Source organism: Lissotriton helveticus, chromosome 1_1 (genome assembly GCF_964261635.1).
Source record: "Lissotriton helveticus chromosome 1_1, aLisHel1.1, whole genome shotgun sequence".
Taxonomy (NCBI): domain Eukaryota; kingdom Metazoa; phylum Chordata; class Amphibia; order Caudata; family Salamandridae; genus Lissotriton; species Lissotriton helveticus.
Genome location: NC_136057.1, coordinates 2125241110 through 2125313198, shown reverse-complemented (window position 1 = coordinate 2125313198; position 72089 = coordinate 2125241110).

The following is a 72089-nucleotide window of genomic DNA, read 5'->3' as shown; positions in this document are numbered from 1 at the left end:
GGTGATGAAGTGTTTACTTTTTGATACGGGCACTTCATGCGGGATAAAAATGAAGGGCTGTTTATTTGCCTACTTGGTAATAAAAGGGGCATAAATATGGCTATTAATAGAGAGGTCGGTATGTGGGTACGAATACTCGCTTAATATTCATAGTTGGTGCAGGCCGACATCGGATATGAGATAGGAAAGCCGTATTAGTGCACAGTGTTCTGAGAGGCTGGGTGCACTGATACAGAGACAGCAGGCATAGCTACTAGCAGCCACAGAACTATGCACATGTGTGAGAGTGGTCAGCTATGGTGTATGACTTGCTCTGAAAATGTAGTAATATATGTAGGATTACTAATAATAGCACTTTGATTCCTTTTGAAAATCATGGAATTTAAGATGATGCCTTACCATGGACATGCAGCAGCATGTTTTTTAATTTCATGTTTAATGCACAGATCTGTACTTCTATGTCGATGTGCATTGTGTCACTCCTACACTTAATGAAAACAAGGGTACAGTAAAGAGTAGGGTACCATGAACATGTATTTGTCCTCTCCCTACCTCTTTTTTCAGAGTGGTGCCTCCTTTTTCCCTGAGCCGTGGCCAGGTGAGGTGAGGTCTTATCCTTCTGTAATACCGGTAAGCATGCACTTCATGTATTGAAATATGACAGAATTAGATACAATGATCTAATCTGGGTATTTATTTATATATTTATAATTGTTTTGGAAATCCTTGAGTCAAAGTGGACCTACAGTTCATATTATAGTTTATGGTATTCTACTGTTTTGCAGAAACTATTGACAGTCGGTTATGCACAGAGGAATTGTGAAACAGCCCTGATTACAGGTGATAAGGCTGTAATTGTTCCAACCTCAGATTTATTTGTTCACTTTTTGATTTTTTCACTGTATGCAGTAGCAGTATTGTGGTCCTGAAGAAGGCATAGGATTATCGGTCCGCTAATGCTGAAAGATGTTGACCCTTCACACACAAACAGTTATTTGTTGAAATCTGTCATCTTGCTCTGTTTTTAGGTTTGATCATTGAGAGATATTAATAAAAGTTTTTTTTCTCAGGGGTTTATTTTAATTCACTATTTTCACTAGAGTTTTTGCACTGCTGTCAATATTCCCACATGAATCAAACATTCACATCTGTAGGTCTAGATACTATAATTGAAATAGCTTCAAATAAAACATCAGTGAGCTCCTCTTTTCGTATTAGTTGGGTTGTAGCCCTTAGTACCACTAGTGTGACACTGGAGGAGACCCAGATGATGAAGCATGTCACCACTGGTGAGTGATGGGAATCCATCCTGCTATAGGATTCTTCCTCTGTAATCTGCTAGAGGGATACAGGTTTGGTCATTACTCTTAGGTCTCTTGCGATTTAGATAGCTAGTTAGACCCGTGGATATCTTTTTGTGTATTAGTCAAGTGACTAGCCACGCTTCTGGACCCGATATAGTTTCCCAAGTACGTTATGGGTGACCTTATCCATGCCAAGTAAACTGATACTCTTATGAAATACAAACAATTCGAACTCTCATAGATAAATAATAACTGGGATTAGGTCTAATATAGTATCATATCACAGCAGTCTATTGGATGAACTAGTAGGAACCATAGCCTCACCATGCAACATAAGGAGGATGTTCTTTAAGTTAAGGCAGTAGCACTTGATAATGCACAAAATAAGTCCAAAACTCCTTTTAAAATCAATAAAACCTCTAAGGTTTAGCTACAAATGACTTGCTTGGAAACTAAACCGTCTCATAAGTACTTCCTCACATCCTAGAACAGGGTCAACAAGAGCCAGGGCTAAGATGGAACCCTGCAAAAACAAAAGACATGAAGCGTTTTTTATTTAAAGTGCTGTACTTCAAAAATGTTTGCTGTTTTGACAAAGTCAAAGTAAAGGGAGAGGGCCCTAGGAAAATCCAATTTGGGGTTTAAAATTTTCCTAACCTGATGTTAGTGAGTCCGCTGAATACTATTCTTAATAAAACCAGTCCCAAAGTTAAATATGCTCCGTGATGCACGACGACTTTGCAGCAAGGATTAAATGCGCCAGGGCTATGATATGCCCCTAGAACAAAACAAGAAAAGAGGAAAAAAACACGGTCTAGGTTGAGAGTCTGGCAAAATGATTTTTAAGTAAAGAAAACGATTGTATTGGCAATAAATTATTAACATGCCCACAGTGTACAGACCTAATCTTCTGCATTTCTGCTGAGCGTTCCTGCCTCCTGTCTGGTCCAGAAAAGGTGCAAAGTATCGACGGATCGTGCAACATCCAAATGGTTTATATATCCTCCGCCCATTAGGTGAAGACGCACGTGGGGCCGTTGGCATTTTAGAAAGTGCCTGTGCCCTACACATCATGAATAGAAGAGGGTTGGTTGGATGTGCCCTTTAATGCTACACAAAGGCCTCCGCCATATTGGAACGTTGAAGAGTATATTTAACACTATTAAGACTAAATAAGGGGAACCACAGTAGGTAACTCTTTCATCATGAAATGGCTGTATTTTTAGGGACCGGGAAAACGTCTATGAAAGACTTGAATAGTTTATCCTTATTCTCGCATCTAATTAAATATTGAAGAAAACGTTAACTTCAAAATGATCTGACCTTTGAAGTACGTATTTAGTAAAATGTTGAAAGGGTTATAAGACCCATCATTATGTAGTGGAAAAAAGTAAAATATGATCGTCAGCAAATGTAATTGCTACATGAGCAAAGTTATTATACATGAGAATGAACGAATCTGGCTAAATTCTCCCAGAGCACGATTAGATAGTACAACACCTAAATAATTGATGCTTCACATAAAAGTTTCAAGTTTGGATTTGGTACACTTTCTTAAGCATGATCATCTCTTAACAGTAACTGAACATTCACTTATTCGAGTTTATGCAATGAGTACACAAAATAATTATTTCTCCCTCATTTTCAAAGGTTGTTAAATCCAATATATGACATATAATAAAATAATCAGCAAGTCATTTTTTTTCAATAACAAAAGGAGAATTGATCATCCCTCCATTAGTTCACAATTTGTCATTAGTGTTGGCTTCCTTTTATAAACAAGCGAGGGCAATCAGTTCTATAACTTCAATAAGAGACAAGAGTGGAAAACAGCACTTTTTAGTCATTTAATCACTGAGAAACACATGTAATTCTTTGTCAATGTTTATTCCCTTTTCCACAGACCAAAGGCATAAAATCCATTGAGATTCAGCTCTTCGACGTGACATAGTTCTATCAATCCCCCTCGGGTCACATCGTGCTTGTGCGATTCCATGAACCTGATATTGGTCATAGTCATTCTTGGGTGGTTGGTGTTAAAGTATACAGCTAGAGGGTAACTAGTATCGTTGTTGCAGATGGCCCGCATATGTTCCTGTATTCTCTCTTTCCAGGGCCGTACAGTAATTCCCACATAAATGAGCCCACATGTGCATATTATGCAGTATACAATGGATTTGGTGTAAAATCTAGGATCTTATAGGTAATTCTGGTGTTGTACTTGAATTCTTGCATTTTGTTACAAGCATATGGACATAGGTTACAATAGGAGCATTTGTAAAAACCCTTGGGTTTGTCTGGTAGCCATGTTGCAGTGGGAGGTTTAGGAGGTAAATAGTTTCAATATAAAATATCTCTAAGTGTTTTCCCTCTCCTATGTATTATGCTAGGCTTCTTCGTGATGTACTTTTCCAGTGATTTGTCTAAGTTGAGAAGGTGCCAATGTTTGGACATGATCTTGAAGATAGAATGACTGTGTGTTATATTCCGTAACCGAACTTAGTTTGTCTTTATGTTTAGCTCTGTGTTTCTTTCTTTATTATTTATTTACACAATACAGTTAATTCATTTTATTTTTGGGGATATAGTTTTAGCAGATTGTACATCTCTTTTTTAGTGCAGATAACAAAAAGGACGCCAGAGAGAAGCAGATAAAAGGGTCACATAGTAACTGCAGACATTAGAGGGCTACACGACAATTTGTAGTTCATTTTATCACATAATAGTGGTAATAAATCGTTTTCTTTCATCACAATAAAATTTACAAAAGAACAAAAAATGGATATCATCCTGTACAGATCGCTCATCACAGGTACAGAATGGAAGGTCAGAAATAACATAAGTATTAGGGGGGAGCCCAACATAAGAGGAATATAATTTAAACAATACCTCACCAGGATATACCTGTGTTGCAGCTTAGTGACGAAAGATAAATATGTTGTGTTTGAATCCATTTGACTTATACTAGGGGAAGCCAGATATATTTTAACTGTCAAAAAATTAATATTTTTAGTCTCGCTTCTTATCTGCCGATTAGATAATAATCGCGCTTTTAAGTCAATTTTAGAAATGGAACAGCAAGTAGTAGGATCCAAATAAAGGTGAAGTAGCCCAACTGCCTTCAATGTTGATTCAACATAAGTTAGCCAGGTGATGTTACCTACACTCTAAATTCAAAACGTCCTTTATAATGTCTCACGTCAGAGCAAGGGTCTCCTTTCGCCATATTGAGTGACACATTAGAATCAGCGCCATTGCAATTTTATCGGTGATATAAGGGGCCCTCAGTTCCATGTGGCACTTATAGTAGGCACATGACTTTGGTAGTGAGAGGACCCTTTTTAAGAAGTTATCTTCATTAATCTGCAAGTTTGTACAATCTCTTGTTCCCCAAACAGCTGATCCATAAGTAGCAGCAGATACAGTCTTAGCTTGATACACTGATTTTATTAAATCTATTGGTTTTAAAACCATCTGCGTCCCTCTATTAACAATCCTCTTTTGCCAATTAGTTTGGGAGGCAAACATAATCCTTAGATGGTTAAAAGAATCGACAACCCCCAAATTTTCCCCTTTGGTAATAATTTGCGGATGATTTCGTAGTTTTGTGCCTGCTACTGGAATAAAAGACTTTGAATAATTAACTTTCATAACTAGATTGCTCATAAACTGTATGTATTCCAGGACTAGACGATGCAGTGCATTACTAGTATGAGCTAAAAGCACTGCGTTGTCCGCATATCGTAGAATTGGCACCTGTGCTGAATTAATATAAGGGACATCCGGAGTAGAACCCAACAGTGCAGATTCTACACCATTGGTGTAGAGTGCGAATAAGAAGGGGGCAAGAATGCACCACTGCCTCACACTTCTTGCAATTTTTAAAGACCTGGTGCACTCATCATCCCTTCCATAGCGAACATATGCTGAAGCACCCGAATACAGGTCACGGATGATGTTAATAATATTTAGGTCAATCCCCATTGCTTCCATGATCTGCCCAGCCTAAGCTGTGCCACGCAGTCAAAGGCTACAGACAGATCCATGAAGGCTAAATAGAGATGATCTTTTTTGCAGCCGTGTATTTCGCTATAATTAGGTTCAGGTTCAGACACTGATCCACAGTGCATTTTTCCTTTTCAAAAGCCAAACTGACATGGAATGATAATATTTTTTCTAGGGCCCAATCCTCTAGTCTGTTTAAAATCTGTCGACCCATTAACTTTGCAGTAGAATCTATCAAGGAGATAGGCCGATAGTTTTTCAGGGTCGACCGATCCCCCTTTTTGTGGATGGGCAGGATTTCAGTTGTCTTCCACAATGGTGGTGCAAAAACGTTTGTTAAAAGTGGGGCCCAGAGATCTTGATTATCTAGGAACAAGTCAATAGGGACTCCGTCTGGTCCTGGAGTCTTTGCTCATTTGCATTGATTTAAAGCATGCTTTGTTTCAGCAAGTGTAAAACTAACAACAGCCTCATCACTCTCTAAAATTTGAGGAGAAAATTGGGGAGTTGTCATATTGCCTGCACCAAAAAGACCTTCAAATAGAGTCACCCACTCGTCCTGGTCAACATCGGTATCTGTGGTCATAGCCTGTTCATCTTTTAGAAACGAAGCATTAATCAGAGACCAGATTGCTTGCAAGCTTTTTAGTATAGCAGCCTTCTGCAAGTTTTCCCACCATTCTTCCTTTAAGGACTACAGCCTAGTGATCCTTGCATTTTTATAGGCTAGGTGCAAACTTTTGACCAATAGTGGATTGCGAGGTTTGGACTTCAAGGCTATAAGCAGACTCTTTAGTGTTTTATCACAGTTGTCATCAAACCAACTATATATTTTTTTTTGCCGGCCATTCTGTATAACACGAGTTTAACATCAGATAAGATTAACTCAAAATCGAAGAGAACATGGCGGCCGGCTGAACGCCTGGAACGCGAGTCCCGCATTCGCAATGGTAGCACAATGTATAACGCGAACCAGGCTCAATTGAGGCGTAATTGAGTATTTCGAATGTGGTTTTCCACTCACCGGGCAGCAGCGGGTCAAGTTGCCAGCGGTGTAGAGCGACACGGCTGTGGGAGAAACACCGGAGAGCTGCCGCCGAGGACGCCCAGAGGGACTCTTAGCGGGATAGCGCAAGTGTGTGAGACGGTGGTGGCGGCCCCGCCTGGCTTTCACCAGGCACTGTGAGAGGCTGCCTGAGGGGCAAGCAAAGGCTGCTGGGGCTGCAGAAACTGGGTCGAGGTGAAGGCACCGTTACCTGGAGAGTTGATTTTGGGAGGGCATTTCGAGAAGTGCCTTGCTCGACTCTAAGGCAGTTTTCCAGTTACATTGGCAGTGTGGAACAAGTACGGAACAAAACAGGGTTTTTTTGGGCGGAGGCTGCCTATAACTTTCAACAGCTACGTGGGGTCAAAATAAGGCAACATTTAAGGGAAGCCCCTTATAAGCCTTTTCATTTATCTAAACACTTCTTAGGGTTCCCAGGCTCCTGTATATCGTATGTATGGCCCCCTGGTGGTTATGCTGAAAGCAAATTGGACAATTTGAATAGGCTGAGCAAATCGGTCAGTTTGAAGAGGCTGAACAACAATAGTAACAATCAAGAGGGTTTCTACAGCCAGCCTATTAACTTTGACAATGAGATAAGGAGCACTGCCTGTATGAATTCAATCAGGAAGAAAGGTCGAGGTAAGAGGAGGGATCCTTCCTTTTCAAAGTCACCCGCATCATCTACAGTGGGCAAAAACCCTGATTATATCACTACTGTTCTCAACGGTACTTCAAACTGCTTAGAAAAGGACTCCCAAAAGTTGATTCTGACGTTGCCAGGGGGTAAGGATACTCTGCTGTCGGATAAAGCTGCTGATACTCTCCAGGAGCAAAAAGAGGATTTGAGCTCTCCTCAGGTTAATTGTCCAGCTAAACACATCGGCAGGAGACAGAGGGTCCAGAAAACTACATGCGGTACCATTGCAGAGGTTTCCACTAGAGCTGCAAAAACCACAAAAAAAGAGCCACTAAAGAAGAGTTCAAATTTAAAAGTTACCCCCTTATTGTATTCCTTCTTCAAAATTCAGGAGAATCCGACGCTGAGTGGTGGCTCACGTAAAGAGATGTCTTCGTCGCCCCTTACCATAATGGAGTCAAAACATCAAGTTCTTATATCAATCGATTATGGTAGAGATAAAGAGCTTATTACAGACGACGTAATAGAGGAGACCCCACAAGTCGAGGGACACCCAAAACAAAGCAACCCTGCTGAGGACCAAGGCAGTGGTCAAGATATGTCTACTCCTTGGGGGGGGGCGTGATATTGGTGATCTCTTGGCTTCGCTGCTAAAAGAGATGAAAATTGGATTTGCTAAATCTGAGAAGAATCAGGAAAACATTCAGGCTACTTGCTAGTCTTTGGAGACTAAAGTTAATACTCTGGTAGACAGAGTGGCGGTGGTCGAAGCGGCTTTGGGACAAATCAGGGATGAAGTAAGGCTCTGTCAGAGCGATATCGATAAAGCATCATTATCAGAGAGAGAGAGCTCAGAGACAAAATCGAGACCTTAGAAAACAACGCTAGGAAAAATAACTTACGTTTACTAAATATCCCGCAAGGTCAAGAAGGTCCGAATATTAGGTCATTCATCGTAAATCTCCTAAAAAGCTTCACAAGTCTTTACCCTCCTGAGGCGGAAGCCGGGGGATACTTTAGCTGCACTCAATTTTTAAAACGTGTGCTAGTTTAGCCCAAGGATATTCTATCACCCTCCTGAGGCGGAAGCCGGGAGGTGCAACCTTGCACATGCCATATTTGCACATGCCCTAAAAGCTATCTTGTTATTTTAAAAGTCTCACCATTACCTTTTTAATTGTGCCGCATTCTCGCCGCTTTCACCCCCCCCCCACTCAGCCGAGTAGGTGCTGGGTTGCTTGGTTCCACGGAGGCTGACTAGAAGCCTCAGCGGCCATCTTGTGAGGAACGCTGGTTGGCGGGCTAGTCTATATGGCGCGCGCTCAGACATCATAAAGCCACTGTCCTGCAGCACTCGTGCCAGATCTTTCACAAGTCTTTACCCTCCTGAGGCGGAAGCCGGGAGATACTTTAGCTGCACTCAATTTTTAAAACTTGCGCTAGTTTAGCCCTAGGATATTCTATCACCCTCCTGAGAAGGAAGCCGGGAGGTGCGACCTTGCACATGCCATATTTGCAGATGCCCTAAAAGCTATCTTGTTATTTTAAAAGTCTCCCCATTACCTTTTTAATTGCGCCGCATTCTCGCCGCTTTCACCCCCCCCTCTCAGCCGAGTAGGTGCTGGGTTGTTTGGGTCCACAGAGGCTGACTAGAAGCCTCAGCGGCCATCTTGTGAGGAACGCTGGTTGGCAAGCTAGTCTACCAGGCGCGCGTTCAGACAGCATAAAGCCAGACGGTTATGTCTCCGAGCAGCGCACGCGACTCCCACGCGCCGAAGGAGCGCCTAAGGAAAGCCCGTCTGCGCCCGTCCGCACTCTGGCCGGGCGCAGGGCCGGAAATGTTGCTTGTTCGCATGAAATCAAACATAACATTGTCAAATACAGTAAGGATTTATTACTATCGCTAAATACAGCCCCTCTGGCCTGTCAGCACCTTTTAGACCTCTCCCTATGGAGGGGATCTGTTAATTGCCTGTACTGTAGAACAATGTTCCCATACGCACAAATGTTGTCAATAGTAGAAGGCACCAAAGAACTGCGAGGGGGGCTTATCAATGCTAGGTCTATGTCAAAACACGCGCTGCATATCTATGATATGTTAATTGAAAAATGACCTAGATTGTCTCTTTATTACAGAAACGTGGCTAAAATCATGGAGTAACCCGGACATTGTACATGCTCTACCGCCAGGGTACCTTATACAAAGGTTGGATAGGGGGATCACCAACGGGGTGGAGGATTAGCAATTATTCATGAGAACACCCTGAGCTGCTCAATAAATGAGCTTCAAGATATTAAAGGAGCGGAAAGTATTGGTTTCCGCATGAAAATCAAGGATACCTTTACGTTTTCAGGAGCCTTAGTTTACCGTCCACCAGGCCCGAACAAAGATTTTCTTGAGAGAATAGGGGAAGCAATTTAGCACTGATATTTTCAAATTTTACGCTACTCAGGGACATACACCTCCACCTAGATTCCCCTATAGATTGGGCAGTAACCTCGTTTAGAGATACAATGGAGGTATTAGGCCTACCCATACTTACACTCAAAACTACACATAGAGCAGGGCATATATTAGATTGCATCTGCTCCAATCTTAGCACTCTCACTGTCAACCCCCCTATGGCCCAGACATGGTCAGATTTCGCTCTGGTCCCATTTTTCCTTCCTTTGGGAGGAGGTGGAAAGAACAAGAAGCCAGGAAAACACACGCTGGCTAGAAATGAGGGATGGAAAGCCATCATAGACCATCCAGACCTGACGGTGCTGGCTAACGACTGTAAACCACTTATGACAGGAAACTCGGAAATGGATAATAACCGTTTCGAGGAGTGGATGGCTGCCCTCAAGTACAAAGTTGGGCCTGCTAAGGGGAATAGTAGTCAGCGTAATAAGATAATGTCCGCCCCATGGTTTGATCAGTCGTTAAAAGAGAAACAAGGAGAGGTATGCATGGCTGAGCGTAGGTGGCGGAAAGAATATCAGGAGGAGGAACGCGATAACTACAAAGTATTAAGAAATCAATACCATGCACTCATCAAAAAGCCCAAAGCTAATTTCTATACCAAAGCAATAGAAGCGGCTAATAATTAGCAAAAATCCATTTTTAAGATAGTAAAGGATTTCAATAACCCCAAAATATTACAGCAGGAAATTCCCCCATCTGAAAACCTCTGTAATACCATCGCAGACTTCTTTGATCAAAAAGTACAAGGCCTCACCAAGGACTTTGTCACTCCTGATAAAGCCCTAGGAGAAGAAAGAAGCACTGTGAGCTTGCCTTCTGACAGGATGGCGACCTTCAAAACAATTAATCTGGAGGAAACTCGCCAAGCCATTTTGATGACCAAATCAGGGTCCCCGTTGGACCCGTGTCCACCTCTGCTCTTACATAAGATTGTGGATACGGTTAATCCTACTATTAATATTATTGTAAATACGTCACTGTCCACTGCAAATATCCCCCTAGAATGGAAATTTGCGGCGGTTAAACCATTGCAAAAAAACCAATTAGCAGATCCCACCACACTGTCTAATCTTCGACCGATTTCGTTACTTCCTGTACTATGTAAAATAACGGAATCCTTTCTAAACAAACAGATTACCAAATTTCTGGAAGACACCCAAGCCTGGCACCCAAAACCAATCAGGTTTCAGAGCCCATCACTCTACTGAGTCTGCCCTCCTGTTTACCAAAGATACCATCCAAATGACCCTGGACCAGGGCAAGAAGGCTGTTCTGATACTTTTAGATTTGTCGGCAGCCTTCGACACGGTCTCACATACCATCTTGATTGACCGGCTTGTAACATCTGGCATCACAGGAATGGTATTGGACTGGATCAGGAACTTTTTAAGTGACAGGAGGCAAGTAGTCACTTTGGGAGATTTCTGCTCAAAGGAAAAACCACTCATGACTGGAGGCCCGCAGGGATCCAGTCTAAGCCCGACACTTTTCAATATTTATACCACCCCTTTGATTAAGCTAATATCGTCCTATAGTATAGACGTTGTAGCGTATGCAGACGATACGCAGCTTATCTTAGTCCTCGACAAAGATACCAGGGACTGGGAAGAAAATCTCAAATGCTGCCTGACGGCTACATTTGAATGGATGGAAAAAAATCACTTGAAATGTAACACGGGCAAAACTGAAAAAATGTTAATGGGCCCCCAAAATGACGTTGTCCCCAAACTATGGTGGCCGAAAAACGCAGAGGTACCACCGCACACAACCAATACAACACGTAACTTAGGTATCAAATTTGACACCACTCTGTTGTTTAAACAGCAGGCTTTATCAGTAGCAGGGACCTGCTTTAATGTAATCATGGGACTAAGGAAATTCTTTGATCTACTGCCTCTGGCAGCCAGGAAAATGGTAGCGGTCACACTGGTAACGTCGCGACTCGACTACTGCAAAGGTCTGTATGCGGGAACCACTGAGGCGGTCACTCACAAGCTGCAGATGGTGCAACACGCTGCCGCCAGGCTGGTGCTAAAATGGCCTAAGAAATCCTTGGCGTAAGCCGCACTAAACACGCTGCACTGGTTACCAGTGACCAAACGGTTCTTTTTCAAGGTCCTGCTAATTACCTTTAGAGCATTCCACTCTCAAGCACCAAAGTATTTATTAAGGAGGTTCTCTCGATACCATCCCTCGCGGACTTTGAGGTCCTCGAATGCTAACTTGCTGACTGTTCGAGCTTTTAGACTCAGTACGAGGGGTGGTAAGTCTCTGCCTGTCCTAGGGTCTAAGGCATGGAAAAAACGTCCCCATACCTCCGTGCTATGGAACGGGAATCCGAGTTCCGTAAAGCACTAAAGACCTGGATCTTCAATCTTCCTGACACCTGTGCCAGAGCTTTAGTATAATCATCTCAGCTGGACTAGTGAAAGCAGCCTGACCTAACATCCAGATCTTATCTGGTCAGTGTAGGCGCCAAGATGCTCCATTGAGTGAATGTTGCGCGGTACAAATACCAACTTACATGATATTACACCGGACAAGGATGAAAAAGATTTGGATGAGGACATACAAAGGATCTATAGAGACCCATTTAGGTTTAATAAAGATAGGAAAAATCCTTGCAGAGTTCTAGTCAACTTCAAATCTTATTCAATAAAAGAACATATTCTGAATAAGGCGTTAAACTCTGGCACCCTCACAAAAGACGGTTACAACTACAAAATCCGCTCGGACATATCCAAGGCAACAGCCGATAGGCAATGGGCTCTGGGAAAATGTATGCAAGACCTCAGGGCAGAAGGCACCACTGTCCAGATTAAATTTCCTGCCCTTTTACGCATAATGTGGCGTAATAAAACCTATAATATCGGAGACCCAAAAGAAGTGGAGCTATTTTTGGAACATATGAAATCTAATAGGGATAAATAACATTACAAGCCTAAATGTCTGTAATCTAGACTTGCTGCCTCGATTGCGGTTCTCAAACTGGGCAACTAGGATTGCTCAATGATAGTGGGGAGCGTGCTCCAGGGTGGGGGTACACACAAGTTTCTATTCTTCTTTTTCACACAAGTTGGAATATTTTTTGGGTGGCGAGCAGTGGGAAAAAATAAAAAATATTTTTGTCCAATATGTAAATTGTATAGGAAACAGGGTTGGACTCCAGAGCAGCAGGAAAAATTTCAATTGTTATGGGCGATTTAAAAATAGCAAAATGGAATGTGAACGGCCTACGAATGAGGGGGAGGCTATTCAAATTTTTTGAGTACCTTAAGCGGCTGAAAAGTGACATAATCATATTACAAGAGACGCATCTCCTCAGAGATGAGTGGCTAGCCATAAAACAAGAGAGATGGATAGGAGAGTCTGCCTGTACAAATCAATCATGTAACATTAAGGGTGATTCTATTATTATTACAAAATCATCGCATTGTATGTTGGTAGGACAATTTGCAGATTCTAGAGGAAGGTGGGCCATAGCAAACATAAAAGTTGGAGATAGTTATCCTGCCAGTGGTGGGATACTATGGTCCTAATATAGATGATCCCGTACCACTCCAATCTTTGTATGCACAGTTGATGTTACAGACCACACCAATTATACTGGGAAGTGACTACAATATTTTGCTAGATCCTAAAAAAGATAGACACCCCCCAGGTAAAGTTTTAAACCTACCTAGAATGCGAGAAAGTTTGTACAGGCTTAAAGATGACTTGGGATTAATAGATATTTGGAATCTAAGTGGGGATCAAACCAACAGATTTACCTTTAGGAATTATAAATATGGCCACGCCTCAAGAATAGACCTTTTCCTGATTGACAAACTCCTAAGTAACAATGTTACGAGTGTCCAACACCTGCCTGCACATCTCTCTGACCACTTGTTTGTACAATTAAGTATAAAACCTGAGTTAGTTCAGGGTGAGAAAAGGTAGACTTTGGACCGGACTCTCCTACTAGACCAGCAAGTCCTTGACGTTCTGAGACTAACAACGGAAAACTATTTTAAAGAAAATGGTGAGGGCGAAGTCTCCAATACGATAGTGTGGGATGCCTATAAAGCCATCCTTAGAGGAACATTAGCTGGTATAGCGATAGGTAAAAACAAATTAAAGAGGTTTTAAATATCATAAATAGAGGCTAACTTACTAGAAAAACAAGCAGATTTAGATTCCACAATTTCAGAAGTAGAACAAAATATTTTGAAAGACGAAATCATGAAAAAGAAACAGGAGTTGGCTATATTCTTGGAGGAAAAGATAAGGAAGAGATGGCAGCTAGTTCCCTGTCAAACTATGAGTATGGTGAGAATAGCGGTAAACTCTTAACTTGGAAGCTAAAACAGAGTCTAATAGAAACAAGATAACTGCTATCCATAAGGGGAGCAATGGGCTGATAGTAGAAAAAAAAGCAGGTATTGAAGAAGCCTTTGAGCATTTTTATCAGCCATTATATGAGGAAGATCTTTCACCTCTCCCTATAGTAGTGGACTCCTATTTAAATAAGTCACAAATCCCCAAGCTAGATGTACATACCTGTGAAACTTTAAATGCAACAATTACTTTGAATGAGGTACTAGAGGCAATAAAACACTTGAAAAAAAGTAAAGCAGCAGGGCCCGATGCTATACCAAATGAACTTTATGTAGCTCTGAAAGAGAACCTTGCCCCCAAACTGACTGATCTGTTTAACAATATTTTTTCTGAAGGTCATTCAATTCCTAAATCCTGGTACGAGGCTACGATTAGTTTGATCTTAAAGCCTGGTAAAGATCCTTCCTATTGTGAGTCATATAGGCCAATCTCGCTCCTTAACGCAGATTATAAAATCTTTACCCAGGTGCTAGCAAAAAGACTTGGATCCTTTTCTGATAGGCTCATACATGAGGATCAGAATGGATTTATCAGAGGGAGACAGTTGCATGACCTCACACATCAACTGATTAAGAGCCATTGACATTGCTGTCCACGAGAAGGAACCCCTTGCAATATTTAGATTAGATGTGGCTAAAGCTTTTGACCGTGTAAATTGGTCATACTTACATAAAGTTATTCAACATAACAACTTAGGCCAAAATTTCTTTAGGGTAATAGCGAATATTTACTCGGCTCCGGTGGGGAAAATACTTATTAACGGTAGCATATCAAATAGTTTTCAAATTAAGAGAGGCACCAGACAGGGGTGTTCTCGGTCCCCCCACCTTTTTAACTTATATATAAAACCGTTGGCTAATGTGATTAGGACCTCTAAAGAAATCACTACTTTCAGCTTTAACAGTTGGGAGTTAAAAGTGGCACTATATGCCGATGATTTAATGATCTATTCAAGCAAGTTAAATGAAACATTTAACAGCATAAATAGCTTACTAACAGATGTTGGGGAAATCTCAGGATACCAAATAAATAACCAAAAAACCGAGGTAATGCATTGGAATATATCTACCCCATATTTGGAATCCAAAGAAAAAATTAGATATCTCGGAATTCAAGTCTCAAGGAATATCGAGGACATCGGCCAGGTAAATCTGGAGCTTAAAGCTAAAGAGACGAGGAAACTATTGAAGTCATGGAGCTGTCTTTCTCTCACTTTTATGGGGAGGGCTAATGTAATAAAAATGGCTATCTTACCAAAGTTTACTTTTGTTTTCAAGGCAATCCCCCTGGAGTTTATATTACAGCATATCAAAAAAATACAGAGCAAATTGAATACTTTTATTTGGTCATCAAAAATGGCCAGGATATCTTGGAAAAAATTGAACCAGAAAAAACATCGAGGAGGGAAGCTAGTCCGGATCTGCTTCTGTATTATAAAGCTTTCCATTTTAAGAATATAAGGCACCTGTTTCGAGACTTTGAGTCATATCCTGCCTGTTGGAAAGCAGTAACTAATCGTAACCACTGTCTTTATAAGTTTGGCCACCAAAAGTTCTTCAAAAAAGTCAAGCTAAAGGTGCCAAAATCAGCTTTTAAACTATGGTCATATATAAGGAACATATGGCAATACCCATACTATAGCCCCCAAACACCGATATGGAACTCTCCAGGAACTCCTTATTGTTTGGAAGACTCACTAGCGGTGCCTCTGAAAAGAGCTGGAATCTCCAAGTGGGGAGATCTTTTGGAAAACGGCAACTTAAAAGCTTGGGATGAGCTAATGGAAATGACAAAGAATTAAATATCCAGGTTTAAATTTTACCAGCTGCTTGGCTGGTCTAAAGAACAAGCAACTTGGCCGGACTCTGTTGCTAACCTAGAGGGTAAATTCCATAAAGCCGCTGGGAAGAAAGAAGTATCGAACAGGTACTGGTACTTGGTGGAGAAGAAGGATGCGGACTATGATACACCAGACCTCAAATAGAAGAAGATTTTTCCAGCTCAAGACTTGCAGCAAGTTTGGCAAGTATCCTGCACTTATTTATGGCACATTATAATTTCTACAACTCTTAGGAAAAATAATGTGTTTACTTTGCACAGATCTTACTGAACCCCCGAAAGGCTGTCAAAAATGAATTCCCAGGTGACGAAAAAATGTCCAAAATGTGGCGAGAAGGAAGCAAATGATGTTCACATGTTCGACTCTTGTCACCACCCTAATTTATTTTGGAGTGGAATTGGTAAGATTATTGATAAGAGTTTAAACATGAGTATCAAGGTAAGGGCTTTTACTATTATTTTTGGCATCTTGGATACTGAAGATCCCAATATTACTTTAACAAAAAAACAGAAACACATTTTGTTTACATTCATACTTCTTGCTAGACGCGAGATTTGTATAAATTGGATTCTTCCCTCTTCTCCTAAGGTTGATGACTGGGTTTGATCAGTAGAAAAATGTAGGAATTTGGATAGAGCCAGAGGGGATTGTGAGCGCACTAAACACTGGGAATTTTGGGATAATTATAGTGGTAGGATAGGAAGGGACGTCCAATGATTTAAACAAACAAGATCAAAACTTTTATGAGTTATAGCGGCTGGAACAGTGTTATGTAACTCATGGAAAGTGTTTGTTTTAAGACATGGTTCCCACCTCTTTCCCGAGGGCATACAATATGAGGTGACCCTGTTCCTTAAACTATAAAGATCGCATAAATGAGGACAAAATAAAAAGATTAACTCAAAATCCGAAAGCATGCTGTCATGTAGAACTGAATCTAAGCAGTGCATTATCTTCCTATATCAGTTGCACACTAATTTGGCCAAAAATCTCCCAGTGTCCACGTTTTCCCACTATAAAACAATGCCATTTTCTCTTGCAGTTACAGGGTTTATAGGGAGTTTCAAGGCACAATCATTTTCCTTTGTGGTTTGGACAAAAAGTTACTGCAGCTTGATCACTGAATGGGTAAAACACAGTCTTAAAATGAGAAAAAAAGGCCTGTTATTAAATCAGAGGCCAAAACATAATCAAGGGCAGAAGAGGAAAAATGATTTATAAAAATATATTCAAACTGACCAGTTAAATCATTGGAAATGTTTAAAAATACAAGGTTATTTATCGTTAGTAATCTATTCAGAGTGTTACCATATTCCGTATGACAGAAGTGGGGGACACTCTCCCCATCATCATCCTGTACTCCACAAGCTAACGCATTCATCATATCACATGGGTGAATGTTGAAATCCCCAAGCCAAATTATATTGCAGAGTTTGGTGCATTTATTTTGTAAATCATTAATATCTCTTTCCAGAGGGGCCAACACCACTGCTTGTTTACTTCCAAATTTATTGTTGTAAAACTAAATAAGAAGCCAACAATTATCCACACAATATTCAATTAAAATAATATGGTAATAAGGTGACCTATTCAGAAAGGACTTCACTTTAAAAGGAAAGGCATTTGAAAGTAACGTCAGCAAACCACCCGTAGCCAGAACACCAGGTGACGGTACAGCAGAAGTACGAAAGGAACGGTACACGTTGAAATATATTGGATCTATTTCCCAAGTCTCTTGAAGGCACACTATAACACTAGATGTCAGCAAAGACAGCAATTCATGATTAGACCTTTTTTTGTTGTAACCAGCAATGTTCCAAGACATAGCCGCTACAGAACCTAAAAGATTCTCTCGGGGTAGTTGACTCTGGGGCAAGTTTAGACTGACTTGGTGCCTGGCTAATGTCACTGCGGGAATTATAGAGGGAGCAGTGTGCGAGGGAGACCCCTTTTGTAGATCTAAAACACCATCCCCACTAGTTAACATAATCTGAGAATCCAGTCAGTCACAGGCAGACAAACCTTCTAGAGCAGCAAATCTATTTCTTAAAGGAAGAGGTGGGATTAAGGCGGGAAGAGGTTGGTTAAACAGGTGACGGGATGGCCTCCAGATGCCTTATGACCTAGAAGTAAACAGCTGTGATGTTGGAAAGTTTTTATAAAAGAAACCCAAAGGTAGAACAAACATTTAAGAATGAAATGATGACATATTTGGTAAAACAGATAATAATTCACCCACTAAATGTTGGCTATCAAAGTTCACTACGATTCAGTCACCTTTGATGGTTTTGGGAGCTCTTCCTACCCAAGAAACCCTCCTAGCCATAATAATATTATGGAGGGGATTAGAGTTTTCACCTAGACGATTAGATAGCCAATGCTGAGATTTATTTATTAGCTGCTCCGTATTTTCTAATGTATTTGGTTTGAGTTCTGGAACATTAGCTAGGACTGTAACAAACGGACAAGCAGCTGGAGGAAGAGCTAATGTTAACTTGGGGTTCCCAATTTCATCTTGATGCTGAGAAGCTTACCTTCCCAAGCACAATAGTTGTGGCCTTTCCTCCAAACAAGGGGGTCGATTAGGATTGCGGTGAATCCGCATTCTCTGGGCCGGCGGAAGCCACCGCCGGCCCGGAGGATGCGGATTCACCGCTGCGGTAAATGGAAAGATCCCCCGCCACATTAGGATGGCTGGGGGGTCATTGGCGGACGTCCGCCGCTTTTCCGCCACGGTCGCCTTCCGACCGTGGCGGAAAAGCTCTAATATGGTGGCGATGTCTATCAGACACTGTCAGCCATATTAGGATGTGCTTCAGGACATGCCTTTCCGTGGCGTCAATGCCGCCACGGAAAGGCATACGGTCTTTTCTTTGGGGGCCCGTTGCGGGCCCCCAGGGTGAAGGGGGTGGGGGGGGTGCACATAGGGGGTACCTATGGTACACCCCTGCATTTGCATGCACAATGCGGCATGAACCGCGCGGTGCCTGCCGCTTTGTGCATGCAAATGCACAGCATGCATATTTAACTTTGCGGCGGGTGCTGCTTGAAGCAGCGCCCGCTGCAATGTTAAATATACGGGATGTGACCGCCAGGGTGGTGGTCACATCCTAATTCCACCGGAGGGACCGCCGCTGCCCCTGTGGACGGTCCCTCCACCTCGGGGTGGCGGACGGATGCAGGTCCGTCCACCATCCTAATAGGCGCCAAGGTGTGGATGGGGTAGTATGTGGGCGAGTAACAGTAGGGCTAGTGGATATTTGAGGTTCACCATGTAACCTTGAACAACCAATATTCTCAGAGTTATTTTGTGTCTGTGTCTGTGTCCTACCATGATTTGTATGTATGTTAGCCCTCAGCTTTTTGGCACAATCATGTTCAGAGCCAGAGAGAACAGTAGGAGGCTCCATAGTTTGTTGTAGGGTGTGACTCCCCATGCTATCAATAGTTACATTTGGCCAATCAGACATCGTAGAGGGACCATACCTTGCTGGGGATTAGGTCTAACTATGTCGGTTAGCACAGTGGTATTAGAGGGGGGCTGAGTTGAGAGATGAAAGGCCTCAAAGGTAGATCATCTTTCCTCAATTTAGGACAATTTATACAATTTAGGGTTTAATACAGACATCATAGTCTCTAATCTTCTCATTAGGTCAGAATCACATGGATGATCAGTCCCTAAATCTGGACGATTGATGATTTCATTTTGTCTGGTAAATCTAGTAGATCTTAGTTGTAATGAAAGTACTGTGTCCAATTTCTTGCATCCAGTATCTTTCTCCTTACAAATCCTTGTTAATGCTTTTTGTTTTAAGGGGCCACCTCCCTTTCCTTTTTGGGATTTCATATCTGGGTAGTTATTTTCCACTTGGTTGGTCGTTGAATGCTCCTGAGTTGTATTGTCGTCTTCGTCTATAGTTTTGGTAGATGGAAATGGATTCACTGCTGGAGCTCGAAAAGCACTCAGCTAATCTACTACTTGGCCAGGATTCAATCGTGGCTAAACGCCCTTGACCTAAAGAGGAATGTTTTTGCATGATCAGGGTATCCAAAGAGAGCCTTCTCTCAGTTAGTTCGATTTCATGAGCCAGAACAAATTCGTTAAAAAGGCATCCAGGGTCCCAACGTGTCCAGACCCTTGTTTTTCCTTAGGAATTGTTCTTTTCTTAATTTTGCCCTCAATAATACTAGTCACTCCACTCAACCTGCAACTTCCCCAACAGTAGAATGGGTAGTATTAGAATCAGCAGTTTGTAAGGCCAAACAAGGTCCAATGCCTCCCTACTTTTGCCTTCGAGGTAATAGCACACAATTCCCAATGTAACGACGATCTCCTGCAACAAGCCAAGAGGGAAAGCCCAGCCTCTTCCGGCCCCTTACGCACGGGCCGGCCCTTGGCCTGAGCTATGCCCGGGCGCGGACCGGGCACGCCCGGGCGCGTCCGGTGCTGCGAGAGCCCACGCCTGATTTTGAACTGCCTCCTGGCACTCCAATTGGCTGAGTGGCATGACGGCAGCTCTGGCCGCGGAAGAAACCAAGCTGGTGGTGGAGAGCTGCCTGTTAGCGGAACTCCAATGATTCAATATTGCATCTGATGCTCACATGCTCCGATGTCTTGAGGGAATTGAAATCCGTCCCAGGCTAAACCCCCTAGGGTTCATCCCTCACTGCAGTCATTCCTTATCATGTGATCTCAATTCTGTCACATGGAATGGCAAATTTCTATTAACTGTAGGCATTAAAGATTTTTTCAACCTTGCCAAAGTTTCCAACAGGCCAAAAACATAAAAATTATGTGAAGTTAAAATAAAATATTCCCATAATAATCTCAAAATATTTTTACTTTATTTGATGTCAATTTAGGCAGACTTTATTAAGAAGTATACTTCATGATTTTTTGTTCAAATTGTTTTATTGCATGCATTCATTATCCAAACTACACAGTTCAAAACCCTTGAGCTATTCCTAAAATGTTTCTGAGACTACATGATTCAAAAGTAATTAAGTTATTTGAAATAATTTTAAATTGTATTTCAGTAGGTGTGTACTTTCTCTCATGAGTATAATTTTAGAAAAAAATGTAACACCTTTATAATGACCTATCAACCATACATGCAATTTTAATTACACTTGCAGAACGTTTTGTAAAATGGTAATGTTAGATGATAAGAGCTATGTCAAAATCTTAGCATATTTTTGGTCAATGCATTGTAACATTGTTGAAGAAAACAAAAAAGTGATGAAAAGCTAGAATAAATTTCAGCCACTGGTAATTACTCTGGCCTCATCTTAGTCCATCATTTTTTGCCACCTCAGATTAAGCCTAGCCATGTGCAAATCAGCCTTGGTCCTACTTAGTAGGAACTGCCAAGCCCATACTGCCAAGCCAGGTCCTGTTCAAAATTGAACACAAGCACTCAAAGACAGGTTTCGTCCAAGTTGGTCTTTACGTGTGACAGATATGCCCATACCTGTCTGAGATGGAATGGTGGGAAAAAGATATATAGACTGAATTGTTGTCCACAGTATTGGCAGTACTTACTATTTACTTATGCCTACTACCCCTCCTAGGGTATTGGCCATCAACCAAGACTCTCCAGCTATCTCTTTCCTGGGTTTTTCTTTTAATCTGACTCCAGGTGTAAACCATCTCCTTGCAGTCAGTCTTGAGGCCTCAACGCCAGGTGTTTCTTGGCCTTCCTCTTTTTCTTTCCCCTTGAGGGTTCTAGGTCAGGGCTTGCCTGGCAGTGTGTGATGTGGATTTCGGGATATGTGTGACCTATCCAACCAGCCTTAGTATCTTTTCATAATTTCTCTATGAATAGGGAGTCGAAAAGTCTGCTGCCATAGTGCTTTGTTGCCTGTGGTGTTTGGCCAGTGGATTTGAAGGATTTTCCTCAGAAAGGTGTTCGTGAAGGTTTAGACTTTGTTGGTGGTGATCACTGTTGTCCTCCAAGATTCTGCTCCATACAGAAGGAACTATTTTATGTTGGTGTTTAAAAGCCTCATCTTGGTTTGAAGCATTAGGTCTTCTTTAGCTGAATGAAGGAAGCACTTGCTTCGCCGATTCGTGCCTTAACTTTGGCGTCTGTTCTGCCCTGTTTGTCTATGACACTGCCAGGTAGGTGAAGACCTTAACCTGTTACAGTGCATTGCCTGCAAGTGTGACTGCAGTTGTGCTGGCCATGTTAGCCTTCAGGATCTTGGTTTTTCTCCTCTGTAGATGGGTATGGAAGAGTAGGGCCTGATTGTATACAAAGTACAGGTCATTGAGCTGTGTCCACTGGTCCATTTCTTCTGCTTGCTGTGGATGTCTTTATGATCCATTCTTTGGCCAGCCAGAAGAGAAAAGGCAAGAACAAACAACTGTGGCTGACTCCGGTCCTGAAATGGAAGACTTCTGTTAGGTGTTCTCCGTGGACTGTCTTGCAGGTTATTTCCTCATAAGAGTTCCTGGTGATTCTTATGAGTTTATCTGGCACAATGTAGTGACAGAGGAGTTTACAAAGCGTCCCCCTGTCCATTCTGTTGAATGTCTTTTCATAGTCGATGAAGTTGACATAGGGGGTGCGTTCCAATCCATTGACTGTTAATGATGATGTGCAGTGTAGTAATCTGTTCTGTACAGGATTTATCTTTGTGGAAGCCAGCTTGCTGGTCTTGCAACTGAGTGTCAACGTATTCCTTCGTTCTGTTCAGGATGACTCTGTTGAACATTTTGCAGGGGGTTGATAGAATAGTTATCCCTCTGTAGTTTGCGCAGTTGCTCAGGTCACCTTTCTTGGGCATCTTGATGAGATATCCCTGTTTCCAGTCTGATAGCACATTTTATCTCCCCAAATACTTCCAGACATGGAGTAGAGAATGCCTACTGATGTTTCAATGTCTGTCTTGACTGCCTCTATAGAAATGTTGTCGGTCCCTGCTACCGTACCATTTCTCAGATGTTTGATGGCTTGCCGTATTTCTTCCTTGGTTGGTCTTGGAAAGTCTTGTCAGCTGACACTATGTCAGACTGTGGCACAGTCTGGTTCAACAGTTCTTCAAGGTGCTCCACCCATTTTTGTTGATGGCCTTCGTTACCCATGATTGTCTTCCCAGCTGTGTCTTGAACAGGTCTTTCTGGCTTCCTGTAATGCTGTGGAGTTCATTCAAGTTTCCATGGTTTGCTGCTTCCTGGACTTCTATGGCAAGACCATTGATGAATCTTTGCTTGTCTGCTCTTAAGCTTCTCTTTGCTTCTTTGTTGGTTTTGGTCTACTCACCTTTAGTTTTTGCTTTTTTTCCTCTTGTTCGCATGGCGTTGACTGCAGCTTTCTTTTCCTTTCTCTCTTGGATAGTCTCGGTGGAGTCAATTCTTTATGCTATTGGTTCTAGGGACCCAGTACCTCCCGGCAGGTAATGTTATTGCTTCATTAAGCTTCTCCCATTAACTTTCTACTGGGTCTCTGCCATCCTCTAGTTCTTGCAGGACTTGAAACTTATTACTGAGGGTGAATGAGTATTCACTCCATTTCTGTTCATCTTTGAGGAGGGTGGTGTTATATCGCTTGCATTGGTTTGTTGCTTCCTTCAATGCTTTCTTCAGCTTTAGCATGGCCACCACAAGGTGATGGGCTGGTGCCACGTCCGCTCCTCTCATCATTCTCACATCCTGCAGGGACCTCCAGAACTTCTTAGCAATGCTGAAATCCGATTCTCTGTTGAATGGTCTGGTGACACCCACGTTGCCTTGTGTATCTTCCTTTGTGTGGGAATACACTACCACCTATCACCAGACTGGTCAGGGGACAGAGATCTGCAAGCATTTCACCATTCTTGTTCATGTTGCCAAGGCCATGGTTGCCCATGACTTCTTCATACCCTGTGTTGTCACTTCCAATCTTACCATTGAGGTCACCCAACAGTATGGTAATGTCTCATTCAAGGCATTTCTCCAGGATAGACTGGAGTTTGTTGTAAAGCTGTTCGTTTTCTCTTTCCGATTTCATATTGGTCCACTTTTTCTTTGTGCAGGAGGTCGCTGTGATGATTCTGGGACCATGGGTTCACATCCAATCAGTGCTCTGTTGGCTGCTGGTGTTTGCATCAGTGCTACTCCCTGAGTGGGTGGAGAATTCTCTTCCTCGTGTGCAGAATAGAGCAGCATTCCTCTGGGGCTATTCTTTCTTTTCTGTCCAGACTGTGTACACCTGGCCTCGCTGATGCCAAGCAGGGCAAGGTTGTATTTTTAAATCTCCACTGCCACTTGGCTGTTTTGCCTATATCATAAATAGTCTTCATGTTCCATGTCCCGATTGTGATGGTTTTGGTTGAAAACAGGTGGATCATCTTCGTGGCTTCCATTGTTCTCTGGTTTTTACCAGAAGGCACCAAAGCTCTCTGTGAAGGAAATTCATCTCTTCCCAAGGTCAGGATGTCTTTCGGTCTTATGATTGACATTTTTGTACCTCAGATTTGTTTACATGGTGGGGTAGCTAGCCCCATGCATAACCCCCCATGCACCAAAATGCCCACTTTCTAAAAGTGGTGTATTCAAACATATAATTTAAAAACCATATTAACTAAAAGATGTGTTATTAAATTCTGAGTTCAGAGAGCCTAAACTGTATTTCTCTATCTTGTCCCAATGGGAAGTTCTACTTGTAAGATGTTACAAAGTACCTCCCATTCCATCCTATGGTACAGCTAGCTTTCAATATTGAAAAACTAAATTGGCAGTATTTCACTATCAGGATATGTCACACACACCACTACATGTCCTACCTTTCATATACACAGCACCCTACCCAGGGGGGTACCTTGGACCTACTATAGGGGTGCCTTACATGTAAGAAAAGGGGATGTTAGGGCCTGGCAAGTGGGTGCACTTGTCAGGTCGACATGGCAGTTAACAAACTCTGCACAGACACTGCAGTGGCAGGTCTGAGATACCTTTTCTGGACTACTCATGTGGGTGGCACAATTAATGCTGCCCTATTAGCATTTGATTTACAGGTCCTGACACACTCAGTTAATCACACACTTTATTAGGGGCTTACCAGTAAATCAAATATGCCAATCGGAGAGAACCAAATGTAATAACAATTTATACAGGGAGCACTTGCACTTTGACACTGATCAGCAGTGGCAAAGTTCCCAAAGCATCTCAACCAAATGCTAAAGGAATAAATGATTGATGGAATGCTGAACAATGCAAACATTCACCCCAGTGACAAAGATCTGGGTTAATTCTATCGTTCTTTTGCTCACTACGGCACCCCAGTTTGGACCCAGCCATATGCAAATCAGTCTTGACCCTGTTCCTCATGGGAATAGTCCAGCCGGAACTGCCAAGCCAGGTCCTCCCTGGTCCAGAAACAAGCATCCAACAATGGATTTAGGCACAGATCTCTGTACTGCGGTGCATGTTTGACATTGTGCAGCATTCTGTCCATCAATTGTTCTTTTTGCAAAGCATCTAAGCCAGCAAAAACGAAATCCAGCACAGCATCAAGAATACAGGAGGTAGAGGTAAAAACTCAGGGGAAACCACACCAAAGATGTCAAGTCTAACAGGGGGTTTGTGTTTCAATAATCAACTTTTTACTGTTGATTTTGACATATTAATTTGATATTCCACCCTATGTAATGCCTTTTGGGATTTTTATTTTTTCAAGGACTATTTTGTTTCCACTTAAACTACATAATTTTAACAATGTCGTTTTGCACATTATAGTATGCATTGCTTACCTGTACTAATGGCTGTTTTGCTACATTGCTGCACATTTGAAGCAATTTCTAAATGTAAGCCATTAAATGCGCTTTGCAGGTAAACAATTGGGCTATCTTGATGTGATATATGGAGGTCTATGCATGCAATGAGATGGTAGAGATAAGGCTATTATAATACATACCATTTGGTTACCGTTACTGTGCTTCTTTTAAAAAAAAGACATTTAAATACATTTTAAAACACATTACCTAAATGTGCGGCAGGGTTGCTGTTAAGAATTTTATAGGATGCTTTAGTAGGGTGCTCCTCACCAGGTGAATTTCTATTATGAATCTAGGATTCAGGTTATTTCCATTGTTTTGGTGCTTGTATAATCTGAAGTTCGCTATTGCAATAATGTTCTAACATTCTAAAACAATGTTGCTCTCTTGATGGTCGATGACAAATCTTCTTGATAGATAGATAATGACTACTGAGACATTACCCAATACTCCCTTCTACAGTAATATCCAACATGCTCAGGACCATCTTCAGGAAGATAGATCACCCAAATCAAGCAGTGTGTATGTGAGAGGTTGGGTTCTTGGTTAATGGGAGTGACAGCAGCAACAGTCACAATTCCTGTCATGGTGAACCGCAATAGTCACTAAACCAACTTGTGCTTAACTCTCTAATAGCTTGGCACAAAATCAGTCAGTCTTAACTTAGAGGCAATATGTAAAGTATTATGCAGAACAAAAACAGTAATAATGGGAATTCACAACACACGACAAATCCCACACTAATTTAGAAAAACACAGTACATTTTAATACATTATTTGACACCAAAACAGCAAACACCAATCAGTAGAACCGAAGCTATAAATTGGTAAATTTTTAGGTAAAAAAAATGGCACCTAAAAGATCAAAGCGCCAATTGCGGGCATCTAGCTGTGCATCACCAGGTCAAAGCAAAAACATATGGTCAACAGCGATGGAGTGCAAGTCAGATACAAAAAGTGGATTGGGGCACCAAATTGTAACTTACAATCCAACTTTACCATTAAAGAGGATTTTTAATTACAATTTCTCAGACACCATACATAAATGCTCCCCTGTTCTCAATCAAATGTTAGCACTTATTAAATGTACTAAGACAACCCAATGTTATCCTATTGGAAAAATAGCCCACCCAGTACTGAAAACAAATGTAGAATTCTTTCACTACCAGGACATGTAAAATTTAGAAGTACATGTCCAACCTTTTAATTACAATGCACCCTGCCCTATGAACTACCTAGGGCCGACTTTAGGGGTGAGATATATGCAATAAATGGGGAATTGAAGGTTTGGTGAGGGGGTTATATTGCCAAGTCGAAATGACATGTTTTAAGGGGCTACTTAAGTGGGTGGCACAATAGGTGCTGCAGGCACGCTAGTGACATTTACTTTACATGCCCAAGGCATATGGTATACCACTTTAATAGGAATGTATAACTAAATAAAAAATGCGAATCATAAGTAAGCAAATATTACAATATTTATAGGGGGAGGTACACACACTTTAGCAATGGTTGCCAGTGGTAAGGTGTACAGAGTCCTAAAGCCAACAAAAACAAATTCAGCAACATAGTAGGGCCATGGCAAAAGGTTTGGGGGATGACCACACTAGGGCTGACATGTCTAGCACTGTTCAACAGTTTTTGAATCTGGGGAGAACAAGAAGGGCTTCTATTATATTAGACATTTCAGGTGGACAGTGAAGCACTTATGAATGAGTTGATCTATTTAGTTTAGAATTTAGCAATTGTGGCACAGTGCTCATCACCAAATGAAAACTGAACTATCAACCATTGACCTGATTTACTGGATGGTGGATTTTCGCTCAATCAATCAGGTGGAATGTTTACTCCTCCAAGAATGTGCTGGGCAGTTTGCTCTATTTAAAGTGCTCTGGCTGGGAGGCTAAAATGTCTCCAGATAAGTTCCTCTACCACTATGGGTCAGGCCGCTTTAGCGAAAAAGCATTGTACTGAAACGCCACCAGTACATGCAATCACAGATGGAATTGCTTGCACAAAATCTGGGAAGTGCAAATGCACCTGCCATAGAAAACCTACATTGTCTGTACTTGCAAATGTGGAATCCTTCTATATTTGGGATGTTTTCACTGCATGTTAGTGAAAGAAGGCTTTCATTTCCATGGAACTCAAGCAAAATTGGTGGTGAATCAGCCATTCTCGATTGGATGACTAATACAGCATCATTTACGGCAGAGTTAACACTGGTCCTTGAGAAGTCTATAGTGGTGGCATGTGTGTCATTTGAGCTGATCCCAAAAAAGTGATTATACCGCCCAAGATGCAGGTGGGGATTCATCATTTTAGCTCCACTTTGCTCCAACCATGAAGCTTGATTGGATGCTTCTCTTAAAACTTAATGCATCTACCATTTCCTTATGTCAAGGGGCCACAACATATTTATTGGCTAAGACTTTAACACACAACTGCACCCACATACAATGTAATGAATTATTTAGATATAAAGAGAGACAGGGACCGCAGGCGAACCTGGGGGGCGGCCATCTGGTTGGTTTGGGCTGGCTGACTGTACGCAGTGGCTCGGTCTCCCCTTGCCCCCCATGCACTGCCATCCGATGAGCGCCAGTGAACACCATCGCTGCCAGGGCGGGGAAACTATACTGGGCAGAATTGAGGATTGTGTGAGGAGCAGCTGGTGAGCTGGCCATGTCGCTCCTGGAGGCCTCGTGGAGATGGGGGTCCACATTTGGGCCTGAGGACTGGCCACCCGGTTGGGTCGGACTGGCTGCCTGTGAGCTGCGGCCTCCGCTTTCCTTTAACCCCTAGGGCGGGGAGTAGCCTGCTGCGGCACATCACTGCTGTCTGGCACCTAGAGGGGAAGAGATCTGCAAATCCCGCTGCACAAGGGGTGCCACGATCTGCAACAGGGAGCACACTCTGGATTGGCTGGGTCTGTGCTGCGGCCCCGCTGTTCTATACGCCCCTCCGGAGCAGTGAGAGTGTACTGGCGGGACCTGCTTGCGGGGGCTGCTGCGTTCCACAAGGTGGGCCCAAAATAGCACAGTTAATACACTGCAGAGACATCTGCACCTACTGGAGGCCGCGGACACCTGGGGCTTACTGGGAGGATAACCATTTGTGTCACCCAAGCACCCCACAAAGGAAGAGGGCTGCGATCTAAGTGGCTACCATTGGGCACCTACTGGAAGCCACAGGTGGCCTGGGACAAGCCGGGAGGACACTCACTTACTTCTGTGCAACAAAACCTTAACCCAAGCGCCACTCACAAAAGCTGACAACTCGGAGAAGAAAGCAGATAGATTCTTTGACCTTCGTCATTGTGACTCTGGCCTGTGGTACAGTTTAGGTCTCCTTACATGTATGTTAAATACAGTGTCGGGACAGAAAATGGTCCAGGGGGACCCTAAACAGCGACGCCTGCAGTTTGATAAAACACAATGCCCGAGAAGAAGTCTAGCTTAAAGATGGCCAAAAGTGGGGGCATGGAAGGGCATGCAAATACGACACAGACAGGGCCACATGCCCTCATGGTGGAGCCTAGGGCAGGTTTTAAGGCCCTAGATGGACGCTTCGATACACTGGAACAGAGGTTTTACACTCTGGAGGCTCGAATTGGCACTCATCAGGAAAGGCTAGATACAGTGGAAGTTGAGTCTCTGATCTTGAGGACGGGCTGAACAATCAATAAAGAAAATTGACCAAATGGAAAAACTCCGCAAAACCGCAGTGATGAAAAACGAATATTTGGAGACCAGATGCAGGCGCAATAACATCCGCATCATGGGGGTCCCGGAAACCATGAACACGGGCCAAATGGATCTCTTTGTGAAAACACTTCTAACGGATTTATTCAGTAAAGAATACTTCACTGCCACATTTCTGGTGGAGAGAGCCTATCGTACTCTGGGCCCATGTCTAAACCCTGGCTGTCCTCCAAAGCCGCTCATCACAGACTGCTAAACTTCCGAGACAGTGACACTGCTTTATGGTTGGCCAGGGAGAAGGGACTCCTCAATCTCCTTGTGCCCGGACTTCACAGTTATGGTGCATAACGACCGTCGCAAATATACCGGAGTCAAGGCTGCACTGCCGACCTGGGCCTGAAATATGTCATGAGCTACCCTGCCCGGCTACATGTCCAAGTTGAAGGTAAGATGTGTGTCTTTGACACGCCTGCTGCAGTGCAGGAAGTTTGCTGCACATACTCGGAAACACATGGAGCTAGGTGAAGGTGGCCCCCGTGGGGTTCCCGATCAGACAGTAACTCTGGAGCTAGCGCTGAACTTTTTTCCACTGAATGACACCCCACCACATAACCGCACAGGAGATGCCTGCAGCCACAGGAAATGCTATATTGACGCTGAATAGGCCACTGCTTTTGATTATGGCAAATAACATACCATAACTCATTAACTGGAACACTTTACAAACACAGGTAACAAGTGTAGCGTTGCCCCCCCAATGGGTATCACATCTTATTGAGACACAGTTAAGAGATTGATATTGCTAGTCACATTAAAAGTGTGTTGGAATTGGGAATTACCTGTTATGGAAAGAGCAGGGATGGGCATAGGGGTTTAAGGGAGTTCACAAGACCTAGAAGGGGTGTTTCATGTTGAATATATGTTGTTATTGCTGTTCCCAACATACCATGGTACTATTTATAAACGTCATGCATTACTAGCAATTTTACATGAGCACACACTGTAAGTTGTCTCCATTCTCGGATTTAACCTGGAAAATTAGGGGTTGAAACAATGCACGTAAAGGCAAGCAGGTCCTACTCTATCTGCAACAGTACCAGACTGACATTGCCTTTTTGCAAGAAACACACCTCCCCCCACACCAGCTCTCGGGTTTGTGGCCACATGGTAGATGTGCCGCTACCTCACTGGATACAGCACGTATGCCAGAGGCACCACCATTTTAATACATAAATAAATACTCTTCCAACCCACGTTGAGGCGTGTAGACCCTGAGGGGTGCTATCTCCTGGTAGTAGGCCAACTCATAGGATACAAAATGGCCCTCATCAATGTTTATGCGGGCAACACCGACAATCCTGAATTCATTTGCACCCTGCAAGCCCATTACACCAGGTTGTTGCATGTGGGGGGATGTCAATCGAATATTAGATTCCAAAAGAGACAGCACTGCCACCACCCCGACTCCAAACCACGGGCACGTCACGCGATGATGGACCTTTGCGACACACACACCCTGGTCGACATTTGGTGCATCCGGCGCCCCTCTGATGCTGCGTACACATACTATTCAGAACATATAACACATGGACACAACTTGACTATTGTATACTCTCCCCTAACAGGACTATGCCCACCTCCCCAGAACACTATCCAACCACTCCCCGATCCTTCTTAAATTGTGTATACCCAGAGATAGGGGAGTGGAGAGGCAATGGAGATTCCCATAGCTGGCACTCAAAGATCAAGTATTATGGTCCAAAATTTGCAGGCCATTATAGAGAACTTTGAGTTAAATAGGGTGTCGGTTACAGCCTGGGCCACGCTATGGGAAGCCTATATGAAAGGGATCTGTTTTTCCAAATACTCCGGAATTTTAAAAGACTTGAGGTGCACACTCTTCCGGCTTGAAGAGCAGCTGGATGCATTGCATCAGAGACAGGCTGTGTGGGGGGAGGGGTACAGGTGAATTTACTTAAACGAGCGGTCCTCCTTACTGAGTTCTGCAAAGTGGCAGAGCGTGAAACACACTTCCTAAGCAAATATGCCATGGCCAGGAGATATGGCGAAGGGGAGAGACTGGGGTGTACACTCGCGTGAATAATGCAACCCCCTATGTGCCAACCCTATATTACAATCCTTCAGGAAAGTGACGGCACACAATTAACGGATACACCAACCATCCAGATCAAAATTACTACATTCTATAAAAACCTGTACATGACCCTGGTCACAGAAGATGTTGCAGAGAGAACACAATATCTGGAAGAAATTGCAATGTTGTGGCTGAACTCAGCACAGCCGCAATTGCTGAGGGAGCCATTCACCACAGAGGAAATAATTCAGGCCATTGATGCAATGGATGGCATGAAGGCCCCTGGATTAGATGACTGCACTGGTCATTTGTATAAAACATAGAAGCACATACTCGCTCCGCATCTCCGTAAAGTATAAAGAGAAGCTCTAGAAAACAAAGTCCTACCGCATACACTGCAAGAAGCGGTTATTGTACTGCTTCCCAAACCCAGAAAAGACCCTCAGGTGTGTGGCTCACACAGACCCCTTTTATTATTACATTTTGATAATAAAATCCTTACTAAAATGATTGTGACTCGACGTTCCCTCATGTTAGACCAATATTTAATCGGCCCAATCTGGCTTTATACCACACAGGTCCACTACCTTGAATCTATGTACTCTTTTCTCTGTGCTGCATAGTTTCTCACCTGGGACCCCCACTGTGGCAACGTTGTTGGCATTTGACTCTTTGGAGTAGCCCTATTTATTAGCCACACTGCACAAGTTAGGTATGCACTTGGGATTCACTGCTCTCATTACCTTACTTTACACCTAACCTACAGCACAAATCTGATTAAATGGGTACGTGACCCCTCCTTTCGTCCTCTCACGAGGCACGAGACAGGGAAGCCCGCTATCGCCCCTGTTGTTCATTATTGCTCTTGATCCCCTAATAAGGTACTTGCAGGAACGTCATCTCAATAGAGTGTTTCAGTTTAAGACCGACCCGCTCTTAATCTCACCTTATGCTAAAGATATTGTCCTTAACATCCGGCACTCCAATGAAAACCTGGCACCCGTAATCATGAAGTAATTCGGTATGGTACATTATCTGGACACTACATAAACTGGAGCAAATCTGAAGCATTCTCCCTAATGGTGGTGACGGTACATGGGGACAGCAAGTATCCATTGGCATGGTGTGACACACCAGGTAAATATCTAGGAAAACATATATTGATGTGTATCTGTGTGTCGTCCACGTACATATGAAAGGATATTTTGGACTTTCGAAGAATTTCCGTCAGCGGTTTGACATACAGGTTAAACAATGATGAAGATAATGTAGATCCTTGGGGGACTCCAATCGTGTTAGGGTATGAAGGTGACAGAGCTTGGTTGACCAGGAATCTATGCGTTCTATTTTTGAGGAAGGATTCAAACCATTTCAGCACATTACCCGATATTCCCATCCTGTCCTGGAGCCTGTTCAGTAATTTTGCATGATTTACCATGTCAAATGCAGATGAAAGGTCTAGGAGGATGAGTAGACATGTTCTATTTTGGTCTAGGGCCTGTAGGGCGTCATCGACTATATGTAGAATCGCTGTTTCCGTGCTGTGTCCTGTTCTGAAACCTGACTGACAGTCATCCAGTAGGGAGAAATTGTCTATGTGTTCGCTAAGTTGTTTTTGTACACATTTCTCTATTAGTTTGGCAAGTACAGGAATGTTGGTTACCGGGCGAAAGTTATTCGGATCAGCTGGGTCCGCTGTCGCTTTTTTGATAATGGGGATGACTTGCCCACTTTTTAGGCATTCTGGAAGTATCCCTTGTGAGAGAGAGGCGTTAATAATTCTTGTCCATATTGGAATCACAATATGACTGATTTCTTTCATGCATTTTGCTGGGAGAGGGTCGTTATAGTGGTTATTAGGTTTGATATCTAGTAGCGTTTTGGCGATGTTATTCTGGTCCAGCAACTTGAACGTATCCCAATGTGCCTTATTTTTTGCCCTATCCTCCTTAATTATTGAGTTGGTAGAGTTGGTATTGCTCATTGTGGGTCTTTGGCTGTCTAGGTTATCCGCTGCACTCCTGAGCTCACTTTCCAACGTGTTGCTTTGTTTGTGAAGAATGTTGAGAATTCTTCGCAGCTTAGGACAGGATGAAAGATTGCAAAATGGACAAATTTGATTGCTTGAGAAAATGCAAGAATGACATAGCTAAATCCAAAACCCTTTGGACTTGGAGGACGAGGTGATTTCACCACCCCTCTTATGGACCAATGAAAAATGAGAATGGACCCTAAAATTTCCAATTTGAGTTAGATAGTTAGGGAAAAGGGGTATAAAAGAGCTTGTACGAAAGAAGGGTCGTTGTTGGTTCCTGAATTTATGACGCACCACGACATGCTGTCGGACTGAACAATTTTTGGTGCGGAAAGACTTTGAATTATTTTTGGACTTTAATTTTGATGGGGCAAAGAATTGAATGCGGAGTCCTGATGGGAGGTAGACTTCGAGGAAGTCAGAAAGACAGTCAGCTTGGGAACCTTTGTTGTTTTAATCGGTTTTCTATCTATGGACATCTGGTAATATAATTTCTAAATTACTATTTCTGGAATGTACTAATAAATGCTAAACATTTTATTTAAAATGTTACTTTGTTCCTGTCTAAACTAGGTAAAAGTTTTCCTGTAAGAATATATAAGTTATGTGTTTGTTTAAATAAAAGTCATGACAAGGTAGAAAATAAAGATTAATTGGAAAATTTGTAATTAAGCAGGTCTTAATTTCCATCAACTAACTTCTACTAGCTGGTCCACCAACCAAAACAGGGGGGTGCCTTGATGTTATTCCTTAAGAATCTAGAGAACCTGTCTCTATATGCATATGCATATGCATATAATGTATCAAATATAGGGTGCTCCTCTGTCCAGCGACTCGCCTTCTGGTTTTCACTGATCCTAGGAGCAGTGTGGTGTGTGGATGTGTGACTCACAATGCTATGAGCCCCACCAATGAGTAAAATAAGTCAGCTCCTGGGTTGAGTGAGATGGATTTGGAGGGTTGTTTGAGATCCACGCTGGATCAGATTCCTTGGTAGCAGAGGTCTGGTTGCTACAGGTTAGTTTGGATAAGTAATGTATAGTTTGACCAATTAGGTGTATATAAAAAAATGTATATTCAAGATTTATGACTAACACTTAGGGGTCGATTTCGATTCGTTAAAATCTCCTACGAATAGCCGTACGGAGCATTTTTCCCGTACGAATCGTACACCTTCAACGTTCCTGTACGCACGCTGAAGGACGATTTGGACCCAAAGCAGATCTCCGTACGAATCATACGAAAGACCATACGACTTAAAAATATGTACAAATCGCATTCGGAACACGCAGTACGCGACGTCCGTACAGATCGAAGCAGCTTTTTCCGACCCAGCAAGTACGATTTGTGACGACAACACTCCGTACGACTCTTTTTCTATGGGAGTTCAAAACGTTTGTAAAAGCAGATTTCGACTCGAACTGCGTGTGAAAAAGACCCCCCGGGTACGCGAGTATACCCTATGATTGCAGGGATATGGTGTGTACGGGTACGGTGCATCGGGGAATGGTGCGTAGGGGTACAGAGCATAGGGGTACGGTGTGTATTCCCATGATTGCAGGGGTGTGGTGCGTAGGGGTATGGTGCATCGGGGTACGGTGTGTAGGGGTACAGAGCATAGGGGTACGGTGCATACCCCCATGATTGCAGGGGTACGGTACATATGTGAATGTGTGGCTCTCCGTACAAATTGTTCATATGCCGGTTTCCGTACGAATCGCGTTCTCGGTCCCCGGTCCGGATCGTACTTGTCGGGTAGTACAGCATGTTTACGATTCGTACGGTTTACCGTGAGGGTCCTGTGTCATACGGAATTTCCCTTGGTTTTTGTACGGTTCGCAAAGATTCAGACATATTTTCTTCCTACCGATCGTACTACGCGATTCGGACGGATTTGAACGATTCGTATGGAAACAGCTACGAATTCGAATCGTCGTACGGATTAGTTTACCGATTCGGAATCGACCCCTTTATGTTGAGTTTGTATTACATTACATGTAGTCGAAATTTGAGACTTCCGAGAAGTAGGAAGTTGGTCACTCTGTCTGCAGGCAGAGGAACATGTGGCAAGTGAAGTCGCACATTTCATAGTCTGATTTCAAAGTGGTAACATCGTCGTATGTTATCCTTAGGGACATTTTTAGTGTGAAAGTGGTGAATGAATAGCGGAGGACACTGTAAAATCTTGGCCCTAAGAACAGGGTCAAATGTACTCTGACTAAAACTTAGCCCTGGGAGAGTAGTGGGTTTGTTACCTAAGCTATTTAGAAAGGTAAGGTAGAAGGAAGTGCTGCCTTATCGGCAAAACTAAATTCTGTGGTAGAGAAGAGGTAAGCGCTCTATACTGGAAATACAGAATTCTTGTATGTTTGAGTAAATTATCACTTTGGTTTTAGCGTTTAGCAAAACAGACAAACGGAAATGTTTGTGTTGTAATTAACTGATTTAAGTTGTGCAAAATATTGTGACGATAAATTTTGTAAAGGAGGGGTCAGCAGAACCCGGAGAAGCCGGAGCAGAGTTGACGTCAGCGAGAGTCACGCTGGGATAGGTCTACGTTTTGAGTGTTGATTGGTTCTTTAGCGAGAACTGTGTAAGTTTAGGTTGAAGTAATTGTGACGTATTCTATTCTGATTGGTGCGTTAGTGTGAATTGCGCTGGGATAGTTCAGCATATCGGAGTAGTTTAAAGCAGAGTGTACAGCTGTTTTGAAAGAAAAAATACATTGAAAATGGATTATTATTATGGACAAGATAGAGAGAAACCTTCATGGTTTAAGAAACTCAAAAACTTATTAAAAAAGGATAAGGAAATAGTTACTAGAGAGGGAAAAATACTTCCTCCACCGAAAACGCCTGCATCATACATGATGATGAAATATGGCTATCATACTTGTATTTGGCTGGAGAATTGGGCAAAGTATACTAAAAATGATGGAGTATTGGCATTTCCAGAAGTAGGTTCATTTAACCTAGCAGTATTAAGTAATTTGAGAGAAGAAATGATGAGACTTGAACCGAGACCTAGACCGACACAATTTGAACCTTTGACGTAATGGGAAAATGAGATGCATGAATTGGAAAGAGAGAGATTTGACAGTGCAAAGGAGAGACTATGTAGTCTGAGAGGTTTATGGGGAACGACTCATGAGGGTAGAATGAGAAGATGGAGAAATGCTGATGTGTGGGATGGAATGTATCCGATGAGAACAGTTGATGAGATGGTAGGGAGAAAATGTACTGAGATGAGGAAAAATGTAGAATTAGAAAAGAGAAGTTGTGGGATCAGTGACACAGAGGATGAGGTGCTGAAGGAGATTTTAAATAGAAGACCCCCTCCGTATCAGCCAATTTCTGCAGCGGTAACACCATAAGCACCGCCAATGGAGACTAGATTGACAGGAACCCCAAAACAATATTCTAAAGTAAAAAGTAGCAAAGAGAAACAAGAATTAAAGCCAGTGGAAGATCCTTGAACTTCTGAATGAATGCGTTCCACAAATAAGCTAGCTGAGAAAATTCAAGAACTCACCAAAAATATAGAAACCGTAACTGTACCTGTTACCATAGGTCCTGTGATACCAGTTTTTAAGAACCAAAGAATAAATGAGCCTTCGTTACCAATCTCATTGAATCCAAGTTAGCAAAAAGTAAGGGAAAAGATTTATCCTGATTTAAGTGAAACAAGGCAAATTACTAGAATAACACCACCTGAATTGACTATAAATCAAAGCCCAATATATAGAATTCCTATGGGAGCAGAATCAGCGTCTGAGACTCCTGAAAGAAGTATACACAAAATAGATTTGACGAAAACCCCGATAGGGCCAACGGCAGAAGAATTAAATGATTGGTTTAAAACCCTACAGCAAAAAGATTTAGAACCAAAACTTTTAGACATGGTTAGATTAAAAATAGATATGGAGGAATTAATTATTGGAACTATTGGAACTGAAAGACTAAAAACATACCAGTATGATAAGCTCATGTTTATGTATAAGAGCATAACGTAGAGAGCTAAAAATGTACATGACAAATTGGAGGAAACAGCAATTGAACTGGGAATAGAATTTGTAAAAATAAAAATGTTACAGAAACCCTACAGAGTAGATTTCACTGAAAAGTATATAGATAATTTGGATTCCTCACGAAGGTTAACCCAAATAAAAGAATTGATCGTTTTATTGAGAAAATGGGGAGATGTAGATAGGTGGAGAACCAAGTGGACAAAGAAGAGGGAAGAACCCAGTGATAAAACTTCCTTAGCATTCCCTGTCAAAGAAAAGGAATCTGTAGTGACCGAATTTCCGATGAGAAATACCAGGAGGAGGATATGTGCATGTACCATGGAATAGACGGATATATTGTCATTTACAAATGATTTTCCAAGATTATGGGAAAAACCTGTAGAATGGTACTGACAAGTAGATAGATTTGTGAAAGTTTCAAAAGTATTGTGGGAAGATCTAGATGGATTATTTGACATAGTAATACCTGCAGATTTGTGGACCGAATGTAAAATTACAGTTGATTGGACAAAATAAGAATATCCGAGAGATGCTAACAGGTGCACAAGGTCCGGAGGTAATGAGAACATATGATCAAGTTATTACATTTTTTGAAAATAAAATTCCTCCAAAGGAAACGGATTAGGTAAAAATCGATTGAATTCTACAAGAACCTAAAGGATCTGTACAATCTTATTAAGAGATAATGCTTTTAGTTTTCAAACAATATAGTAGATATGAAACATTAAGTGATAAGGATATGAGTCACATGATGTGTTGGCAGTCCAGCTCTGTGGATGATTTACTAAGATATGCAAAATACTGTAGTGATGAAATTGATGCCAAACAGAGAAAGCTCAAAGAAAAGGCTATGTGGGCACAAGTGAAAGTAGCAGAACAACAAGAAGCACAATTGATTAATCGGAGTAAGCAAAATTGAAGGGCAATATGAACAAAGGGAAAGGACAACTGAATATAGACGAAGCGAAAAAGAAATGGCCATGTCATTATTGCAGCAAGATAGGGCATTGGAGGAAAGAGTGTAAGTTACCCCCAAGGGTAATCTGGAAAATAAATCATTGAACCTACAGGTGCAGAATGAGGTAAATCCACAGTCATCGCCACAGCAACAGGTAGATACTCAGCAGAGTCAGGTACCAGTGCCACCTTTCCAGCAAAGCATAAATCTCCAGAAGTGCAGTACAGAGACAAGATTCTACGGAGGAGAACAGGTAAAAAGATCCCTGCGTGCAACTGCAATTCCGCGGTTTTGGTTGAGATAGGATGGAAATGAGTCAGATGAGAGCTACTGATGGTGTCTAGGAGAGGAAGTGGAGTGTGTGCTTGCCGCAACTCTGGAGGTAGATCAATCTGGTCCTTTTGTGAATGGTAAGGTGAATGGTGTAAATATTACTTTCCTAGTGGATACAGGCACTACCTGTTCTACAGTTACTTCAGAGGAATTTCAAAATCTTCCTCTCTCAGGTGAGCATGTCCAAGTTGTAGGTGTAACAAATAAACAGGTTAAAACCCCACTCACTCAACCAGTGGAAGTGGAAATTGGAAATTTTAAAGAAATGCATAGGTTTGTAGTATGTGACAGCAGTCCTGTTAATTTGCTGGGACGCGACACACTCTGTAAAATGAATTGTGCGATTTACTGTTCACCTGATGGCGTTGCTTTTAAAACTGCGATTGATGACATATTGTATAAAATGACTATGTCAATAATTGATTTGGATCAGAGTAAACTGTTTCCTGTGTTTGACAGTGAGAAAATCCAAGATGAATTAAAAGAGATAGTTTGAGAGGAAGTGTTGGACTTTACAGGAGAGGATATAGGTTTAATGAAGAGGTGAGTCCTGTAAAGATTTCTGTAAAAGAGGAGCTATTTACCCGAATATCCCACAGTATAAATTGACACCAGAAATAATTGAAGGTGTAACCCCTGTAATTGAAAAAATGATTGAACAAGGAATTCTGAAAGAAATAATGAGTAACCCATGTAATTCACCTATAATGGGACTGAAAAAGCCTTATGGTACCTTCAGAATAGTACAGGATTTAAGAAAAGTGAACAAAATTGTTGTCCCATGTTGTCCCATTGTACTAACTTAAGCTGTGATATTGTATCAAATTTCACATGATGCAGAATGGTACACAGTCATTGATTTGTATTATGCTTTCTTTACAGTTTCATTACATCCTGATAGTCAGCCAATTTTCACATTTAGGTTTGGAGAGCGTATTTTGGCATGGTGCTGAATTCCTCAAGGGTATACTGAGAGTCCCTCCATCTTTAATCAGATGCTGAAGAAATCACTAGAAAGTCTAAAAATGCCTGGGAAGTCTGTTTTGGTTCAATATTTTGATAACCTATTAGTGGCAGCACGGACCAAAGATGCATGTGTTTCTGACACTAAAGCATTACTAAATCATTTGGCAGTAGGAGGACATAAAGTGTCTCCATCTAAATTGCAGTTCAGTTTTGCCAACAAGAAGTACAATATTTAGGTCATAAGATTGGAAGAGGGATGAGACAAGGGACCTCAGAAAGAATCAAAATTATCAGAGGAATGAAACCCCCAAAAACACAGAAGCAAGTGAGAATGTTTCTAGGAATGGTTGGTTACTGTCGTCAGTGGATAAGTGGATTTTCATTAATTGCAAAACCCTTGCAGCGCTTGACAAAAGGAGATGGGAAAGACCGTATAGTGCTGAATGAAAAAAGAAATGGAGAAATTTGAACAGTTGAAAACGAGTTTGTGTGAAGCAACAGCACTAGGAATGCCTGACTATGAAACATAATTCAAACTGTATTGCAGTGAAAGAGGAGGGTGTGCATTATCAGTTCTGATACAGAGACATGGAAGAATGAGGAGACCAATTGCATATTTCTCTGCAGTTTTAGATCCAGTAGCTAAAGCATTGTCTGGATGTTTGAGAGCTGTTGCTGCTACAAGTGTGAGTATGGAACAAAGTGAAGGTATAGTAATGGGGTACCCAGTAAAGGTATATGTACCATACTCGGTTGAAATACTGCTCACTGGGACGAAAACACAGTATCTAACCAATAGTCGGTTGACCAGATATGAAAAGGAAATTTTGGGTGCAGATAATGTGACAGTGGCAATATGTGTAATACCTTGGATGTGGTAGTCAAAAATTAGATTGATCACAAATGTTTGGATGTGCTTGAGCACTGTACCCAACCAAGACATGACATTAAGGATGAACCTTTGGAAGAATCTGATTATGTGATATTTGTGGATGGTTCATTCTTGAGAACTGATGAAGGAGTTTTGAGTGCTGCATATGCTGTATGTACAGTGGCAGATGTCATGGAAGCATCTCGTCTGAAAGGAATACGTTCTGCTCAGGTAGCTGAACTAATTGCTTTGATTCGAGCATGCAAATTGGGGAGAGACGTCCGAATTACCATAGTGACTGATAGTCAGTATGGGTTTGGAGTTGTCCTGTGGTCTCAAAGAGGATATATAACTTCTGCGGGATCTCCTATTACAAATGCTGAATTTGTGAAAATGTTACTTGAGGCGATACAGCTGCCTAAGAGGATTGCTGTAGTGAAATGTGCAGCTCACAAAAATGGAAATGACTATGTCACTGAAGGTAATAGGTTTGCTTACTCAATTGCTCAGTACTGTGCCAGAAATAAAGCTTCTATTAATGGGGCAAGAGAAAAAGAACATGTTTCAAGTCCTCTAATGCTTATTAACATAGTGGAGACTTGGCAGGAAGTGAGATATTTGCAAGAAGGGGCAAGTGATGAGGAAAAAGATATATGGATAAAAGTAGGTTGCAGACAAAGAGAAGAAGATGAAATTTGGGTGTACAGAGATGAAAGACCAGTAATACCTGATAGCATGATCTCTAACATGGCCTGAATGTATCATGGTCAAGCTCATATTGACAGAGACGCTATGATCAGGATGTTTAGACAGACTTTGTAGAATCCTAAGTTTATGGTGATTGCAGAGAGCTTGTATCAACGATGCCTAGTGTGTCAACAATTGAATCCAGGACTAAAAACTATTGTAAGCATGGGAACCATAGGAGGCTTCTGGGGTTGTTGAACAAGTAAATGGAACAATCAAAATCAGACTGGGATAAATGTGTTTGGCCACAGGACTGAAATGGCCTGATGCTTTGCCAGTTGTTCTAATGACCTTAAGGAGCATACCAGATAGAAAGACAGGGTTGAGTCCTCATGAGATACTGATGGGAAGAGTCAGCAATTGTACCAGTTGACAAACTATTGACTATAAATGATGATATTACACTGGATTACTGCAAGAGCCTGTCTGACGTGGTGACTTCTGTGTTTTACCAGGATGGGATTGATGCAAGCACAAAGGAAAAACATCCCGCGCATGATCTGAGTCCTGGAGATTGGGTTCGGATAAAAGTGCACAGAAGGAGAAACTGCTTAGTTCCACATTGTGATAGACCACAACAAGTTATCCTGGTCAGCACCACAGCAGTGAAGTGCACTGGAGTAAAGAGATGGGTGCATGCCAACCACACAATCTGAGTACCCGAACCTGAAAATCAGCCCTTTGAAGAGGAAAATAGTAGTTCAGACTCTGACAGTGAGGGTGAAACAGACCAAATTCCAAATTCTGAAGCTCGACCTGTTCGTCGACATCTGGAAATATCAGATACGACTTCTGCATCTGAAGGAGAGAATGAAATAAATGAAATTTCAGATTCTGAAGATCAACCTGAAAGTCGACATCTTGAAAAACCAAGTACCAGTTTGAACATTGAAAAAGGACAAAAAGAAACTGGTAAAGGTTAAAGTTCTAAAAGTCAAGCAGAAAATTCTAAAGACAGGGACGTAAATCTTGAAACTGGTGAAAAGGAAAAATCTCACGATGAGGATGAGACTCCAAGTACCAGCTCTGAAGAAGTTCCTTGCAAAATCACTGAATTTCCAAAAGGAGACACAGATTCAATTGATGAATCGGAAATAATAAAGTTCAGAATAAAAGGAGGTGAAGAAAAGGCTGAAACTGAATCTGATGACAGTGAAGGAGAAACATAATTAAGGCGAAGCTTCAGAAAAAGATCTTGGAGAGTTGAACGTGGAACAATAAAACCTGACAATAAAAAGCCACGTAAAGGAGACAACTGGCCTAAAGCTAATGAAGGACTGAAATTTAAATTAATAAATGTCAATAAAAACAAGGAGGAACAAGTAAATGATTAAACAAACCAGAAGGATCTAATAAAAGAAAATAAAGAGACTGTACAAAGGCCAAAAGGAGTAAAGAGACCAAATCAAAAATATAAATTGCCTGAATGGATATACATCGCGTTACCTACTATAGAAGAAGTCGAAAGTAGCCAAGAAAGACAAGACACTCTGGGTGAGTGAAAGGGTTGAACAAAAGTGAACTATAAAAAGTTGGGTAATTGTTTAAACTGGAAACCGAAAGGAGACAAAAACAAAAAGAAGTGGAAAATTGTAAAAGAAATTGATATCACAAGGACACACATTTTCATGTGCCGGAAACAAAAGAAAAAATTAGAAAAGTAAGAGATTGAAGGACATTTGTTATATTGTAAAATGAGCTGTGAAAAAAAAAACGAGTTGAAAATGCCTGCTAATGAGGTTAATAGATCAAAGTGTGCTATTTTTCGTAAATGGTGTAGAATGTCATTAATGTGTACAGGGTTATTAATGTTAGTATGGCTCACTTTAGCAAGAGTGATTCCTTTTAAACCTGATTTTGAACATGTTACACAAAATAGTAGTGAAAGTGAGAAATCGATTTAAATAATAATGTGGAAATTGTTGATAATACTGATTTGCATAGCGATAGGTCTATTAATGATTTTTCAAAGAATGCTTTTTCTAAACTTTTGAGTGAATATGTAGAAATTATGGATGTCAGGGACTGTTACGTCTGCATGCAGTTACCCGCATCTGTATCTGAGGGCGTGACTTACCATCACCTTCCTTTGAAATAAGGAATAACACGTAGTGTATTAGCTAGTCTGTTTTACAGAACAGGTAAACTAGAATATTATTATTCTGATGACACTTTTGCAAAATTACCTATTAAACATGGACTGAACAAGATGAATAAGGGCAAAGTTGTTGGTGAATATTTTTGGACACACAAGAGCTAACTTTGGAAGATGCTTTTAGAAATAATCTGACATGTAAAATGCGTAAGGAAAAAAAGGTCTTTTAGGATATGGTAGAAGAAAGGAGGATCCGATTTCAAAGGGAAGCAACTGAAAGTAAACAAAATTAAAAAATGTGGAACTTTGAAGATGATAACCTTGAGAAGAATAATGTAAATGTAGCAATAGGTATAGATACGCTACAACAAGGGAAATTGTGTATTCGCAGAGATAACACGTTGTATGAACATTATTTTGTGGGTGCAAGTGAATGTAAATTACCCTGTTTTTCCGGGAATTTATATTGTATGTGGTAACAATGCTTATTATAGTTTACCGGACCATTGGTACGGGTCTTGCTATCTAGGTCTGGTCTTTCCAAAAATATTTCATGTAGATAGAAGAACTAATGGAATTCATGAGATAGGTAAACCATTAACACGTAGAAGAAGGGAAAGTTTCTTAGAAATAGTAGGAGACATTTTTGGAGCATTGATACCAGAAGTGGGTATATCTTTTAATGCAAATAAAGTTCGGAAATTGTCAGCGAAAGCAGATCGTTTGTCAACAGATACTGCCGGAGGATTTTTAATGGTAAATACTTAAATGGTTGCTATGAGTGCTCTGGTGAGGCAGAATCTACTTGGTCTTGATATGCTATTGACAAAAGAAGAAGGAGTCTGTGGAATTTTAAAAGTACAGCACTGTTGTACATATATCCCACACAAAAGTCAAAATATTCAAAGGTATATTAGAAATATTACTGAATTACTCAAAGAAATTACTCCGCTGGAGGTTGGTGGTGTTCTGGAGAAACTTGGTAACAGTTTTTCTGCTGTAAAAAAAGTGGTTTGTTGAAATAGGTAAATCAATAATAGGGAAAGTATTAATTCCATTCACTGTAATAGTTTTTATAATACTATTGTTAAGATTAGCCTGTAAATGTATTAGAAAAAGAAAAACTGAAAAATTAAGAAAAGTAAAAATGGAAGAAAACAAAGGAAGGGAACATGAAATGAGTGAAATAAAGTTAGAAGTGTATAAAGATAAAATGTATAGTAACACAAGAGATCTGGATATGAAAAATACTAAAGTCTGAAATTATGAAAAGAACCTGAAACATGTTTTATTGAAATTTAATTGGGTGTGGTGTGGTGATAATATCACCAAAGGGAGAAATAATGGATCAGGGTTGAAGAAAAAACAAATGTTGTGTACCCCCTGCAAAGTCGAGACCTCATAACAATAATATGCACTAACTGTGTGGAGCATGAAAATTAATCAACCAAAAGCATACACAGATAAAGTACGACATGGGGAAACTAACTTGCTTGTTTGAAAAAAATAATGTACTAATAATGTGAATATGTCATACTAATATAGTGCCATAATATATTTTTTTGTAAAGAAAGGTGTGTATATGTGATTCTATGAATTTATATATGGCAAAACGAATAAATTTGGTAAGGCATATGTGTTGGTTTTGGCTAGGTAACCACTAACAGGGTAAAATTAGAATGGTGACTGGTAAACAGAAGGGCTAAAATTCTAAATCTAACATCTGTTCTGTTTGTTTTCTTATTATTTCCCATTGAGGCCCATGCGGCCTAGTTCGAAAATGGCTGATTATGCGAGACTCAGAGAAATATGGCTCTGCGCATGCGCGACTGTGCCAGAGATGTTTGAATGCCCTGTGCTTGGGTTAAATCTGTCAAGGTCAACTTGGCCTAGGACACCGGAGTGGTGCCAAAGGATGTTTGACTTGAGATGTACAAAACGAGGACAGGATGACAGATTGCAAAATGGACAAATTTGATCGGGTGAGAAAATGCAAGTATGACATAGGTAAATCCAAACCAGTTTGAACTTGGAGGACATGAGGTGATTTCACCACCCCCCTTATGAACCACTGAAAATGAGAATGGCCCCTAAAATTTCTGATTTGAGTTAGATAGTTAGAGAAAAGGGGTATAAAAGAGCTTGTACGAAAGAAGGGTCGTTGTTGGTTCCTGAATTTATGATGCACCACGACATGCTGTCGGACTGAACAATTTTTGGTGCGGAAAGACTTTGAATTATTTTTGGACTTTAATTTTGATGGAGCAAAGAATTAAATGCGAATTCCAGATGGGAAGTAGACATCAAGGAAGTTAGAAAGACAATCAGCTTGGGAACCTTTGTCGTTTTAATCCTGTTTCCTATCTATGGACGTCTGATAATATAATTTCTAAATTACAATTTCTTGAATGTACTAATAAATGCTAAAATTTTGATTTAAAATGTTATTTTATTTCTGTCTAAACTAGATAACTTATATATTCTTATAAGAAAACTTTTATGTATTCGTTTAAATAAAAGTCATGACAAGGTAGAAAATAAAGATTAATGGGAAAATTCGTAATTAAGATGGTCATAATGGCCATCAACTAACTTCTACTAGCTGGTCCATCGACCAAAACAGTGGGTGCCTTGATGTTATTTCCTAAGAATCTAGAGAAACTATCTCTGTATGCATATGTATATAATGTATAAAATTTAGGGTGCTCTGCTGTCCAGCGACTCGCCTTCTGGTTTTCACTGATCCTAGGAGCAGTGTGGGGTGTGGATGTGTGACTCACGGTGCTGTGGGCCCCACCGATGAGTTGAGTGAGATGGATTGGGAGGGTTGTTTGAGAGCCGCACTGGATCACCTGCCATATGAAAGGGGGGAGTTTGGAGTCCCACATTTTCAGGTATATTATCTGGTGGCACTTTGCAGCTTTGCACACCACTGGTATCATCCCGAATCCCGTATGCCAAAGCAGAGGCGGACCTCTCCAAACCAACCCTGCAGGCTGGAATACTGCCACCTGGCCTCCCTAGGGATCCTCAGGATATCCAAACTGTATAGACAACTAGCTGGGCCTGGAAGAGACTGGCCCTTCGGACTGGAAACCGCACACTTTACTCCTCGACGATCCTGCTGGCTGGCAATCCATGGCTGCTGGTCACGCATGAAGCTTTGGTGCGACGCACCATCACAAAATACTTCCTAGACACCATGGGAGACTTGTTCCCAGAACAGCGTGCATATTCGAAAATGGAGGATGGCCATTACCGCTGGGCCCCATATAAAGGACCAGTTTATACTGCGCAGGTTGCTGGGCACTTTGAGAGCCCAGATCCCCAGCTACCCTTTGGAGCTGGATGGCCACCCCCCTTTAACATTTCTCATTTCAGACACTGGAGGTGAGCATTTAATATCCAAGCTATATAAGGCAAAAATCCCAACCAGGGTTTGCCAGGACACATGGGGCCTGGGAAAGCAATCCGGGTCAGCAAATATCAGACTCTCAATTGGAATACTGCTGTGCGCAGACGTGTAAGGTATCCATCAATTACAGACATACATTTCTTCATTTCATAATTTTAAGGCAGGCATACACAACACCAGCCAAACTGCTCAAATTTGACCCTGCCCGAGTCAATACGTGTCCCAAGTACCTGGCAAAATTAGTGGATTTCACGCATATGATGTGGAACTTCGAATAGCTCCAAAAATATTGGCGGGCCATAGTCACTGTCCTCTCGAACATGGTGAACACCTCTATTACTCCGGCAGCAGAGTTGGTCCTCCTGGGATGTGTGAAAGAGTTCCTGAAGTCCATCGACAATTCGTCACGATTGCCCTCTTGTTAGCCAAATGGGAGATGGCTATAAAATGGGGCAGCAGGTTCACCCCCACACAAAAGCCACGGATTCACAGTTTAATTTACTGCAACACTAACTGTTAACTATATGCTACTCTACAGCCAATTACATCTCGACCACGCAATATTTGGCAGCCACTGCGACAATACTTCCTCGATACGGACGACACCCAGGGGTACCAATTACAAGGTCAAGTAACACAACACAATCACCGGCTATTGGATGAATCAACAGTGTCAATTTAACAGTTTATTGTGTACAGGGGCTTGGTCACTAATGCGGAAATGAGTAATCAGGACATTTGTACAGGCGGACCAAGGCAATATGAGGCATGTTTCCGGTCTGTACAAGGAATGCGATTAATTAATGCTCATAAGTGTACCACAGGTGTCTATTTACTCTTTTAAAGGCTTAAGAACAGCATGTCATTGCTATTGTAAATTTACTTTATTTATTTTTAAAGTGCAGTGCATTACAGTAATCCAGCCACTAGGTGACTAGGGCAATGATGACTTATTGGTGCAGTTCTGATGGGATACAAGGAAAGATTGTTTTCAAAATCCTTATGATGTAAAAGCAAGTGCTGGTAGTACGAGTGACCAATGTGTCAAAAATCAAGGAATCATCAAAGATGACACAGGATTTTTGGGTAATCCAGCTAAAAGACATGAAGTAGGTTTGCAGACTTAAAAGAGGTTCTGGAATTACATCTCTACACCTTTCCCTATTCAACACAACAGAAAATGGCATATATGGGGTCTATTACGATGGCGGACGGAAGGACGACCGCCGTCCTGGAGTAGGCGGAAAATGCCTTTTTCCGTCCGCTTGCCGCGGGCACTCCGTCCGCCATATTAGGATGGGAAACACTGTCAAAAGTCCGTACGCGGCGGAAGAGCACGCACTGCCGCGGAAGAACACCCGACCCCGCGGCGGACGGAACCAATCCAGACACACCGCCGTACGGAATGACATCTCCGACCGTCCTCTAAATCACGATGGCGGAAAACACACATCAAATCGCTGCGGAAAAACAACCTGCCTGAACACGGCGGATTCACCACAGCGGAGATACAACACATTGCAGAGATACGCACCACGAACAGATCGCCGTCATGGATCCAGCGCTACACGCATTTCCGATACTCTTCGTGCACCACCACCTGCAAGTCATGGCCCATCGGCGATGACGACACAGGTACGCCAATACACCAATTGCTGTCGGAAGGGGAATACCTCCCAGGGCTGTGACGTAGGGAGTGGGAGTGTCATGTTTGATAAACTGCATTTACGATCGCACCAATATAGCAACAATGCAAGTACACAACCAGGAATGACAACGACAAATCACGACACATGATTGACTTGCTTTATTAAACAGAATAGGGGAATAATCGTACACTGCCCAATACCATGGGCACTGGGTAAACAGGGCAGGTACATCCGAGCCAGCACATGAGGGCACAATGCAGTATCAGAACAGCAATAGGGCAGTATTTACAACAGAGCAGGTACATCAGAGCCAGAACATGAGGGCACAATGCAGTACCAGAACAGCAACAGGGCAGTGTTTACAACAGAGCAGGTACATCAGATGCAGCACATGAGGGCACAATGCAGTATCAGAACAGCAACAGGGCAGTGTTGAGAACAGAGCAGGTACATCAGATGCAGCACATGAGGGCACAATGCAGTATCAGAACAGCAACAGGGCAGTCTTTACAACAGAGCAGGTACATCGGAGCCAGGACATGAGGGCACAATGCAGTATCAGTACAGCAACAGGGCAGTGTTTAGAACAGAGCAGGTACATCAGATGCAGCACATGAGGGCACAATGTAGTATCAGAACAGCAACAGGGCAGTGTTTAGAACAGAGCAGGTACATCAGATGCAGCACATGAGGGCACAATGCAGTATCAGAACAGCAACAGGGCAGTGTTTACAACAGAGCAGGTACATCAGATGCAGCACATGAGGGCACAATGCAGTATCAGAACAGCAACAGGGCAGTGTTTACAACAGAGCAGGTACATCAGAGGCAGCACGTGAGAGGGGCCAAGTACATCAACAGTCCATGGCACAGAACAGGTACATCTGAAGCAGCACATAAGAGGGGCCAAGTGCATCAACAGTCCATGGCAAGGCACAGGTACATCAGAGGCAGCACGTGAGAGGGGCCAAGTACATACACAGTCCATGGCACAGAACAAGTTTAAGTTTAAGTTTAAGTTTAATTTTAAGTTTAAAATATTTATAAAGCGCGACATACACCTGAGCGGTTTCTTGGCGCTAAGATAGCAGGCAGCCTAAATGGCGAGATCAGCCGCTAGGGCAGAAAAAACTGAAGCAGGGGGGGGAGGGTTTTAAGACAGAAAGGCCTGGGTAAATAGAAAAGTTTTTAGGGATTTGCGGAATATGGAATACTGGGTGAGGGATCTAAGATGGAGGGGAAGGGAATTCCAGAACACAGGGGCGAGGGTAGAAAATTTAGAGCCGCCCTGTTTTCTTTTTCTGTAACGAGGGACTACTAAAAGATGTTGGGCCGAAGAACGGAGGTCTCTGCCGGGAACGTAGGTTTTGATGGCTGAAGATATAAAGAAGGGGGCCAGACCAGCCCTGGCCTGAAAAGCCATACAGCCTAGTTTAAACAAGGCACGTTCCCGGACAGGGAGCCAGTGAAGGGTCTTCAAAAGAGGAGAGGTATGATGGAATTTGGGAAGACCAAAGGCAAGGCGAGCCGCCTGGTTCTGAACCAGTTGTAGCTTATGCAAACTGTACTGAGGAATGCCATTGAACAGGACTTTCCTGTAGTTCAGGCGGGACAGGACCAGTGCGGACATAATAAGTTTGAGTGCAGGAAAAGAAAAAAAGCGAGAAATAGAGCGGATGGTACGAAGAGTGAGAAAACAGGAAGAAACCACCGAACTTATCTGGGAGTGAATAGTGAGTTTGTCATTGAGCTTAATGCCTAAAGTCTTAACAGAGGAAACTGGGGTAGGGGGAGAACCAAAGGAAGGGGGCCAAAATAGAGAGTTCCAGGGACTGGAGCAACCACCCGTAACCACAAGTTCCGTCTTATCGGGATTGAGCTTCAGGTGGTTGAAGTTCATCCAGTCCCTGATGAAAGATAGAATAGATTGAAAATTAGAGATGGAGTCAGAAGAAGAAGACAGATTGAAGATGAGCTGGAGGTCGTCGGCATAGTTATATACCGTGACCTCCAGCTGCTGGAGAGCATAGATAAGGGGAGAGATGTAGAGATTAAATAATAAAGGGGACAGAGAAGAGCCCTGGGGCACCCCGCACTGGACCTGACAGGTGGTAGCTGAAAACTCCCCAAGACGAACCGCCTGGGTCCGGTCCCTCAGGAAGGATGAGAGCCAAATGAGGGCCGAGCCTCCAATGCCCGTCGCCCTGACACGGGAGAGTAAGATGGAGTGCTCCACCGTGTCAAAAGCGGCGGACAAATCAAGGAGGACCAGCGCCTGAGGTTGACCTATGTCCATACCTTCTCTGAGGGTGTCCAACACCGAAACCACCACTGACTCGGTCGAATGCTTAGGTCGAAACCCAGCTTGGCAAGGGGCCAACACCCCACTTTCCTCGACAAAGGCGGTGAGCGAAGAGGAGACGTGTCGCTCCAGCACCTTACCCAAAAAGGGTAGCAGGGAGATGGGGCGGTAGTTGGCCAAGACAGAGGGATCGGCTCCTGTTTTTTTTAGAATGGGGACAATAGAGGCGGCTTTCAGTGACTGGGTCACAACCCCCTGGGACAAGGAATCATTGAGGAACCTAAGAGGAGGCAGGATACAAACAGAATAGATCTGCCGTAAGATGTGTGGAGGGCAGATATCTGATGGGGAACCGGATTTAATTTTGGGGAGAAGAGAGAGAAAGGTTTCCTCCGTAAGAAGAGGAAGAGAATTGAGAGAAGCAAGGGCAAGGGGTGGCTGAGGATCTACGAAGAAGGGGGAAGGGGAAGGGATGTTAGATTTGATTGTCGCGATTTTTTCCGTAAAATAAGAATTCAACGAGTCGCTGAGTTTCTGAGAGGGAAGGGGCTTTAGTGAGGTCCTGTCAGAGAAAGCCAGGTCATGAGTGATGGAGAAAATCTCCTTGGGTCGGTTCTCCGCCGCCAGAATTTTAGCAGAGAAGTATGCTTTCTTGGTTGCTACGATGTTTTTTTTATAAGAACCTAAGAGAAGGGCATAACGGGACTTGGAGATGGGACAATAGTCCAGTCTCCATCTGCGTTCTGCCTGTCGGACCGTCAATTTCTGCTCTTTCAGCTCTTTGCTGAACCACCGATTGGCGTCTTTAGGGCGCCTAATCGAGGTGCGCCGAAGGGGAGCCAGGCTGTCGCTTCCATTCGTAAGCCAAAGGTCAATGGCCTTAGCTTGAGCTGCAGACGCCAAGCCCGACAGCGAGGGAGAGGATGCCAGAAGTGAAGAGGTTAGATCCGGCAAGTTAGCCTTGCCCCAGTTGCGAGCCCAAGAGTTTTTAGTATGAGCGGGTGTCTTGGTCGGACAGAGGCTAAGCGAGAAGGAAATCAAAAAGTGATCAGACCAAGTGCATGGAGAGATAGTGAGTGAGGAAAGGGGGCAGTTGAGAGACCAAACTTGGTCTAAAATGTGGCCGTGAATATGGGTGGGAGTGTGAACTAGAGAAATGAAATTAAGTGACAGAAGGGTTTCGGAGAATTCCTTGGATGAGGCACATTCCTTGGGATCCGAGGGCCAATAGTTGAAGTCCCCAAGGACCAACACTGAAGCATAATTAACGGCCAGAGAGCCAAGTAGTTCTTGAAAGGCGGGGAGGAAGGACGGAGTGGATTGGGGGGGACGATAGACCAGTACAACGACTAGGTGAGGGGAGAAAGAGGTAGAGCGGACCACCAGGTGATCAATTCCTCCCAAGGGGGGTGAGGGGAGACTCTGAAACTGAAAATCAGTGCGGGCAATCAAAGCAACGCCTCCACCCATTTTCCCGGTAGGACGGTCAGCACGGATAGAATAATAGGTCGAAGGAAGGGCAGCCAATAGAGACGGAAGAGAAGACTCGCAGAACCATGTCTCAGTTAGAAGTAGGAGATCGGGTTTATCCGTATCTAAGAGTATGAAGAGTTCCTGGTGATGTCTAATGGCTGACCTTGTATTTAATAAAATAATTGACAGTGGAGGGGGACAGAGGTCAGGGTTGGGCAATGGGAGGGGAGCTGGCGGAGAGACAGTAAAAAAGGGACAGCCTAATGGACAGGCACGACAGGGAGAATGACAGCCCAAGTTGATGGTCCGTTGAATAATGCGGGGGTCGAGGGGCCAATGTCCTTGTAAAAGAATAAGGTCAGCTGAAGAGTATCAGATAAAAGGACCAGGGGTAGTAGCCCCTAGCCCCGGCTGGCCGCGGACGGGCGCAGACGGGCTTAACTCTGGCGCGACTCCGGCGCGCCTACGACGCGCCCGCTGCGCTCGTCCGCTGCACTGACGCATAGTGGTCGTATAAATAGCAGTGAGACTAGGGGGGTGTGGCTGAGGTGAGACAGGCCGACAACCCAACCCAAGATGGCGCCCGCAGTCGAGGATGACTGGCTTCAGGCGGACAGAAGAGGTGAGTGTGGCGGCTCGTAATCAGCAGGCCAGTGGGGGGAGGTTAAAAACGAAGTCCTTGCTTCTAGTCAGCAGGACAGGATGAGGCAACAAGTATAAGTAAAATAGCTCGTAATCAGCAAGTGACCAGGGTATTAAATTAAAATATCGGCGCTCCAGCAGATGCGCGCGAGCCCTCTGCCACCGGGCTGCGAGCTATCGCTGGAGAGGAGGGGGGAAGGGTCCTAAATAGCAGTGAGACTAGGGGGGTGTGGCTAAGGTGAGAGAGGCCGACAACCCAACCCAAGATGGCGCCCGCAGTCGAGGATGACTGGCTTTAGGCGGACAGAAGAGGTGAGTGTGGCGGCTCGTAATCAGCAGGCCAGTGGGGGGAGGTTAAAAACGAAGTCCTTGCTTCTAGTCAGCAGGACAGGATGAGGCAACAAGTATAAGTAAAATAGCTCGTAATCAGCAAGTGACCAGGGTATTAAATTAAAATATCGGCGCTCCAGCAGATGCGCGCGAGCCCTCTGCCACCGGGCTGCGAGCTATCGCTGGAGAGGAGGGGGGAAGGGTCCTAAATAGCAGTGAGACTAGGGGGGTGTGGCTAAGGTGAGACAGGCCGACAACCCAACCCAAGATGGCGCCCGCAGTCGAGGATGACTGGCTTCAGGCGGACAGAAGAGGTGAGTGTGGCGGCTCGTAATCAGCAGGCCAGTGGGGGGAGGTTAAAAACGAAGTCCTTGCTTCTAGTCAGCAGGACAGGATGAGGCAACAAGTATAAGTAAAATAGCTCGTAATCAGCAAGTGACCAGGGTATTAAATTAAAATATCGGCGCTCCAGCAGATGCGCGCGAGCCCTCTGCCACCGGGCTGCGAGCTATCGCTGGAGAGGAGGGGGGAAGGGTCCTAAATAGCAGTGAGACTAGGGGGGTGTGGCTAAGGTGAGAGAGGCCGACAACCCAACCCAAGATGGCGCCCGCAGTCGAGGATGACTGGCTTCAGGCGGACAGAAGAGGTGAGTGTGGTGGCTCGTAATCAGCAGGCCAGTGGGGGGAGGTTAAAAACGAAGTCCTTGCTTCTAGTCAGCAGGACAGGATGAGGCAACAAGTATAAGTAAAATAGCTCGTAATCAGCAAGTGACCAGGGTATTAAATTAAAATATCGGCGCTCCAGCAGATGCGCGCGAGCCCTCTGCCACCGGGCTGCGAGCTATCGCTGGAGAGGAGGGGGGAAGGGTCCTAAATAGCAGTGAGACTAGGGGGGTGTGGCTAAGGTGAGACAGGCCGACAACCCAACCCAAGATGGCGCCCGCAGTCGAGGATGACTGGCTTCAGGCGGACAGAAGAGTTGAGTGTGGCGGCTCGTAATCAGCAGGCCAGTGGGGGGAGGTTAAAAACGAAGTCCTTGCTTCTAGTCAGCAGGACAGGATGAGGCAACAAGTATAAGTAAAATAGCTCGTAATCAGCAAGTGACCAGGGTATTAAATTAAAATATCGGCGCTCCAGCAGATGCACGCGAGCCCTCTGCCACCGGGCTGCGAGCTATCGCTGGAGAGGAGGGGGGAAGGGTCCTAAATAGCAGTGAGACTAGGGGGGTGTGGCTAAGGTGAGACAGGCCGACAACCCAACCCAAGATGGCCCCCGCAGTCGAGGATGACTGGCTTCAGGCGGACAGAAGAGGTGAGTGTGGCGGCTCGTAATCAGCAGGCCAGTGGGGGGAGGTTAAAAACGAAGTCCTTGCTTCTAGTCAGCAGGACAGGATGAGGCAACAAGTATAAGTAAAATAGCTCGTAATCAGCAAGTGACCAGGGTATTAAATTAAAATATCGGCGCTCCAGCAGATGCGCGCGAGCCCTCTGCCACCGGGCTGCGAGCTATCGCTGGAGAGGAGGGGGGAAGGGTCCTAAATAGCAGTGAGACTAGGGGGGTGTGGCTAAGGTGAGACAGGCCGACAACCCAACCCAAGATGGCGCCCGCAGTTGAGGATGACTGGCTTCAGGCGGACAGAAGAGGTGAGTGTGGCGGCTCGTAATCAGCAGGCCAGTGGGGGGAGGTTAAAAACGAAGTCCTTGCTTCTAGTCAGCAGGACAGGATGAGGCAACAAGTATAAGTAAAATAGCTCGTAATCAGCAAGTGACCAGGGTATTAAATTAAAATATCGGCGCTCCAGCAGATGCGCGCGAGCCCTCTGCCACCGGGCTGCGAGCTATCGCTGGAGAGGAGGGGTGAAGGGTCCTAAATAGCAGTGAGACTAGGGGGGTGTGGCTAAGGTGAGACAGGCCGACAACCCAACCCAAGATGGCGCCCGCAGTCGAGGATGACTGGCTTCAGGCGGACAGAAGAGGTGAGTGTGGCGGCTCGTAATCAGCAGGCCAGTGGGGGGAGGTTAAAAACGAAGTCCTTGCTTCTAGTCAGCAGGACAGGATGAGGCAACAAGTATAAGTAAAATAGCTCGTAATCAGCAAGTGACCAGGGTATTAAATTAAAATATCGGCGCTCCAGCAGATGCGCGCGAGCCCTCTGCCACCGGGCTGCGAGCCAAGTACATATGAAGCAGCACATAAGAGGGGCCAAGTGCATCAACAGTCCATGGCAAGGCACAGGTACATCAGAGGCAGCACGTGAGAGGGGCCAAGTACATACACAGTCCATGGCACAGAACAGGTACATCAGAGGCAACACGTGAGAGGGGCCAAGTGCATCAACAGTCCATGGCACAAAACAGGTACATCTGAAGCAGCACATGAGAGGAGCCAAGTGCATCAACAGTCCATGGCAAGGCACAGGTACATCAGAGGCAGCATGTGAGAGGGGCCTAGTGCATCAACAGTCCATGGCACAGAACAGGTACATCAGAGGCAGCACGTGAGAGGGGACAAGTGCATCAACAGTCCATGGCACAGAACAGGTACATCAGAGGCAGCACATGAGAGGGGCAAAGTGCATCAACAGTCCATGGCACAGAACAGGTACATCTGAAGCAGCATGTGAGAGGGGCCAAGTGCAACAACCGTCCATGGCAAGGCACAGGTACATCAGAGGCAGCACTTGAGGGCACAATGCAGTATCAGAACAGCAACAGGGCAGTGTTTAGAACAGAGCAGGTACATCAGATGCAGCACATGAGGGCACAATGCAGTATCAGAACAGCAACAGGGCAGTGTTTAGAACAGAGCAGGTACATCTGATGCAGCACATGAGGGCACAATGCAGTATCAGAACCGCAACAGGGCAGTGTTTACAACAGAGCAGGTACATCAGAGGCAGCACATGAGGGCACAATGCAGTATCAGAACAGCAACAGGGCAGTGTTTACAACAGAGCAGGTACATCAGAGCCAGAACATGAGGGCACAATGCAGTATCAGAACAGCAACAGTGTAAAGTCCTCGAAAGACAGTGGCTGAAGGACTACACTCCAGAAAAAAAATTGATATACAATAAAGCCAGAAACCTCTACCACTCTGCTTGCATTAAGGCCCGTGCCTTGTATGTAGCAAATACTATAAACACTGCCTCCAATAAGGCAAGAACACTCTTTAACACGGTTAAAGACCTTGCAGGTGCTCAAACAACCGCAACGACCCACCCTTTAAACAAAAAACAATGCCAAGACCTTGCCTCCTTCTTCACTGAAAAAATTGACAAGATTATCCTTGACATCAATTCAATTTCAGCCGCAAATGGCCCACAGGAAGACATCCCCGAGAGGTTGGCCGAAATTAACATCTTAGAACGCTGGCCTCCTATAACCGTGGACTCTCTTAAGTCCTCCCTCAAGACCATCACATCAGGCTCCCCTCGTGATCCATTACCCGTTAGCGTCTTGAAACAGATTGACACCCCATCCCTGACCATCATAGCCGACACTTTAAATTCTTCCCTCCAACTGTCCACAGTCCCATCATCCTGGAAACACGCTATGGTCAACCCACTTTTCAAAAAACCCTCAGCCGACCCCGCAATACTAGCAAATTACCGACCAATATCGCTGCTCCCAGTCTTTTCCAAACTCTTGAAAAGACACATTCATTCTGCCCTCACTCTCTTCACTGAGGAAAATGCCCTCCTTCACCCAACACAGTCCGGCTTCAGAGCGGGATTTTCCACGGAAACCGCCCTGCTGGGTGTGACCGAAAACATCAGGAAACTTTTAGATGACGGTCAAATGGTAGCACTCATTCTATTAGATTTGAGTGCGGCTTTTGACACCATCTCACATAGCAAACTCCTGGCCACACTCGGGAGGAATGGTATCCGCGGTGACGCACTAAAATGAGTCCTTCCTAACATTTAGGACATTCCAGATCAAATCGGCTCTCGCCTGCTCTGATACGTTCAGTGCCCCACACGGAGTGCCTCAGGGCTCCATCCTGAGCCCGCTGTTTTTTAACCTCTACCTCAGACCCCTAGCTGACCTAGCCGACAGCGTAGGACTCACCCTCATGACCTACGCTGATGACTCCCAGATCATCTTTTCACTGTCAGACTCAAACCCTTCGGCTCCTTCCCTTCTCAAACAAGGGCTCCATAAAATCTTCAGCTGGATGTCCACCAACCAGCTGAAGTTGAAAGGTGACAAAATCGAGATCCTCCTTTTAGGAAAAAATAAAGAACTATGGAACTCTTCCCACTGGCCCCCCGAGTTGGGAATCCTCCCCACCCTTGCAACTCAGGTAAAAAACCTAGGGGTCATCATTGATAACGCCCTATCTTTGAAACAACAGGCCAATAAAGTGGCAGGCCTTTGCTTCACCATCATGAAGTGGCTGAAAAAAATCCTATGGATGCTGCCCCTTGCCACCCAAAAGACCGTAGTCAACGCATTGATAGCATCGCGTCTTGATTACAGCAATATTCTTTATCTGAGCTCAAACCAGGCAGTCATCAAACGATTACAGCTTGTTCAAAATTCAGCTGCAAGACTCTTGTGCAGAATTCCAAAAATGGCCAGGGTGTCAAAGCATCTGAACGACCTGCATTGGCTCAGGGTGGAAAACCGCATCAGTTTCAAAGGCCTGAGTTATGTGTTCAGGATTAAATCAGGAACGGCACCGGAATATCTGCAATCACTAGCCACTCCCTACCTACCAGCAAGAAACCTGCGCTCCCAAACAGCAGCAAACTACGCGGTCCCCAGGTTCAGCCTGGCAAGAATGGGAGGAAGATCCTTCTCTGTCAGAGGGCCTATACTTTGGAACACACTTCCCCTCCACATCCGAAAAGAAGAAAACTATGCCAGGTTCAGGAAGAACATAAAGACTTGGCTCTTCCAGAAACAACTATGCTAAATCATGCTCATCTCATACCTCTGCTCAACTACATGTCATCGGCGCCGGGAAACCCTTTTTGGGTAGTTGCGCGCCATACAAGTGTAATAAATAAATAAATAAATAAACAGGGCAGTGTTTACAACAGAACAGGTACATCTGAAGCAGCACATGAGAGGGGCAAAGTGCATCAACAGTCCATGGCAAGGTACAGGTACATCAGAGGCAACACAAGTACGTGGGTCAACCACCCCGGCCCAAGGACTGTAACAATGCTAGGGTGGTTACAATGGACAATCAAGACACAAAGTCAAATTACATGTGAGTGATGGGAGCTACACCTCACAGCACAGAATCTGGTGGCCTGCTTGAACTAGTCGCCTCTGACACACTGCCAGCACCAGACACAGGAGTGTGAGACACAGCCACAGCTCTAGTGACTGACACATGAGCCATACACCCAGACACATTGCCAGCACCAGAAACAGGAGTGTGAGACACAGCCACAGATGTAGTGACTGACACATGAGCCATAGACCCAGACACATTGCCAGCACCAGAAACAGGAGTGTGAGACACAGCCACAGCTCTAGTGACTGACAAATGAGCCATATACCCAGACACATTGCCAGCACCAGAAACAGGAGTTTGAGACACAGCCACAGCTCTAGTGACTGACACATGAGCCATAGACCCAGACACATTGTCAGCACCAGAAACAGGAGTGTGAGACACAGCCACAGCTCTAGTGACTGACACATGAGCCATAGACCCAGACACACTGCCAGGACATGTCCCTGTACACTGACCAACAAATACCATGCCAGCATCTGACATATGAGAGTGGCTGACACACACAGTGCCAGTACCTGAAACAGGAGAGGGCACAACTGACACAGGGCTACTACATGATGCATGACAGCGAACAACAGACACAGTGCCACTATCTGACACATGAGAGTGAACGGCAGCTGACCCACTAGGACCAATGAAATGATGATCCACAGGGCTGTATGGGCCAGGAGGCAGGGTGGCTCTGGGAGCTGGGGACAGCTGTACTGGAGCAACATTGGGGTGCTCAGTTCTCACTGGTGTGTGTCTCCGTTTTTTTGTGAAATGTGGGGGCACCCTGGACATGACTGGACTGGTAAGTGTTGTGGCCTAATCAGACATCAAAGAAGGATCATGTGTTTGTGCTGGTCTGCTCTCTGGGGACGTGCTGGAACCTGCTTGACGTTTGCTGTGGCCCTGCCTTCTGCCCTCTGGATCATGTGTAATGGGGGATGCAGCTACAGTGTACTCCTTATTCTGCTTCTGCGGGGTGTGGATGGGAGTTGAGGTATGTGGGGACTCCACCGCTGACACATGTGTTTCACGTTCATTCAACAACATCAGCCTCAGGGCAGCCAGGGGTGATGTATGCCTGTCCTTGATGGAGCTCGTGTCCATGGGAGAACCCTTGGCCCTGGGATGTGCCTTGGACGTAGGAGGTGTCCTGTCTCTGGAATGTCCCTGATCCCTGGGTGGTGCCCTGTCCCTGGGAGCAGACTTGTCCATTGTAGTGTACCTGTCCTTTGAAGTGTCCTTGTCCTTGGGAGTGTCCCTGCTCTTGGGAGTTGCCCTTTCCTTTGTAGTGTCCTTGCCCTTGGGAGTGTCCCTGCTCTTGGGAGTTGCCCTTTCCTTTGTAGTGTCCTTGCCCTTGGTAGTGTCCCTGCTCCTGGGAGGTGCCCTTTCCTTTGAAGCGTCCTTGTCCTTGGGAGTGTCCCTGCTCTTGGGAGGTGCCCTTTCCTGTGTAGAGTCCTTGTCCTTGGGAGTGTCCCTGCTCTTGGGAGGTGCCCTTTTCTGTGTAGAGTCCTTGTCCTTGGGAGTGTCCCTGCTCTTGGGAGGTGCCCTTTCCTGCGTAGAGTCCTTGTCCTTGGGAGTGTCCCTGCTCTTGGGAGGTGCCCTTGCCTTGAGAGTACCTTTTGAGGGGGATGTGTCTGTTACATGTGAATCACTTTCCACCAACACCCCTTGAGGATCCTGTGTGTCAACTCCAGTGTAGCTCATGTCGTGATGTGTGAAAGATATCCCTGTCCTAGGGGATGGTGTGTGTGCCCTCCGTGCCCTGCCTTGCTGCCTGCGGCTGCTTCTAGTGCAATACCCCAAAAATGATGCCTGGTCTGAAATTTCACTCTCCCCTGAGACATCTAGTGGTGTGGATGGGGGAACAGAAGCAGCACCCTGTCCATGCGACTGAAGAATGGCTGAAGACACAGTGTTTGCTAATGACTGAACTGTTCTGTGGAGACCAGCAACATCGCCATGCATCCCCTCCATGAATGCTACCACCTGCCCCAACTTCCTATCGTGATCTTGGAATGCATTGATCATGTTGGTCTGCCCTGCATTGATCATGTTGGTCTGCCCTACACACAGCTGTCGCAGCAGATCAACAGCCTCAGCACAAAGTGCACTTTGTGGCACAGGGGCAGGGGCAGCGGTGCCTGCGCCGAAGGCAACTCTGCTCCCCCTACTCTGGCGAGCACGAGCAGTACTTGTTGCAGTTGGTGGCAGTGTGGGCCCTGTGTGCTGTGTACCGACTGAAGGTGTTGATTGCCCACTCCCTGTCTGTGACAACAGTGCTGACTCACCCACACTGTCTGAGGATGAGGACAATGGTGTCTCCACATGTGAGTCCTCAGGGACGGTTTTGTCTCCCCCTTCAGTGTCCATCTGCGTGTGTGTCATCTCGGATCCGGATGCATTGCCACCACTCATCTCTGTCGTCTGTGTGTCAGTGCCCTCGGCCAAAGCTGGAAGAGAGGGAAGAGATGTTAACCTAAGTGCCACACTCACGTACTGAAGGTTACAAATTCACACCTTTCCTTACAGTCGATTGACATGTAGCTCCCATCCTGCACACGAACCACCCCTACCAGACATCCTCATATCAAAGAACCGGGGGTGCCTTTGAAACTTGTACATCATAGAAACAGGGCAAGTGCATGCAGACCACCACACATGTCATGCCATGGGACCACAGACCTCAACAGCATGTCCTGGAACCCTCAACTACAAATCAACTGGCATGTCCACCTGGTGGACATGGGTGCTAACGCTCACTCTGCAAATGGCACCAACATGCAATAGCTGCAATACATACGCACCACGGATGTCACAACTGTGTCTGAGCACCAATACATGCATGCACTCACAAGTTACAGACACATACAGTCTGCTTACCAGTAGTTTGCTGTTGATCCCCTCTTAGCCGGGCGGACAGGTCAGTATGCGTCACAGCATTTATACGGTGCATCAGAGGGGTCATGGTGCGTCGGGCAAGGCGGCTTGATCTTGGAATAATCCCCAGTGTCATCTCCGCAACATTCTTGCTGAGCCTGGATATGTCGTCCCAGCGCTTGTGGCAGTGTGTGTGCCATCTATTGCACACCCCCACTGCCCGTACATCACGTGCTATGGTCCTCCACACAGCCTTGCGAAGGTGCAGCTTGACCTACCATGATGGGAGACAAGAGGGGAACGTCAGTGGACAGTTTGACATTCACAAACATCGTAGATACACGTATCTTCATGCAGCCATGCTCAGTATAACACATGTGAAGGTCCCACAGCACACCGCCAAGCTTGCAGAAGCCAGGAGTCAGTGACCACCTGATGCCCACCAACATGTTACCCACTGCACTTACCACCTGTCCGTGTGCACTGTAGAGCCGTTCATAGTGGCTGAGCACACCGTCCACAAGGACATCCAGCTCCACTGCGGTGAAGGGACGAGACCGGATCTCTCGCACTCTCTGCATGGCAAGGTCCAGGACTGTGGAACAACAGCAGCAGTTGTTGGATGGCTCACGAGCAGCAGGTCGAGGTGACGGTCGCAGGCAGCAGTTGTTGGATAGCTCAGGAGCAGCAGGTCAAGGTGACGGTCGCAGGCAGCAGTTGTTGGATAGCTCAGGAGCAGCAGGTCGAGGTGACGGTCGCAGGCAGCAGTGGCTGGAAGCAGTGAATGTGTGCTGAAGAAATTCACAAATATATAGAGCCCTGAGCTCATATCTGTGGCACACGTCTGCAGCAATTGGTTTTCCCTGGATGCATCTTTCAAAATGAGCCAATGACTCGCCCTGGTGTGGCGATGCACGGCTTCCGCTATTTTTGAATGCGCTTACGCACCCCGCGTAACCTGTTTCCATTGGCTACATGTGCACGGACCGTCACGGTCACACACCTGCAACCGCATCTGCGTGCTACCGCGACGGTGCATCATTTGAAAATAATCATTCACTGGCGTCGCTATGGCGGTGCACGCATTCCGCGGGGGCGGTGCAGGCTAACACATACATTTGAAGATGCAATTTGAAATGGCAGTTGAAACCCCCCCTTACAGTCACATAGCGTCACCCACCACCAGTCCTGGCCGGTCACCCACCACCACTCCTGGCCGGTCACCCACCACCAGTCCTGGCCAGTCACACACCGCCAGTCCTGGCCGGTCACCCACCGCTAGTCCTGGCCGGTCACCCACCGCCACTCCTGGCCGGTCACCCACCGCCAGTCCTGGCCGGTCAACCACCGCTACTCCTGGCCGGGCACCCGCCGCCAGTCCTGGCTGGTCACCCACCGCCAGTCCTGGCCGGTCACCCACCGCCAGTCCTGGCCGGTCAACCACCGCCAGTCCTGGCCGGTCACACACCGCCACTCCTGGCCGGTCACACACCGCCAGTCCTGGCCGGTCACACACCGCCAGTCCTGGCCGGTCACCCACCGCCAGTCCTGGCCGGTCACCCACCGCCAGTCCTGGCCGGTCAACCACCGCCAGTCCTGGCCGGTCACACACCGCCACTCCTGGCCGGTCACACACCGCCAGTCCTGGCCGGTCACCCACCACCAGTCCTGGCCGGTCACCCACCGCCAGTCCTGGCCGGTCAACCACCGCCAGTCCTGGCCGGTCACACACCGCCACTCCTGGCCGGTCACACACCGCCAGTCCTGGCCGGTCACACACCGCCAGTCCTGGCCGGTCACACACTGCCAGCACACGGCGGTGGGTGACCAGCCAGCACATGGCAGTGGGTGACCAGCCAGCACACGGCAGTGGGTGACCGGCCAGGAGTGGCGGTGTGTGACCGGCCAGGAGTGGTGGTGTGTGACCGGCCAGGAGTGGCGGTGTGTGACCGGCCAGGACTGGCGGTGGTTGATCGGCCAGGACTGGCGGTAGGTGACCGGCCAGGACTGGCGGTGTGTGACCGGCCAGGAGTGGCAGTGTGTGACCGGCCAGGACTGGCGGTGGTTGACCTGCCAGGACTGGCGGTGGGTGACCGGCCAGGACTGGCAGTGAGTGACCGGCCAGGACTGGCGGTGTGTGACCGGCCAGGACTGGCGGTGGTTGACCGGCCAGGACTGGTGGTGGGTGACCGGCCAGGACTGGTGGTGGGTGACCGGCCAGGACTGGCGGTGGGTGACCAGCCAGGAGTGGCAGTGGTTGACCGGCCAGGACTGGTGGTGGGTGACCGGCCAGGACTGGCGGTGTGTGACGCTATGTGACTGTAAGGGGAGGTTTCAACTGCCATTTCAAATTGCATCTTCAAATGTATGTGTTAGCCTGCACCGCCCCCGCGGAATGCGTGCACCGCCATAGCGACGCCAGTGACTGATTATTTTCAAATGATGCACCGTCGCGGTAGTGCGCACATGCGTTTTGCGGGGTGTTCCCGGGATGGTCCTTGACCATACAGTATATGTCATGCTTAATTGCTGTGTCAACGATCATCTTCTGTGTTGGTGGAAGGCGTCCCCAGATGGCGTATGTACACACACTGCATGTCTCCGCACACATGTAATGTTCATAGTTGTACTTGTGTGTCAGGACATGTCCGGAATGCTGCAAGAATAATGATGTCAAGTCAATGGCCCGTGTCCACGTGTGGCATTCATGTCCATTTGTTGCATGTGCGCTCATACTGTTGACCTTGCCAGTGGTTAACAAAGGCTAGTGATGTGCAACCAAGTTGTGTCAGATGTGCATGTCGACGTGTTGACGTCTTTGTTTTGCGGACACACGTTTCCATTGGTATACATCTACACAGTACATCAAGGGTGTGTACCCACATTTAGAAGCTGTTGTGAGTGTGTGATTTGTGTGTGCAAGTAACAATGATGGGGTGTACATGCATTCTGTGTCTACGTGTCTGTTGTTGTGTGCCCATGCATGTCAGGTGAGGATGTCCAGTATTGCAGGTGGGGTCATGGATGCATGCAGACAAGGAGGGTGTGTTCCATGTTCGTGTTGTGTGCACGTACATGTGTGTCTGTGTGGACGCTTGTCCACATTTGGGCCCTCAGGCTTGTGTTGTTGCCAGATATTTCTACATGTGTGCACGTTACATTTGACATGTGTGCACACAGGATGTTGTTTGTGAGTGAACATTGTGTGTGCAGTTAGCTGTATTGCCTTAGATATTGGTCACGTCACACATATAATCACTGTCTGCAACATGTATTGTTTGCATTGTGTTGGTCAAGATGTGACAGTGTGGCACAGCTATGCGGTGTTGGTCAATTGACATCTGCTATCATCTACTCCCACACAGGAGGGCTCCAAATGTGCATCGACCATACACTGTGCTGGAGGACATGGTTGACAAGGAGGTGATCCACAAATTCTGGCTAGATCGACATAGATTGCTGGAGCTTGTAGCCCAATTATCACCTCATCTGCAGCCACGCAGGACATATCCAGGAGCTATAACACCCACAGCAAAGGTGATGGCGGCCCTTCACTTCTTTACAACTGGCACTTTCCAGTACACAGTTGGTCATGCCGGGGGGATGTCACAATCCATGTTCAGCATGGTACTGCGGGATGTCTGAATGCCATGATGCTTTACAGGGATGATTACATACATTTCCCACGGCCGGCAGAGTTGGCAGCAGTCAAAGGGGACTTCTATGCCCTGGCCCAGATACCAAACGCAGTGGGTTCCATTGATGGAACACATATTGGTCTCATACCACCCCAGGCACGTGAACCTGTATATAGGACTAGAAAGCACTATCATTCCATCAACCTGCAAGTGGTGTGCCTGGCTGACAACATCATCTCACATGTGTGTGCCAGATTTCCTGGCTCCGCCCATGACTCACACATCCTGCGGAGCAGCATTTTTCCCCAACTGATGGCTAATCTGTGACCAGAACGTGCGTGGCTTGTAGGTGAGTGTGCTGTGAGGACAATTATGTTGTCAGTGTGTTGTGAGGACAATTGTGTTGTATGTGTGGCATGGTGTTGCCACTAATCCTGGTAATGATATTTGTGTCTGTCATCTCCCCACCTAGGCGACTCTGCGTACCCAAACCGTCCGTGGCTGCTGAGTCCCATACGGAATCCTACTACCCCTGGTGATATGCGTTATAATGATGCCCATGGGAGGACACGTCGAGTGATAGAACGTACTTTTGGACTGCTGAAGTCTAGGTTTCGCTGCCTTGATAAAACCGGAGGGGCCCTGCCATACTCACCAGGCAAAGTCTGCAAAATCGTGATTGCCTGCTGCATGCTCCACAACCTGGCCTTGCGAAATAACATTGAACTGATCGTGGACCCTGAAGACCAACAGGTTGCTCCGCCTCCCATCCCACCCATGTCCACTGATGAGGATAGTGGGGAGGAAGAAGGTGTGGACCAGAGGCGACAGCTCATTGATCGATATTTTGCTTGAATGTAAGTAGCTACCTCTTGTTCAGCTAGACAATGCGTGAGGGATGTTTGCTGGTGATGTGTGGGTGTGCTGTGTCTATGCTGCCTGTTCTGGTATGTTCTGTTAGCAGATGTGTGTGTGATATGTTGTGCATGCAATGCTCCCTGATGTGTGTCCTGTGATCCACTGAATTGGTGATGAGTGTGGTTTGTGGGATGTTGCAGTACATTGTGTTGTGATGTGTGTGAATCACTTTCCTGACCTGTGCTTTTTGTTCTGTCATTTTCCCTAGGTCACTCCCACAGAGACATGATTCTCCAGAACATTGATCCCTGCACCTGGTAATGACAATTTATTAGACAAACATGTGATTAAAACATGGAGGTCATACAGCATAGAGTGTTTAAGTGGTGTTTATTTACAGGTTGTGGCTTGATGTTGGTGCATATTTACAAGTAGGTGTTGGGGGAAGTGAGAGTTGCAGGTCATGGCAGATGAAAACAGCGTGGGGACACCACATTGTGTGATGTCCACCTAGTCCAACAGACGTGTGCCAATGCTTGGCATTGTGGGGCAGGATAGTTGACAGGGTGAATGGCAGCGGGTAGATGGGGCACTTCCATTGCTCTCACCTGCATCCAGCCTCGGAGCTGCACAGCTCACAATGGCAGGTGTTGGTGTAGTGACACAGGCCAAGGTGGTGGAGGCCGGGATGTCCTGGGAGCCTGATGGCCCTGGGAGTCTGCTTGGGCCAGCTTCATCCTCTGCACCCGAGCTGTCAATTGGATCATCCCCGGAGAGTCCTGGGTGTGAGGGGGGCGACTGGTGCTGGCGGCTGCTGCTTTTGCCAGTTAAGTTGCGATCACCTGAGGGACAAGAGTTCCAAAATGAATGCTGTGGACATGACATGTTTTTTGTTTTAACATTACAACTCACTATGGAATCAGGACACCCCCCACCCACCACCACCCTCCCTGTAGACATGGGGGGCTGTTGGGAGTTGTAGTGCTGGTCTCTCACACATCCCACCCACCTCTCTCACACACCCCTTGGACCTCTCTCACACACCCCACCCACCTCTCACACCCCCCACCCACCACCACCCTCCCTGTAGACATGGGGGACTATTGGGAGTTGTAGTGCTGGTCTCTCACACACCCCACCCACCACCACCCTCCCTGTAGACATGGGGGCCTGTTGGAGTTGTAGTGCTGGTCTCGCACACACCCTACATACCTCTCTCACACACCCCACCCACCTCTCTCACATACCCCACCCACCTCTCTCACCCCCCCCACCCACCACCACCCTCCCTGTAGACATGGGGGACTGTTGGGAGTTGTAGTGCTGGTCTCTCACCCCCCCACCCACCACCACTCTCCCTGTAGACATGGGAGCCTGTTGGGAGTTGTAGTGCTGGTCTCTCACATACCCCACCTACCTCTCTCACACACCCCACCCACCTCTCTCACACACCTCACCCACCGCCACCTTCCCTGTAGACATGTGGGACTGTTGGGAGTTGTAATGCTGGTCTCTCACACACCCCACCCACCACAACCCTCCCTGTAGACATGGGGGCCTGTTGGGAGTTGTAGTGCTGGTCTCTCACACACCCCACCCACCACCACCCTCCCTGTAGACATGGGGGCGTGTTGGGAGTTGTAGTGCTGGTCTCTCACACACCCCACACACCTCTCTCACACACCCCACACACCTCTCTCACACGCCCCACCCACCTCTCTCACACCACCCACCCACCACCACCCTCCCTGTAGACATGGGGGACTGTTGGGAGTTGTAGTGCTGGTCTCTCACACACCCCACCCACCACCACCCTCTCTGTAGACATGGGGGCCTGTTGGGAGTTGTGGTGCTGGCTGCTTTGACAACATGCAAGGCTGGGAAGGTAGGAGGCAACATTTGTGTTTGGTCATGGTGGGTGCATTTGAGGCCAGGACTTCACATTTGGGTGACTATGTGGAACACATGCATGGATTGGAGCCAAGGAGATGAGTGTTGGCAGTTGTGCAAGGCAGACAATGGCAGTGTGATAGTGGTCATTGGTTTGTACTTACCAGCCTCTAGTCCCTCCTCGATTCCTTCCAGGCTCTCATGGTGCAGTATGCCCAGCACCTTCTCCTCCCATTCTGCATATGGTATGGGCTCCGCGGGAGTGCCGCCGCCAGTGTGGTGTGCCCGCAGGTGGTTCTTCGCCCTGATGCCTTTCACCCTTGCCTTGAGGTCGTGCCACCGCCTCTGGATCTCGTGTTTGGTGCGTGGCACGGTCCCTGATGCATTTACTCTGGTCACAATCCTGTCCCACATGTTGTTTTTGGTTGCCAAGGTGGTCTGCTGGACTAGGGTGCCGAAAAGATGTGGTTCGATACAGATGATTTCATCCACCATGACCTTCAACTCACTGTCTGTGAACTTGGGGTTTTTCTTGGGTGCCATGGTGTGTGATGTGCAAGGTGTGTGTCTGGTGGGGTGGGGTGTGCAGGTGTGTGGTGTGTATGGATGGTGTTGTGGGTGTTTGTGTGGTAGGTGTGTCTGTGTGCAGGTTGTATGTGTGTTTGCGTGTCTCTGCTGTTCGTGGTTTTGTGGCTCTTGCTTGCAGCTACGCTGTGATGCAAAGGACTGTGGTAGTGGGAGGGATTCATTTTACACTCTGTGTGGTTGTCGTGTCCCAATGGTTGTTGGCAATCAGGTGTTCTGTGGGTGTGGTGTTTTTGGTGCATTTTTCGGTGCTTGGGGGGGTGTCATTGGGGCGTGTAGTTGCTGGGGGGTGTGTTTCAGGTGGTTGGTTGTCCTGTTTAGTGTGTTTTCTATTTACTTCCGTCTGCCATTTTGTAAACGGTTTGACGGCAGGGATGGTGGTTGTGTGGTCCTTCCGCAGTCATGGTCCGTTTGGCGATGCATTGTTTCCGCGGCGGTCGAGGACGATGGTGAGTTCCGTTGGTATGGCGGCGTTATCCTAATCGCGCAGCCGGAACCTCCGCAGGTATGGCGGCGGTTGGGCCTGTTCCCACAGTCATGTTCATCCGCGGCGGTGGGTGTTTCTTTGGAACCATCCGCTTACGACGGTCTTTGGTGTGCTCCGTCCGCCACGGACGGTGTTTGTTATGATCCGGCCGCCGCGGTCGGAGTTTCTTGACATACACAACCTAATCGCTCTCCGATTTCAGCGCCATATAATCAAGCCGCTTGTACTTTATATTTATACACCTCCAGGGCAAGAGTCATTGCCTTTGAGGTATTACTCCCATGCATCTTTATTATTGGGAACGGTGTTTGGAGTTGGACAATCTTATTTTTTTCCAGCTGATGTTTCCAGGACATCTTTGCGTCCAACATTATCCCTAAGTAGTTAAAACAGTGTACATACTCTAACCTTTGGCCTCTAATGGTTAGATTATGTTTAAAAGACTTATGTGGATTTATTGCCATGTACTTTGTTTTGCCAGAATTTATTTCAAGGCCCTTTTCATTACAATGTGTATTAAAATAATTCAATAAGGATTGTAGACCTTTGGGGGTTTGAGATATCAGAATAGTATCGTCAGCAAATAAAAGGGCTAACATTGGATCCCCACCCAGCTTAGGAGAGTCGTGTGCACAGCCCAGTAGGTAACTCGGGATGTCGTTGACATAAAGTGAAAATAGGGTGGGTGCCAACACGCACCCCTGGCGTACACCCCGTCTAACCGGGATTGCCTCTGATAAATCACCCCTCGGGCCCCATCTTACTTTGGCAAAATTGTCCTCGTGTAGTCTTATTATTTGCTTCAGGAGCTCAGCGGGGACGCCCTGGTGTTTCAATGCTTCCCAAAGTAAATTTCAAGGTACAAGGTCGAAAGTGCCCTTATGGTCTACAAAAGCTATATAGAAATGGCCCTTTTTTATATTTATGTATTTCCAGCATAAACATAGAAATCTAAAAACCTGATCGATTGTGCTCGTTTTTATTCTAAATCCCGCCTGGAATTTTGAAATCACCTTATTTTCATCGAGCAAGTTGTTGAGTCTTGTTAAAATATGTCTAGAATACGTTTTTTGTAAAATATCGATTAAACTAATTGGTCGGTAATTTCCAGGGTCACCACGATTACCTTTTTTAAAAATTGTGACAATTTCCGCCCTTTTCCATGTTTCCGGTATTGGCGAACCCCTCGCGATTGCGTTACATAGATAGTTAATATAAGGGCCCCAGACACAACTGTCGTGTTTCAATAAGTCTCCCTGTATTTTATCGGGCCCTGGGGCTTTGCCTGGTTTAACTGCTCTAATTGCTAAAAGTGTTTCTTCCAGGCTAAAGTGCAAGTTATTTGTATTTGAATTGGGACCACTAGTACAGAGCGAGGTGTCTCTACTGTTTGATCATCTGCATAAAGTTTAGAAAAGTGCTCCTCCCAAGTCTTTGCATCTAAGAAGAGGTCCTTAACATCTCCGCTTGTCTTTCTACCCTTTGCTATTATACGTCTGAAGCCTTCTTGATCTGTGAATTTTGCCGCTTCAATTAAATCTGTCCAAGTGTTGTCCTCCCATTCTTTTTTTGCGTGATCTAAAATTTGCTTCTATTTAGTTCATTTCTCCCTTGTAGCTATTACATTATTCTCTTTTATTGACAATAAAAGGGCAGCCTTTGCCTCTCGACACTCCTTGTTATACCATAGATTAGCACCTGGCTTTGCTCCAGCTCCTGCTCTACTTTGTTCCCCTGGTAGTTTGCTTAGTATTGGTACCAGTGCCTCCTGCAATAGATGGTGTGCAGCCATTATCAGGAATTCCACTTCTGGGGCATCTAAGTGTGATTGAATAATATCGGCAAAAATATTATATATTTGTCTCATAGATTCCACCTTTCCTACTATGTTTGGCCATTTTAAAGCACGATGGTTATTACTCACTATGCTACCATCAGGTGAGGATATAATTTCCTCTTTATACCGAACTTTACCAAAAAAGAGGTCTGGTTTTATTAGCAAATGCAGGGGTCGATGATCACTGTCAGACCTGTCATCTACTTTCATATCTAATATATTTGGCCAAAAGTCAACAGATGCTAATATATAGTCAATACAGCTCCTTTAAATGCCTCTACAAAAAGTAGGGGTATTTGGTTTATCTGAAGATAACCGGCCGTTACAAGCTCTAAGCCCTTGCCCTGTTGTTAATTTCATAATCTGTGCAACTGCTATAGAGCAGGGCACTGTCGGACTACTTTGGGGAGCAGGGATATTATGGGTGGTGTCCTCATCTTCGAATAGGTTGTCAAACCCCACAACCGGTTCGAACTTACAATTGAGATCACCTCCGACAATTACCATTGCACCTGCCTCTGTTGAGTTAAAAAAAATAATCCAGTTGATTTATTACTACAGATTCCTTTGTAGTTGGGCTTGGTCTATTATAGATATTAATTAGATATAATATTTTTCCCCAGTGTTTTTTTTTTTACAACAGCCAAATCCTCAGATGGTATGTGCAGTGCCATTGATTCTATTTTGAGGGTTATCCTGTTCCAGCAAGGCCCCCCGAGGCCCTACCACTCGTTGAAGGAATGGCTTTTACATTAAAGGTCTTATACCCTACCCTATACGGGTATCCAAGGCCCAGGTCTCTTGCAAAAATAAGATGTTGCTATTTTCTGTGTATTCCATCCATTCTAGGTCGCTGAGGTTCCTATTTAATCCTGCTATGTTCCGGAATGTTAATCTTAGGACTTCTCCACAATTTCCTCCCAAGTTTATTATGTTTGATCTTTCAACACTAATGTCTGGATCAGGAGAAGCATTTACAGGCATTGGTAGTGTCCATTGTTGATCCTCCTCCCTAAAAGTTATATGTGACCTATTTGCGTTACTGTCTGCTGGCTCCCCCTGTTGTGAACGTATCTAGGACCCTATTTAAATATTCCCGATTTATGCCCTTATGTGGTTATAACAAATCATCTATACTACTATTATAAAGAGAGAACAGAAACCTTTTGGCAAGGTAAACTCGGGAACCACAGCGCCAATCCACACACCCAATACATTGTTGTAATCCTCAGGGTGTGTAGATGGACATAGGCTGCATAAAATAATAAATAAACGTAAATTAAAAAATTAAAGTTTAAAAACAAAGTAGTCCCCTAAAACAAGCGCCGGCCGCAGCGGTCACGAGCGGCGACGTGCTGCGAGGAGTGACGTGCGGCGAGGAGTGGTGCGGCGGCTCAGGTAAGGGGAGGCGGGAGGCGGGAGGCGGGAGGCGGGAGGCGGTCCGGGCAATGTCGGGGCGGGCGAGGGCCCGGGAGTGGGGGCTAAGTCCGAGCGTGGCTGAGGTAAGGCAGAGGCGGGAGGCGGGAGGTGGGAGGCGGGAGGCGGGCGGGAGGCAGGCGGGCGGGCAATGTCAGGTCGGGCGGTCGACTAAACACAT